The following is a 72,089-nucleotide window of genomic DNA, read 5'->3' as shown; positions in this document are numbered from 1 at the left end:
ATGACAATATCTGTTACTGCTGGAAAGCTGGACAGGGCATGGACAGGGGCCCACACATATGGACAGTACACAGGTAGGAGTAACCTACACTGTGCCTATCATACCTCACAGCTGTGCAGACCTTTTGCAGAATGTCCAGAGGTTTGCATCATATTTGTGGTCTCTTCACATGAAATAGTGGTTGTCTGGCAAATCACTGGCAAATTATGAAAGACTAAAGTCAGAAAAAAATTACAGATTGTAGTGTCTCAGATGTCATACCCTATAGGAAAATGCATGCTAATGCTAAATCTGTTATTGTATCACCTTTCCAAGTTTGTAAGGCCAATAGTTAAAATGGATCCTATATTTAGGCCTTTGTCCCCCAATTACTTATGGCTTTGTCCAGATGTCTGGCCCTCAGAGGTTGAGAGGTATGGTGCCTAGTAACACAGCAGATACCTGAAGGTCTGTGTACTGCCAGGTCATAAAAGGCTGCCACCTTTCTGTGTCAGCACTGACAAAACATGTCACTGGCCAACAGCCATACCCCTGGAATGACAGGTTGTCACAGAAGGAACACAAGTATGCATTGTGTATCTGTTCTGCTTGTGCTAACATTGCATTCACCTGCCAACTATTTGCAAAACAAGAAAAGGTCATGTCAAAACATCAATGGCAGGCAATGAAGAACCAGATGTCACACCCATGACAGAAAGCAAGCAAATACCAAACTGGTCCCCCAACTGTTCTATATTTGGTAGAACAGTATCAAAACCCTGTCCTCATGTGTGTGCCTCTGTTTGACTGTCATATATGGGCCTGTCCAGCTGTCAGAGACAGTGACAGTTTGATAGCTAGGCCAACATGCAGCTGCATAATAACTTAAAATGTTAGAGGACCACAGCAGATGTAGTGGTACAATGATGGACGCCCTGCCAAATAAGTATGCTCAGAGGTGTGAAGTCCATAACCTTGTGTGTGATGTTAGGGCATTTACCCTGCTCTCACCAGAATTACAAATACATAACAGTAGCCACTGTGAGTAGGGCCTGTGACAGGAATACAGAAGGATAAAAGAGACACACATAAGGGGGAGGGGAACCACTGGCCAGACAAATGGATAATGTGCACACCAGAACAAATTTTGCAGCAATATATGTGCCCTGAAGTGTGTGGAGGCAGTAAACATCACCTGCAAATACACAATACACACCACATAAGCAGAGGTCAGCAACAAACCAAAACCCCAAGCAAAGGACACCTCAGAGGCAAAAACACATGAGAACTGCACAAACATACACACCACAGACCACACATACTCCACACACCAGGGTCTTGCAAACACTAAGGCCTTACCATACACACAACATATTACTCATAGAAGACTCCACTGTGAGTTACACAGATGTGCCACACACCAGGCAGGATAAGGAGAAAGTCACGATTACTTGTTTGTCAGGTGCTATATATCGCCATATCACACATGCACTCAAGTCACCCCACAACAGGCACAGGTATCACTCTGGCCTGGTCCATAGTGGTGTACACAATGTCAGATGTACCTTCCAGACTATAGGAAAACAGACATGATTCAGCTTGCTGAATATGTGTCCCATGCAAATCTGTCCCTAGCTGTAAGCAGCATCCTGCTGTCACCCAGAGTGATGGCTCAATACAAGCAGAAAGTGATTGTCAGTAACACTTGGTTCACTTACTGGTGGCATCCCAGGGGGATCCACTGCCTGGCAGCCTGGGAACATATGAACAACAGAACGCTCTACCTTGCCACAGATGGCCTACATCTCTCTCATCTGGCCTACAGGCCTCTGGCAAAGGTCCATGCCTCACCCATAGTGCCTTTGTAAGGAATGTCATGCGGTTCATACCACCAACATAACACAGTCAACAAAATGCAAATGAAAGGCCATGCCACAAAATGCTAGGACCATACCTCTCAGCCCCGTAGAGCAAGAAATCTGGACAAAGCCATAAATAATGGGGGGGATAAAGACCTAAATATAGGAATACTTTTTAAGTAGTGCTCTTATAATGTGGATAAAAAAGCTAGGAAATCACTCCACTGGTCACCCACAATTAAAAAATAAAATCTGTTTTATTAAGTGCTTTTCGGCTCTCCTTATAAGGAGACTTCTTCAGATCTGAAGACGTCTCCCTATAAGGATAGAAGAAAAGCACTTAATAAAACTGATTTTATTTTTTAATTGTGGGTGACCAGTGGAATGATTTGCTAGCTTTTTTGTCCAGTTTGTGTTTTTTCAGCTTTTCTGGTGTTTGCATTAGTGCTCTTATAATGTTAGAAAGTTGCTAGAATAAAAGGGTTTGTATTAGCAGGGATTGTCTGAAGGATATAAAGTCTGAAACCTCAAATGTCTCTGTCAGTATTTCCTGACTTCAACCCTGAATGATTTGCAATAAATGTGCTTAAAATCCACAATCTTATGGGAACTGATCAGGTATATGAGGCATGAATCTGGACATTCTGTGAAAATCTGTACAGTTGAGAGTCTGGCTAGGAGTCTAAACAGGAGAATGCACATCCTATCACACAGCCAGACCTCAAAATGTGGGCAGCAAAGCCAAAGAAGGTGGAGTATAAATATATGTTAGACAGACACACACCTCCAGGCTGGTAAAACAGTATGACACACATGAGACACTCCATGTGCAGTCAACTGTTGCCAAGACCCATATTCAAATCATAGCTAGCTACAGACCAACATATCTGACTCAAGACACCCACCCCACATAACTGGCCCTCTACAAATCTATCAGGATTCCACCCATCACCCTGATCCTGGCTGAATTATATTACCCAACCATGGATTTGAAATCCAACCATGCCAGAACAGGAATGCACAGACATTCCCCCATCTTAGCAATGCTACATCCTTAAGGCAGCCACTTGATACCCCCACAAGATGTGATACCTATGTCGGACGTGGCAGTAACCAACATGATAAAACACTGCAGCACCCCTATGGTATCATCCTCCCTGGCAAGATCCGACAGAAAAGTGGTCACATGTCATATCAACATCACCTCTGACCCCTCTCTAGCCATGGCAAAAGGGAGATGTCCCACAAGCTGATCACAAGCACCAGTAGGATGGTATAAACAGCTGAACAGCCCCCTACCCCACTAGAGGAACAGGCTAAACTGGCAGCATCATTATGCACCCTATACACCCAAACCCTGAGTATTGTCTTTGTCACAGCTGAGTAGCATTCACACCCAGTACACTTCACATTGGCCTACTTTAGCTGTCCTGCTGATGTCAGTCACCCTAGAAGTAGCTTTTGGACTGACCTCCACCCTATAAGCTCTGTGTCACTTGTGATAACTGCAGAATACTATAGTACCAATAACTAGATAGGTAGGGCTTCTACTTTCAGTCCAGCGAATGTAAAAGTGTGTGTGTGTGTGTGTGTGTGTGTGTGTGTGTGTGTGTGTGTGTGTGTGTGTGTGTGTGTGTGTGTGTGTGCGTGTGTGTGTTTGTAGGTTAAGGATTTTGAGGCCATTCACACCCAGTACACTTCACATTAGCCTACTTTAGCTGTCCTGCTGATGTCAGTCACCTTAGAAGTAGCTTTGGACTAGCGTCAGCCTTATAAGCTCTGTGGCACGTGTGATAACTGCAGATTACTATAGTACCAATTGCTAGAACAGTAGGGGTTCTAATCTCAGTCCTTGCAAATGTAAGTGTGTGTGCATTTGTGTTTGTAAGTGTGCAGTGTTGGGAGGGTGGCTTAATGGTTAAGGTATTTGCCTTACAAACACAAGGTGTAGGGTTTGAGTTTCACAAGGTATAATTGGCTAGGCTTAAAATAGTTCACAAGGGCAGTTAGCTTAGTACTAATCTATGAACCCATGAATATCTTTGGGTTGGGAGGGTGGCCTAATGGTTAAGGTGTTTGCCTTACAAACACAAGGTACAGTGTTTGAATCTCACAGGGGATAATTGGCTAGGCTCAAAATGGCTCGCAAGGGCAGTTAGCCTAGTATTAACCTATGAACCTATATTTGTCGGTTGAAATATTTTGAGGCCTTTCTCACTGAGTACACCTCCCATTCCTATACTTTACAAGGGCTAGTGATGTTATTCACCTTAGAAGTACCTTGGGATACTATTCACCCTATAAGCACCATGGCATGTGTAATACCTGCATAACACAGTAGTATCGAGAGGTAAGGGTTCCAAACTCAATAATGGCAACTGTATCTGTGTGTGTGCATGTGTGTGTGTACGTGTGAGTGTGCATGTGTGTGTGTGTGTGCATGTGTGTGTGTGTGTGTGTGTGTGTGTGTGTGTGTGTGTGTGTGTGTGTGTGTGTGTGTGTGTGTGTGTGTGCAAGGACAGTAACATATGGGTGTATGTGTGTGTTTGGGTGAGAACCACAGCCACTAGGGGGATTACAATTTTTAGGCATGTTCCATCCAGTACACATCCCATTTACTGTGTTACAAGGCCGGCTGATGTCATCCACTGTAAAAGTATATGTAGACACTCAGTGGTCCTATAAGCTCCATGGTGTGTGCAATAACTATGTAACAGTACGGAATACATAAGATAGGCAGGGGTACTATTCTCAGTTCTGGCAAATGTGTGTGTGTGTGTGTGTGTGTGTGTGTGTGTGTGTGTGTGTGTGTGTGTGTGTGTGTGTGTGTGTGTGTGTGTGTGTATTTGTGTGTGTATTCATCTTTGTAGATGTGTATACTCATAGGTGAAAGTGTTTTGAGGCCTTACTCACTCAGTACTCCTCCCATTGCCATACTTTACAAGGGCTGGTGGTGTCATTCACTTTACAGGTATCTTGGGACACTCTTCATCCTATAAGCTCTGTGGTGTGTGTGATAACTGCAGAACACCATAGTACTAATAACTAGATAGGTAGGGGTTCTAATCTCAGTCCTGGCAAATGTGAGTGTGTATAGGTGTCAGTGTTAAGTCTTTGTAAGTGTGTATATTTGCAGGATACAGTATTTTGAGGCCTTACCCTCCAAGTAGACTGCCCATTGCCATACGTTTCAAGGGTTGGTGGTGTTATTCACCTTAGAACTACCTTGGGACACTCTTCACCTATAAGCTTTGTGGTGCATGCAATAACTGCATGACACCATAGTAACAATAACTAGAAAAGAAGGGGTTCTAAACTTAATACTGGAAACTGTCATAATACGTGTGTGTATGAGAAGCATATTTCTTGTGGCTGTTGTGTGTTTTGGTTATACCATTTTAAGGCCTGTTGACTCCCTCACCATGGCATCACCTTGCAGTGCCACTTAATGTCATCTGCTGTACATGCAACATGTTAAACTGTACAGGCTACACCAGCCGTCTGTACATATGTATATGGAATATCCAGATGTTTGCAACCAATATGGTGTCTGTGACCCCTAATAATGGGCATTTATGAGACACATTACCAAACTGTCACAGTCACTGTAGTGACAGACGTGGTGGCAGCAGACCTCTTACCTGTCTGAAACATAATGCTGATAGTCTGTAACTCTATCACCTTGCAGCAGTCTACAGACATCAGGCGAATGCCATATGTGAAGCTGGGCCAAACAGCAAACATTGGGAATACCTGTCACATATTGCCATGACACATATGGGAAATGGATAGCGGTACAGCTCATGCAATTGAATGCACCTTCCGAAGGGTATGTGTTGTTACATGACAGCAGCTGTCATTAATCTACAATGTCAGTCTATCATGATTTTACCAGATGTAGTCCAGACAACCACATGTACATGACCTATGTGACTAAATCATGTGCCAGAGATCAGGACAATCTGCACACATATGCAGAGGTTAGAGGTATTGCCACCATCTGTACCCATATCTCCCAAGTTGTTGGAGCAAGGACTGTTTACAAAGCTATATATAATAGGGTGACAAAGGACACATAATAGGGACACCTGTCAAATAGTGCTCCTACAAACATATGACAGTGATAGCATAACAGGGTTTGCATTAGCATAGATAGTCTGAATGGTATGAAGTGTGCATATCATAATGTCTGCCATTATGTTATGACTCCAGCCCACAATGGTTTGGAAACAATTTGACAGACAGACACAGGTGTATGAGGAAATGGACCACTGATATGTGGCATGCATCAGGACAGTCTGCATAAACTGTACAGTTGAGAGGTATGTCTGAACCACCCTGCAGGTTGCAGTCATTGTTTGGCAAGGTGTAACCTGTGCTGACAACTGACACAATTGAAAGAGGTTCCAGAACTGTGGGACAAGACACATTATACAGTTCTGTACTGACTGCATAGAGAAGTTATTGCACATCAGAAGCACGTTAGTGTCATGAGAAATACTGTAAGCAAAGGTAATATCACACAAAGTAGGTGTAATACTAGCATGCCAAAGGGCATCCTGTGTATTGCACTTGCCATGGGCATGCTATGTGCTGCCAACTGTCACAGTACCACAACGTGTGTCCCACACTCCACAATTGATAATGTCACATACACATATTGTGTGTTGCCTATGTGTGTGCAATATGTAGACTTGAGAAGGCCCTGTGACTACTGTGTGCCCACATGATAGGTGAATATGTTGGGGTTAGAGTCATGGTTAGGCTTGTGAGGGACCTAGTGCCAGTAATCCAGTAATTTCCTTTGTACATATGAGCCTGTGTTACTACACAACATCGAGGTGACATGTATGAAGGCTAGCTGTGTGTGACAAGGGGTATGTATGCAAGGTCACACTGTCTGCCAACAGTGCCCCTCACACACTGTTGCATGCATACATATCTGGTAAACATGTACATATACAGCTGTACCTTGGCTATGAAACGGTCAATGTGTTTCCAGTCTAATGTCTGCAGGGCCACATCCTGTGGACACACAGACACATGGAACATAAACAGAATACAGCATGTCAGACTGCATTCAGTTAGTGGTACTAACATCAGTAATGCATCATGGCTAATAAGGTACATACATTTTGATTTGTATCCAGAACAAATGCAAGCAAACAGCACCTAACACAGCATTACATAGCTACAATGTACTATATTCACCCTGTGCATCAGATCCATATTAGCATGTCCCTGCATTGATGGTATGGATGACAGGGATGTGGCACAGGTATCATCATATCCACAGAGTGTGGTGTGGGTTTGCCAGAGGCCTACGCCTGGCCATACCATTGACATCATGTGTGTGTCTTTGGAGGGGTGTTTTATAAATGGGTCATGCAGAGATGCTGTGTGTGTCTGGAGGTGACCTGCCCATGATAGTGATGTGTGTGTGTTTGTATGCACACAGTTACACCATGTGGCCACCCAACAAAGGGGTATGTTGGACAGCTGTGGATCGTACATGGCAGAATGTACAGTTCACAGTCTTCAGCCATGGACACAGGAACTGGTCCTGCCAGGGGTCTCACTGGCACTACTAGACCTAAGGCCAGATGCAGTACTACTCCCTCAATGGTGACTGCTGTCTGCTGGAGCCGTGTACCTGATGGGACAAGCCAGGACCACGTGCCCATTGCCTGCTGCATCATGGTGTGGACAGCATCCCCCCTTCGGTAGTGCTGGAGGTACTGCCACTACAGGAATGTGATGGTGCACAACCTCATAGACTGTCAGTTGATCGTGGTGCTGGCCTACGTCCATGTGGCTGCTGCCCATCTCCCACCACATGCTCCAGCACAGACATTCCACGGTCGAGGAGTCCCAAGGTCTCACCCCACCATCTACTCATGACCTTTGTATTGTCACGTATGGCCTCAGCAAGGTCATGTAGTTCGCCATGGATACCAGGAAGATGTGTGTCCAAGACCCTGAGTATTTGTCTGGTGTTGCGATCAGTAGTGCCTGTGCCTCCATGATGGCCTGAAACATGCATCTGGTGACACCTGCTGTGGCATTTGCAACAGGGGTTTGATGGGCAGCAGTCTTCCTTCGAGCACCCCTGTCATTCCACCTGTGTGGGACCTTGTCTGCACTCTGGCTATGGCTAGTGTCTACACTCACACTTGCCATAGTCACCACACTAGCCTGTTCCATGCCACCACCCACTAACTATCCATTATCTGTGACCGCTAGGGACAGGGTATGTGTGGGCATTGTGTCTGTATGCAGGGATATTGTGGTCAACAGTGGGATATCAACCAATGGCTCAGATTCAGCCCCTGACACCACCTGTGCCTCACTATGACCACCATCATTGTCAAAGCCCGCAGCTACACTGACAACAGGTTTGAGCGGGAGCAACCATGACCCCCATCGCCACCTGTGAGGGGAAGACAACATATGTAAATTAATACTTGCACTATAAGGTTGGCTGGTATAGACACACACACACACACACACACACACACACACACACACACACACACACATGCACGTGTGCATGCATGCACACCCTCACACACACAAACACATACAGGTGAGGTAGCACAAAGGCATTACACAGACCTCACAATATCCAAATGGTGACATGCATGACATACATTCAGACCACAACATACACACTCTGGACAGGCCCACAACATCATGCAGTGCAGGCATTTTCACTCTATGTTACTACTAATATACACCTCTGGGATATGTGAGTAATGTTAGTAGGTGATGGGCCTTAATCTAGCACACACTGCAACCATGTACACATTATTGCTGCTCACCTGTATAGCACAGTGGCAACTCCTACAGAACATACCTCACAGTCATACAAAGTTTTGCAGAATGTCAAGCTGTATGGCTCATATGTTTTGCTCTGTTCCTCATAACTCCTGTGTTTGTCTGACACATTACTGGGATGATCTGAGGATTGACGTCACTAATTAATGACATACATTTAAGTTTCAGACTTCACAACCTGCAGTAAATGTATGTTAAAACAAATCCTGTTACACCAACAACTTTCTAAGTTTACAGTGGATATTGTAAGTGTACACACCCCTGTTAACATGCCAGGTTTTGGTAATATATAAAATGAAACTACAATAAATCATTTCAAAACATTACGCGCCTTTAATATGACATATAACCTGTGCAATCCAATTGATAAACAAATGTGTTAGGTGTAAAATATAATAAATGAAATATATACAATAGGCTGGTTGCATAAGTGTGCACACCCTTAAACTGATACTTTGTTGAAGTACCTTTTTATTTAATTACAGCATTTAGTCTTCTTGGGAAGGAGTCTATCAGCATGGCACATCTTGACTTGGCAATATTTGCACAGTCTTCCTTGCAAAAGCCCTCCAACTCTGTTAGACTGTGATAGCATTTCTTGTGCACAGCTCTCTTCAGGTCACACTGCAGATTTTCTATTGGATTTAGGTCTGGGGTCTGGCTGGGCCAATCCATAATCTTGATTGTGTTGTGGTGAAGCATTCTTTTGTTGATTTTGATGTATGTTTAGGGTCAATGTTGTGTTGGAAGGTGAAAATCCTCTTCATCTTCAGCATTCTGGCGGATTCCTGAAGGTTTTGGGCCAAAAGTGACTGGTATTTGGAGCTGTTCATAATTCCCTCCACCTTGACTAAAGCCCCAGTTCCAGCTTATCAACACAACCCTAAAAAAAGACAGTGCCAACACCATGCTTCACTGTGGGGATGGTGTTCTTTTGGTGATGCGAAGTGTTGTTTGTGCAACAAACGTACCTTTTGGAATTGTAGCCAAAAGGTTCAACCTTGGTCTCATTACACCATTAACACATTTTCCCACATACTTTTGGGGACTTAATGCATTTTTTTGCAAATTGTAGCCAGGCCTGGATGATTTTCTGTGTGAGAAAAGGCTTCCATCTTCCAACACGACCCCATAGGTCAGACATATGGAGAATACGGGAGATTGTTGTCACATGTAGTACTTGCCACAGATTCCTGCAACTCCTTCAGTGTTGCTGTAGGTCTCCTGGCAGCCTCCCTGACCAGTTTTTGTAATGTCTTTTCATCATTTTTGGAGGGACGTCCAGTTCTTTGCAACATCACTGTTGTCCCATATTTTCTCCACCTTTTGATGACTGTCTTCACTGTGTTCCATGGTATATGCAATGCTGTGGTAATGTTTTTGTACCCTACTCCTAGCTGATACCTTTCAACAATGAGATCCCTTTGATGCTTTTTAAGCTCTGTGAACCATGGCTTTAGCTGTACCAGGCAAATGAGTAAATGTCAGGAAAACACTACTTGGACAGCTGTTATTTGTTGTTACTCAAAGTCTCTTTAATTGATGGCAGGTGTGTACCCAAGCAGACTGAATCATGTAATTAAATCAAAGGGAGCTTCAACAAAGTATTAGTTTAAGGGTATGCACACTTATGCATCCAGCTTATTGTAGTTTTTTATTCTTCATATTTGGTACCCTAACATATTTTTTTGTTTTTCAATTGAATTGTACAGGTTATAGGTCACATTAAAGGTGGGAAAAGGTTTGGAATTATTTATTATGGTCTCATTTTTTTATATCACAAACACCTGGCATCTTAACAGGGGTGTGTACACTTTTTATATCCACTGTATAAGAGTAATATTTAAAATATGTCCCTATTTTTAGACCTTTGTCTCCCCATTTTGTCAGTCTCTGTCCAGATTTCTTGCACTGACAGGTTGTGAGGTATGCTACAGAAATGTTACATCTCCTGCAAATAGGCCCCTGTGGTGACCACTGTGATGATATGCAGTTAATTCCACCACAAGTGAACATGCACATATCGCAATATGGCTAGGAGTGACAGTTGTGTGCATGGTAAAATGCATGCCCTTAACATGCCTGAGGTATTGATGAACCACAACAGGACAATTCCATACTCCCCAGCTTCAGGCTGCTGTCCCACATCCAGACCAAATAGACCTATATAGTTTGGGGAGAGAGGTATTGCCAGCAGACTCACATGTGGCATTGGCACAAGATGAATGCAGCTTTTCTGCACATTTACAGTACAAGGTGCAGTACTATACAATTTGCTGTCCTTCACCATAGATGTGGACTTCTGTGCATTACAAAAACCCACCCACAACTGCATTTTCACCTGACATATGTGTCTAGATACACTACAGATGCTAGTATAGCTGCTACACTAGTCAATTGATGTCCAAAGGGGCCTTACCTGCACTCTACTCACCTGTTATCTGGATGCCACCCACGTCCAGAATGTGGGTGCCTTCACTTTGATGTTGGTATGTCGTGGGTGCCCCAAGGTTGGCAAGGAGCTCTTCAGTGGGTGTAAGTGGGGCCTGCATGGCAGGATCCCCACCAGTGGCTATGCGGTCCGTGGCCACAGCAGTAGCCTTTCACCGGGCATGGCGGATTAGGTCGGTCACATGATGCCTGACCTGCTTGTATGTTTGTGCATCCAGGCCGACATTGTTTACCCTGTGGACAAGGTCGTCCCACAGGGTGGTCCCTTCCTGCAGACATTGTTGTCTGTGGCCAAACATGACACCATAGTGCTGGATTATGCTGTCGATGATCAGAGCAGTTTCAGCCTCTGTGTATGCCAGCTGTCTGGCACAATGCATTGCACCTGGAAGCCAAAAACAGGGAAACACATCACAGGACCTCATACATTTGTCAACGTTATTTACAGAACCTGCACATCCACATTGACTATCAGTAGCCACCACTTACGACCACATCATACCCCTGTCAGCTATCAGCACAGTATAAGCTTGCATTGCACTCCTTGTCCTGATGTGTCATGTTTCCCCCCAATGAGGGCCAGTAAATTGCATAATCCTCCATTCATCATTCATGTCTGTGTAGAGGGACTACAGAGGCCATCTTATCATCCATGCAGCTGGGGTCTGGATGGTGCTCAGGCTTTGTTTGACTACAGTGTGCAACTGCCCTAGGAGCACATGCCTGAGTTCATGTAGGATGCAGACAGGGATGTTATCAGGTCCCATGGGGATTTCAGTTTGTTGTCTTTGAGTAGGCATTATGGGCCTGCTCCCTGAAGATGAGGGGAGGGGAGGGGAGGGGTGTGGGTGCTGTGCATATCCACCTATACTGATGGGAGACGGGGGGACATTTTCACTTAAACCTGTCTGCAGCAGGTTGGCTATAGCTATGGCATGTGTGTATGTGGTATGATTGACCACCAGTACAGGTTGGGTTGGGTTGTTGCCTCTGAGATTGAAGACATATGTCAAGATGGCCTTGTGACTGGCCTTGCTGGAGTGGATGTGTCCAATCTGTACTCATAGTTAGCCTTACAGTGATTCACCTGTGACCTTATATGCTTGTTCAGACAAAGGTGGACATGCTTCCAAGTTGGTGCCTGCACCTACTTGGCCCTGTACACCAATATAGCAACCGGTTATGTGGTTTATGCATTGTTGCTGTCCACCAAAGGGGATTTCTGTACCTTGGTGGAGACGGATTTTACAAGTCAGGTCCTGCTGAGTCCATACAGCTGTGTAGGTGCTCATATAGCTGTTTGTAGTAGGCATGGACACGAGGTCATAACACAGTTGGACACTTGTCTAATTTCAACCTGATAATCATGCTTATTCTAATACACATTTCTGTGTCAGGGCAATGCAACAACCAGTAGCTATAGACATTTCTGTATGTTGGATGCACTGTAACTCATATTACACACATGTACAACATGTACAGCTTATTTACCTAACTACTTGCAACTCATGTCTGATACTTTGTGGCTTCCAGCTATATCTACTTATACATACATGTGCACAGGTGATACCTGATATACATTTATGTTCTATGTCAGTATGGCACACTGTATTTACACTCTTGCTGCTCAGTCATACCTTCCAACCTGTTAGAACTGGACATCTGGACAATGGCACACATAAATGGGGGGCAAAGGCCCAAAAATAGTGACACTTTATTAATATTGCTGTAACATACTTAAGTCAGTTGATAGCACAGTAGGCCTTGCATTCACAGAAATACCCTGCAGGATATCTAACATTCATAAGTATGCTATTATGTTTTGATGTCAGTGTTCACATATTTGCCAATGATTTGCCAGACATAATGCAACTCTATGTGTAAATGATTACAAATATTAGGCACACATGTAGTTAATGTGCAGAACACTGGACAGTTGAATGGTATGAGCTCAGTATATCACATGCAGTTAAACACACACTTCTGCAAAAGTAGTTTACTAGGCACATATGCTGTATAGGTCTCTTAGATTTGCAAGACAAACGTGTATCATAGTTGTATTCACAAGTAACATATGGATATTTACAACATCCCAGTAGCTGGCCTAGCACTGTCACAGTCAGTATTGTTTGACAGATACTCCAGTAGTGGTCATATGTGAGCTGTCCTTTTATGGGGTGATTCAGAGGCCTGAGCTGTTTTCTATGTCACTGCAGACAGAGCTAGATGCTATGGCCATAGGTGATGATTAGCAATATATCAGTACAGCAAGTCTTGTTGAGACATATTTGTTTAACTTCCTACTTCCCATTATTACATACTTCCTACTGCGTTCCCATTACATGCTTACTTGTTTCACATACCTGTTTTTTTCCAAATAGTCTTGAATAGCTGGTTTGTTGTTTTGTTTGCTTTGGTTTGATTGGTTGGTTGTTTTTGTTAATTTCTTTCTCTCACTCTTTCTGTCTACTTACGTAGAAGTATAGGCCTGTTTTGCATTGGCAACTGCTTGCCTTTTGTAGGTAATGCTCATGAGCAGGTGATGGCCTGTGCACCAATTGGTGTCCCCCATTTGCTAAAATCATACAGAACAGCTGTGTTGTTATTCCAATAGCCAATGGCATGGCAACACACTCCTATAATTGAGTAATTCATGTGGGCATTGCCCCTTTTCCTTGCCTGTGAGGAGAACATCATGGAAATGTGTGAGCTACAGCATCACAGAGGGTAGGTGGGAATACCTCTTACAAGACTTGTGGAGACAGCCCAACAAAATGGGGGAGAAGATTCCAGACTCAGGGACAAAATGTAAGTATTGCTGTTATACAATTGGAATAATGCTAGTTTAACAGGGTTTGTCTTGACATGCATTTTTTTGTGTGATTTCAAGTCTGACAGTGTTATGTAGATGACATAACTTTCAATTGTAGGGCTATCCGCAGAATGGCCAGAGGTGTGCCTGTTATGTTTGGGTAGTTCCCCAGACAGTTTTTGTCCTTGGCAGATCAGTAGGATACTCTGGGGATTGCAGTCAGTAAATGCTAACATCCATTTGTGTTTTTAACTTCATATCCCTCTGAAAAGATATGTTACAACAAACCCCATAACACCAGCAACTTTCTTAGTTTATAACAGCAATATTTCCAATATGACTCTGTTTTTGGACCTATATCCCCCAGTAATGCCAGGCTTTGTCCAGATGTCATGCACTAAGAGGTTGATAGGTATGGTACATTATTTAGTCCCTTCATTCCTGATATCATCCCAGTGATGTAGCAGACTCCCAAACATGTTACGAGGAAGAGGCCATATACATGAGGCCAAAGCCTGGACATTCTGTAGCAATCTGTACAGTTGAGAGGTCTGTGTATGTCTGGCCATTGTTAACAGACTGTCAGGATTGTGTAGCAGTGTAATGTGTAAATGTTAGTTGGGCTGTGTAGGGAGGGGGGTACATGTGACTGTCATGGGCCCTTTCTATCTGACTGTGCATGCTGCTCTGGTTTCTGGTGGTCTATTAGTTATATATGTTTGTAGGGGCAGACTGAGACATGTCCCATACCACATCAGGATTCCTACTGCACTGTGACTTGGGGTGTATATGTAGGGGTAGTGTGTGAGTGGCAAACAGGATATTTTTGTTCACACAGTCATTATACTCTAGTGTTCAGTTGGCTTACCGCTTTGTCACTGTGACTGTGGTGCAATTAGTTGTGGGTATGCACTTTCACACCAGTGTCTGTTTTTCACTACTGTTACATCCCTGTAGTGCCTGATATAGTTGTAAATGCATGTGTGAGTTCCCAGAGCTGATTTGGGGTAGTGTTGTGTCAGTCTGACTGTAGTCTGGACAGTGTTTGGTGGCATGCATGGCAGCTCAGTGTAGTTTCCCTAATGTTATGTTATTTCCAGATATTCATAGGATGTCCAGTTGTGTGGCTCATATCTTTGGTCTGGTCACCATAACTGTTGTGTATTTCTGATAAATCAGTGGGATGATGTGGGGATTGAGGTCACTAACTAATGAGAAGCAATTGTGTCTTGGACTTGTGATATTTCAGTCAATATATGTTTGAACAGACGGTGTTACTGCAACTCTCTCAGCTTATCTGCTAACATATTTCAGGTATGTCCCTATTATCATGCCTTTGGCCCCCACTTTGTCAGGCTTGGTCCAGATTTATTGCACTAAGGGATACTGAGCATACCTCTCAACTGCCAGGAGTTTCACAGAATGTCCAGATGTTTGGCTCATATTTTTGGTCTGTTCCACAAATTATTTGTATTTGTCTGATAAATCACTGTGATGATCTGAGGATTTATGTCAGTAAATGATAAACATTCAGTTTCAGATGTTTAAGTGGGTTTGCGCAGTTTTGTGGGGTTTTGCATAAAGCTAAGTGATGCTAACTGACAGTTATGTCCACTTAGCTTCGCTTAAAGGGTTCAATGCTGAGCGGTGCTTAGCGGTGCCCAGTTTCACTTAGCTGAGCTGACTACTGCTTGGAATTCATGTCTAAGCAATGCTTAACTTGGCTAAGCAGAGCTGAGCACTCCTTACCATTGCTCAGTTTTTTATTTTAATAAAATATCAGGATTGTAAATTAATTCATCATTACTGCCATATTATTAATTGTATATGATTTACTTTACATGACATCCCCCTATGAGCTTTCTTTACATTACCTTGGGTTGTGACTATACTGTATGGGACACTTGTGTATACACGGGTGATTTCACATGTTATATGCACTCACACTTACAATTTGGACCTGCTACACTACCCTGGGTGAAAAATATCGATGACTACATAATTTAACATAAAAAATCATTTTAACAATGCTTTCCCATGTAAAAATAAAGTACCTGTCTTGTTACTCAAACCGTGAATGCCTGCAGGTAAAGAAGGGACTCTAACCACTACATTATCTCAGCATTAGGATTTTAGCTGTATATTTTTATTTATCTCCTATGGGATGTTTACACAATGCTCACACCATCAAGTGATGTGGATGCCCAACACAAGGCTATGTTGGCAGCCGTCGATCGTACGTGGCAGGATGTATGGTTCACCATCTCCTGGGAGGGAAATGGTAACTGGTTCTGCCAGGAATATCACTGGCACTGCCAGGCCCAAGGACAGATGCATTACTACTCCCTGATGATGACTGCTGTATGCTGGATCCGTGTCCCTGATGGGACTGGCCAGGACAATGTGCCTATGGCCTGGTCTGGTGTTGTGTGGGCAGCACCCTCCCTTTGGTAGTGTTGTTGCTATTGCCGCTACGGGACTGTGAATGTGCATGGCCATGTAGGCTCACAGCTGATCATGTTGCTGACCTATGTCCACCTGGCCGATGCCCTACTCCCACCACATGCTCAAGCACAGACATTGCACGGTTGAGCAGTGACAATGTTTCACTCACTGTCTATCCACATCAGCAAGATGATGTATGGCATCACAAATGCTGTAGAGGTCATCAGGCATGGCAGGGAGTGCTGCATTCATGACCCTGAGCATCTGTCTGGTGTTGCAGTCAGTATGCGTCTCTGCCAACATGATGGACCGTAACATGCATCTGATGACACCTGCTGTGTCACTTGCGACAGGACCTTGATGGGCAACAGTCTTCTGTTGAGCAACCCTATCCATCTGCCTGTGTGTGACCTCTCCTGGTCTCTGCCTATGGCTGTTGTCTACACTTACACTCACCATACTCAACACACTAGCATGTTCCATGCCACCATCCTTAACCTGTCCATTATCTGTGGCTGCTGGGGAATGGGTATGTGTGGGCATACTGACTGTGTGCGGGGACATTGTGGGTGAAAGTGGGATACCAAACAATGGTACGGATTCAGGCACCAATAATCCCACCTGTGCCTCACTATGACCACCATCATCATGGGAGTCTGTTAAGACACTGACATCAGGTTATTAGGGGGAGGGACACCAACCCCTGTGTTCACCTGTGAGGAGAAGACAACATATGTGAATTAATACCCTGCAGTATTATGTTTGCACACACACACACACACACACACACACACACACACACACACACACACACACACACACACACACACACACACACACACACACTTCTGGTACAGTCTGGCACAGCTGTGACATCTATGAGCCCTTTAGGGCAGTCCTTACGGTAGTTCTGTCTATCACAATCCATCTCTTTCACTGCTACTGTAAGGCCCACAACACAGGGTAACAAATCTTACTGTGTGGTGGGCCTGGTAGCAGAATGGCAATTGTGGCCAAGACCAAGGCTATTGGAGTGAGCTATACAGTGTCACCAAGTGCATATGCACATACTGTAAGAGCTGACTTACTGCTATACAGACCACACACAATGACAAGATGTAAGAATATGTGATGATAACTGATGAAGGGACAAGACAATACACTATCACTGCAGTGCCTACACAGTTCAGACTCACAAGGATTAATTTCAGACAACATTGCAGGACAGTCTGCAATACATACAGGAAATGTGTAAAGTACTGGGTGCATAGCCTCGTAAGCTGATACCAGGCTATTGGCTCTGATGCCCTCATAAGCCTGGCCCAGACTTTTGTCCATGTCCCTTCCAAGCCAGCACCTATTTCCCCTGTCCAGCTGGTACACCAGCATGATCCCAGGGGTGTCCCATCCATTTCCCATGCAGCTGTCCAGCTTTATCTTCAAGAGGGCTATACATGTCCTCTGCTAGACATGGTAGGGGGAGGGAGTGTATTTTACAGACAGTGTATTGTGTGGGACACTGTACTATCCTGCCAATAAGTCCTATACATGTCACAGACCAGGTGAGGGCCTTGCATGCATGATGCGTGAGTGGGGTTTGTCTTACAGCTATGCAAAAATGCCATCAATGCTGGTTTGGAAATGCCTTTGTATGCCAGACACAGGTCACCTATGATCAGTCTGTCTGAGACTGAGTACAGGGACAGGGCTTTCAACCTATCTGTATTGGATAGATGTTACACATCATGGATTTGCCTGGTCAGGAACCTCTGTGGTCTCTGCAGCTGCAGCATTTGCTTGGCAAAGTACATGCCAAAGGAGCCATTGTACTTGGTAATGCATCTGATAAGGGTGGAGTACAGGGATGTTGTGGCCCCTTGGTTCCATACCCCGTATATGATGACATACCCATATTTGTGAGGTGGGCCATATAGACAGCCTTCCGTACAATGGTGCCCACATGGCGGAAAACTGTCAGGTTGCTACTAATCTTGGTGCACAAGTCACCTCACACCTGATTGCATGCTCAGTACATTATTACTGCCATAATTAGTGTGGATGACATTTGCCACAGCAGAGAGAATGATGCCTCTGCTGGCATTCAGTTTGCAGAAATGCTTCTTGCACCAGTCATTAATTGGGTGAGGCCCTCTTGGGGGATGCTCACATCAGTAGGGGAATGTAAGACAGTGGCCAGCTTGCAAGCATCTGTACACCTGGTCAGCCACAGACCACTGCTTTTGTCCTGTACCGCAGATACATATATCTCAAACAGTAGAGACCCCAGACTGATCCTTGGGGTACACTGCTTTGGAAGACTCTATTACTAGAGGTGGGATCCATTACTTTGACTGAGTGGGTATTATCATTGGGCCAGTAAGCTATGCATCTGGTAACATACAGGTTGATGCCTAGCGGTGTAGGGGTATGTATCCTGACCACCAAGGGATTATTGTGAATGAATTGGGCTAGGTGAAGGTAGTCATTGTTCACCAGCTTCCCCTCATCCTTGTGTTTATTCAAATAGATGGGATGTTGGCTGTAAAGGTAATTCTGCCTGCTCTGAGGAGATTTATAGTAATTTGTGTAAAGTTAATTTTGTATGACACTGTAAAGGGGGTGGGTACGGGAGATGGTGACCTGAACAGTGATGGCTATGTAGTCATATCTTACCAAGGAGGATGACACTGTAGGAGTGCTAAAGTGGCTACTCATGTTGGTTAGGACCAGGTACAGGATATTTCCACCTGCCATAGTAGTGTTGACCAGCTGATCCACTGCATTGCAATTAACAAAGCTGAGGAATCTCTGTGTTCATGTTCAGGCGGCATAGGTCATGCACACTAGGGTTGAGTAGTTGAAGTCACCCAGGAGCATGGTAGACAATTGAATCCTGACAGATTCCAACAGGTCCCAGTAGGTGTAGTGGGAGTCTATAGTCATGGTTGGATACCTGTAGCTAGCTATGATTTAAGTAGGTGTTTTGTCAACTGTTAACTGCACTCGGGATGTCTTCCATGCGTCATAATGTTTAGCCAGCCTGGAGGTGTGTATATGTATGGTAATGTTCAACACTCTACCTCCTGTGGCTTTGCAGCCCTCCATTTGGGGTCTAAGCGTATGATGGGATGTGTAACCTGGCAAGGTTAGTGTGCTCTCCACAGCTAAAAAGCAGGTGTCACTGACTGCACAAATCTTGGCATCCTACAGGACAAGGTATGTTTGCACTGACATGGGTTTCATGCTTACACACCTAGCTCCTGTTAGAGCAAGACATCTGCACAAAGACATACATCACTGGTGGGCAAAGGCTGGAAAATAGTGTCACTTTATGAATCTTGCTGAAACACACTTAGTTGCCAGCAAAGACAGTGTCACATTCACAGGTCTACTCTGCAGGATGTGACATCTGACAATCAAATGTATGCTATTATGTTATGACTTCAGTCTTTAATGGGTTGCCAGTGATGTGGCAGACAATACACAACTGTATGAGGCATTGACTACAAATATGAGGCAGACATGGTCAGTCTGCAAAACTCTGGACAGTTGTCAGGTATGGGCTCAGTATATCACATACAGTTCAACACACACTTCTGCACCTGTTGTGTACTATGCACATATCCTATATAAGTCTCTTACATTTGTAAGACAAGCATATGTATCAGAGTAGCATTCACAGGTGACATATGGATAATTACAACATCCCAGGTAGCTGGACTAGCAGTGTCACACTCAATATTGGACAACAGACACTTCAGCAATAGTCATACATGAGCTGACCTTTGCTGGAGTGACTCAGGGGCCAGAGATGTGATCCATGTCAATGCAGAGAAAGCAAGTGGGAATGGCCATAGGTGCTGGACAGCAGCATGTGAGTCCAGCAGGTCTTGGTGCGACCTAGTGTTTAATGTCCTATTTGACATTATTGCATCACCCCATTCTGCATTCCATTACAAGCTTACATGATGGACATACCTGTTATAGTGCTGAACAGTTTACTCAGAACAATACAAATGGTTAAGTTTGTGCAGTCACAGTCTGTCTTTGTGTAGATGGGTTCAGACCTGTGTTGCATAGGCAGCAGATTGCCTTTTGTAAGTAATGCTCATGAGCAGGTGATGGCCTCTGCTCCAATTGGTGCCTCCCACTTGCTATTTGCATCCAGAGCAGCTGTATTGTCTTTGCATTAGCGAATGCCATAGCAACACAGAGCTATAATTAAGTCCTTCATGTGGGCCTTGCCCCTTTTTCTTGCCTGTGTGGAGGACATTATGGAGGTGTGGGGGCTACAGCTTCACAGACAGTAGGTGGAAATACCTCTCAGGACATGACATGGTGAGACAGCCAAACAACATGGTGGACAAAGCTCTAGAAGTGGGTACAGACTGTAAGTAAGTACTGCTGTTATACACGTAGAGGATTGCAAGATTAACAGGGTTTGTCTGGACATGCATTTTCTGCATAACTTGACATCTGACAGTGATATATCTCTGACATACCTCTCAACTGTCCAAATATCAACAGACTACTCAGAACTTTGCCTGTTATGTTTGGTTTGTTCCTCAAAGAACTTCTGTTTTTGTGAAATCAGTAGGATAATGTGAGGATAGTAGTCAGTAAATGTTGACATCCATTAGTGTGTCACACATCATATCCTTAAGGGATGTTATGTTAAAACAAACCGTGTAACACCAGCAACTGTTTCAGTTTGTAACACCATTATGTGAGATATGTTCCTCTTTCCGGCCCCCTGTGCCCCAAGTATATCATGCTTTGTCCAGATGTCTTGCAGTAAAAGGTTCAAAGGTATGGTATGTCATTATTTAGTGACTGCACTCCTGGTTTCATCCTAGTGACATAGCAGACTCCTGAAAGTGGTATGCAGCAGTGGCTATAAATATGGTCCCACACCCTGGACATTCTGTGGGAAATCTATACAGTTGAGAGTTATGTATGTCTGGCCATTGTTAACAGACTGCCAAGACTGCATAGCAGTGTTGTGTGTAAATGTTTGTTAGGCAGAGTAGGGAGAGTAGCAAATGTGAGTGTCTTAGATCCTTTCTCTCTGACTGTGCATGCTGATACAGTTGCTGGCGGTCTAACAGGTGTATATGTTTGTAGGGGCATACTGATAAATGTCCTGTAACACCTCAGGATTCCCTTTAGGCTGTGAGTTGGGCCAGTATATGTTGGTGTAGTGTGTGATCAGAATATGTTTGTTCAAACAGTTGTTCTACTCTAGAGTTCATTTGGGGTACTGGTATCTTGCTGTGACTGTGGTGCAAATGGTTGTGGGTGGACAGTTTTGCACCAATATCTGCTTTTCCATATAGTTCCATCCCTGTAGTGTATGATACATTTGGTAATACATGGGTAATTCCACATATCTGATTTGGGGTTGTGTCGTGCTAGTCTTACTGTGGTTTAGAAGGTGCTTGGTGAAATGGTTGGCAGCTCTCACTGTTTTTCTCTTCTGTTACATGACTGCAGTTGTACCTCTGCACTGTGCAGATGTCTAGACACTGTCCAGATGTGTGGCTCATATGTTTGGTCTGTTCCCCATAACAGTTGTGGATTTCTGACAAATCACTGGGATGATGTGAGCATTGACATCAGTAAATAATAACATTCATTCGTGTTTCAGACCTGGAATCTATTAGGGATTATATGCTAAATCAAATCATGCTACTCTAGCAGACTTCAACGCATATAACAGCCATATTTCAGCGATGTCACTATTGTTTGCCCTTTATCTTCCCACATTGTCATGCTTTTTGCAGATGTCTTGCAGTAAGAAGTTGGTTATTGATATATACATATATATATATATATATATATATATATATATATATATATATATATATATATATATACATATATATATATTCTATGTATAAATATATACACATATATATATATATATATATATATATATATATATATATTTATGTATGTATATATATATATATATATATATATATATATATATATATATATGTATCTATATATATATATATATATATATATGTGTGTGTGTGTGTATGTGTGTATATATATATATATATATATATATATATATATATATATATATAGTTCCACTTAATAATCTCAAAATGCAGAAATCACAAATTTCAGCATTTCAAAACCATAAAGCCGAATTTTTTAAATGTGGAAAGTGCATAATCGCGAATTCAACAATCTCAAATTTGCGGTTGTGGTTTTACGTTATGTTGCATGTGGTGTTTACTTTGGATGTTGTTTGATGTGGTGTATGGATTTACTTGGAGTGTAAGGTAAGTGAGTGTTTTATAAGGGTTTTGGGTGGGAGTTTGACTGTATTTTAGATTGTAAGTTGTATGTGTGGGTTAGGGTTAGGGTAGGTAGGTTAACATATGAGTGTGCAACTGGATTTGTTGGTGTTTATGTGACGTGTGTGTGTGTGTGTGTGTGTGTGTGTGTTTGTGTGTGTGTGTGTGTGTGTGTGTGTGTGTGTTTATGTGTGTGACTGTAGAATGTCTGGGTGTGAGTGTACTGTCTGTTACTGTTTGTGCAATCTCGGAGTTAGTATATATATATATATATATATATAAGAAGGATGTGGGGGGGTGCAGAGGGGTTTGCCCCCCCTGCTTTTGTGTAGTGTAGGTATGTGCATATCTGGTGTTTTGTTTTATTGTATTTATTTGTTTTGTGGTCTGGGTGTTGTGGTTTGTCTGTGGTGTGGTGTATGCTGTGTGTTCTGTATTTATGGTTTCGGGTTTGTGAAGTTTCGGTTTTGTATGGTTTCAGCTTTATGTTCTCAAAATGCTGAAATTCAAGATTTCAGCATTTTGAGATTATGAAGTGGAAGCACACACACACACACACACACACACACACACACACACACACACATATATATATATATATATATATATATATATACACATATACGTATATAATAGTACACCGGATATATATCTTTCCTTTATGTTAAATGACTGTAGTGCATGATATTTTTGTAGAAACATTACAAATTTATACAGCCCAGATTGTGTAAAGGTACATTGCTGTGATTGTAGTGCACAGGGTGCTAGGTTCAAGACTTGGAAGTGATGACTTTTTTCATTAATGTTAAATGACCAGATATGTTTGTAAAAGCACTAACTCACAGCTCAGATGGTATAGTGGTACATTGCTGTGATTATAGTGCACAGCATCCTGGGTTTAAGGCTTAGCAGGGTTGATTATTTTGTTGCTGGGCAGAACAAGGGCTGATGGAGACAGAGAGATTAAGGCACTTTTAAGCAGTTGTAAGTGGGTTTGCATGGCTTTGCACAGAGCTAAGTGATGCTAACAGATGGTTAAGACCTTTTAGCTTCACTTAGCACCGTTTACTCCTGCTTACACCCGTGCTAAACTTCATTAAAGAAAATAAAAAAGGGTGATAGAAAAGTGACAAAATGGGGGTAAGCAGGGGGTAAAACATTAGGAAAACCAGCTAGGAATGTGTAGGACAGGTGTAGGAAAGGACCATAGCTCTACATTTCTTCTACAGCAACAGCTGTGTATAATGTGTAGAATTTGGAATTTACAGCCTCACACTCCACAGGGTAGGGTGTTGGTGACAGAAATTTGTAGAATAATTTGTGGGTAGATTGATTAATTTCACTGTACATGGGGTGAAATGTACAGCTATGTATGGGGCAATGATTTATTTTGGGGACAGATGCCTTTTTTTTAGGTGAGAGTGGGATGTTGGGGAAGGGCTGTAGATATGTTTGGGGAGGTAGGTTTGGCTGGATAGGTAGCATTTGCAGGCAGTCAAGACACATAAGACAGTAGACAGGGGTGGTATATGACACATGAGGGGGTAAACATCTTGGACAGAGAGAGTGGTTGGGAATCAGAGGCCTATGAACCCCAAAATGGTTACTGTGGAACTGAGGTCCCCACTCATGGGCAGTCACCATTGCACCTTCACTGCCCCGAAGGTGGCTGTGCTTGGGAATAGTTGAGAGGGGCAGTCTGCCCCTTGAAGTGCACCAGGTGGCCCTCCATCTGGCACAGCTCTGCACCCAACTCAGAGTGGATGATGCTGCACACCATACCCCGGAACATTCTGCAGGTGACAGGCTCCTCTCCATGCCTGCACCCATGGGGGGATGGGCCCCATCCCCTGCGACAGTTCCACCTGATGGTTGCGCAGGACCAGCAAATGAGGATGTCCCGGGTAGGGTCCTATACATGCTGGGGGTCAGTCCCATGTCCAGATGGGGTTGGACAGGCGGATCCACTGGCTTCTGCCTTCTCAAACCTGCTATGGCATTGTGGATTTCCCAGATTTAGTCATGAACAACACATTGCAAAATTAATTATAACAGCATGCATGGGTGTTCCCATTAACCCAAACCAACAGATTTGAAACAGTTGCATAGCAAGCAGAACACATGCATAACTGAAACAACAGTAATCATTTTAACAGCATGCAAGTTACATTGACGGTGGCAGGCTACCAGTAATGGTATTTGAATAAGGTATGTTAATATGCAACCAATGAAATATATGAACAATAATGGAACACATGTCCCAACAATAGGTTTTGGGAACAACATACCCATAGTATATGAATAATAATTGTTGATGCAGATGACAGGTGGGAGGAGAGAATAAAATGTCCATTAACAACTGTATCGGCTTCTATTTTTCACAACAGTACTGCTCAATACTCTACAGGTCTGCCTCACTTTACATCTAGCTATGGCCCATAGCTTCTGTGGCATATACATACCTGTTAGACTGTCAGCCTGCAATGGTATGAGACAGACTGAGTGAACTGTGGCTAGTTTACTGAAGGGGGCTTTTACATGTCAGGGTTACATACTTGACAAAGAAGGGGTGCCCTGCAATGATGTGTAAGTCTGCTACTAGGATAGTTCACCTGGATTCCTATATCTGTCCAAGGTGATTGGCAGCAGTGACTACTAGCCATGACAGCATGACACTTGAGAGATATGTATCTGAAAGAGGGCGTGGTGTATGTACCTATCCTGCCGTCATTTGCAGGCATGTGGTTGGACAGTGGAACAGTTGTGCATGGTGTATTGTTAGGTTCCCTATTAGAAGACCGAAGATGCATTATTTTGAGTGCATCTTGGTTGAACAAAAAAGCCTGAAATGGCTAAATATCGAAGCGGCTCTTGAGCGAATTCTTTCCCTGGGAAATAATTTGCTTGGCACCTTCGGTACTTTGCCATTTTTGGCACTGTAGTACGGTCTCGGAGTTGCCATATTTAAGTAGGGGGTGTGGGGGCAAAGCCCCCCACTTAATATAATGTTTAAAATGTTTTTTTTTTTGTGTTGGAACAGCAATTTTTTTTCCTTAGGAAAAAAATCGCTGTTCTGACAGTTCAAGATTGTAAACTTTCACTTACATATTGTCGATTAATCATCATTCACTTTTTTAAGCATTTAGTGACCTAATATAGACCCTATTGTTATACCCTTCAAATAGCTACTACAAACGTTTCCTTACCTGTAAGACCTGTGGAGAAAATATTGGTTACCATTATCTGACTGTTTCTACACATATTCCAGATTTCTTGAGTGTATATGTGCGCATATCTCACTACTACTTCCTGGATTCAAATAATGTTTAGGTGTGCTAAAATGAACTACAAGGCTGTTTCTCATCATACTGGGCTTCTGGGGAACTGCTGTCTTTTGTTTCACTGTTTTCTGCCTAATACGCTATGGGTTAGACAGTCTGACCTTGTAATCCTGTGATTCATGCATGACAGATAGTTACTGTACTGTGTAGTAATCCTTTGAAATTATACAAAAACAAAGGTTAACACAAGGCACTGCAGCAGGGGACACACTATAATATATTTGATATTAGTATTCAGGGTTCAGATCTTAGTACATAACATATGTCATATTTCATGTATATCTTGATTTACAGCTCCACAACTACTGTTTTACATACTAGCTGATTCTCAGAACAACCTATGGTAATGCATGCTGTCAAAGCCATATTTTCTGTGCAGAGCCTGTACACATTCTATTTCTACAACAACATACCAGAATAAACACAACAGTTGGTGGTTTAGGTTTTTATTGTAGTTATATGACACAGTGCTATACTACTGCATATGCTGTAGATGACTATTAGTCTGGCAAACTTTTCTTTAATGGTTATACACAGAACACAGTAAACAATTTACTCCTTCTTATTTATTTCCCTATATAGTGAAAGGTAGATCTGTACTCACCAGCCTGTTGGTGGATCCTTGTCAGTCTGTTGACATGGGCCTCAATGTTCATAGCCCTCTCTTCTGCAGCTGTAGGGGTGCGAAACAAACATTATGCATACATGTCTATCACATACTCAGGTTAAAATTTGGTACAGCTATATCTGGGATACTTACAAATTGCTGGAACATGCCGGTCCTGAGCATCTTGGATCCATCGGGCCAAGAGCTCCCCCTTCCTATGCTTTAGGTCAGCATAGCAATGCCATGCCTACTTACCAGTTTGGGGGATTCTAGTGGCACTGGTGAGGTCATGTGCCAGATGGTCCCAGGCCTCCGCTTTGTATTAAGAGCCCTGATACTGGCCTGGCAGCAGTCTGTCATCATGGTGTTCTATGAGGAGTCAAGCCATGACCCTGAACTCCAGGATGCCCCAATGCTGTGCCCTAAATCGTGCTCCCTCTCCAATGTCAGACATGTTCCTGCAGAGATCAAACTAAACAGGTTATGGCTGTATTCCTGCCTGCACTGTTTAAATAAGGCCATATTCCCACCCTTTTCCATTATTGGACCATTTCAAAACTGCTGGGTACAGCTTAGCAAAATGCAAACCCACTAAGCTGGGTTGAACGGTGTTTAAAGGGGTAATTGCTGAGCATTGTTTAACAGTGTGCAAATCCATTTAGCTGAGCTGACTGCTGTGTAGCATTCACCTTTAAGCAATGCTTACACTGACTAAGCATAGCTGAGAACTGCTAATAATTGCTCACTTTTCATTTTGAAAAAATATCAGGATAATGACTTAATTAATCATTACTGACATTAGTAAGTGTATATGATTTACATTACATGACTTCTCTCTATGTGCTTTCATTACTTTACCATGGGGTGTGACTATACTGTATGGGACACTTGTGTATACATGGGTGATTTCACATGTTAGATGCACTCACACTTACATTTTAGACCAGCTGCACTACACTGGTTGACAAATATCAATTACTACATAATTTAGAATTAAAATAATAATTTTAGACTGCTTTTCCATGTAAAAATAAAGGGTTTGTCTTGGTAATTGAACCGTGAACACCTGCATGCATAGCTGAGACTCTAACCACTACGTTATCTCAGTGTGACAGTTTTAGCTGTATATTTTTATCTCCTATGGTGTGTTTAAGCAATGCTGAGCAGAGGGCCATAACATGCACAGCTGCTCAGCTATGCTTAAACATACCTTAGAATGGAAAAAAATCAAGTAAATAAACTCACTTTATTTACATATATCTGTACTCCTTGTCAGTCACAGAAAGAGAAATTGTAAAGGGACATATAGGGACAGATTTTAATTATTGCTCTTACAAACTTAGGAAGTGTGACTGTGCTTTTCTAGCAAATCATTGGGAAATCACTTGGAGATTAAGTCAAAACATACTGACAGACATTTGAGTTTCAGACTTCATACCCTTCAGGAAATCCGTGCTAATGCAAACCTTTTATTCTATCAACTTTCCAGGTTTGAAGTGTAATATTTAAAAAGTGTCCCAATTTCTGTGCCTTTGTCCCCCCATTATTTATGGTTTTGTATATCTCTCTTGCTCTAGGAGGTTGAGAGGCATTTGAGGTAGCATCTGGGCATTCTGTGGAAACCTGTACAGTTCAGGGCTATGGCCATATGGCACTTTAAAATGGCAGACATTTGGCTTTCAGTCTACATACCATTCAGAAAGTCCGTGTTACTGCAAACCTTTTATTTTATCAGCTTTCCAGGTTTGTAAGTAAAATATTTAAAACATGTCCCTATTTTTGTGCCTTTGCCCCCTCATTATTTATGGCTTTGTACAGCTTTCTTGCTGTAGGCAGTTGAAAGGTATGTGAGGCAGTCATCTGGGCATTATGCGGAAACCTGTACAGTTCAGGTGTATGGCCATATGGCACTTTAAAATGGCAGACATTTGGCTTTCAGTCGTCATACCCTTCAGGAAGTCCATATTACTGCAAACATTTTATTTTATCAGCTTTCCAGGTTTGTGAGTATAATATTTAAAATGTGCCATATTTTTGTGCCTTTGTCCCACCCATTATTTATGGCTTTGTATAGCTTTCTTGCTCTAGGAGGTGGAAAGGTATATGAGGCAGGCATCTGGGCATTTTGCAGAAACCTGTACAATTCAGGGCTATGGCCGTACAGCACTTTAAAATGGCAGACATTTGGGTTTTCAGTCTTCATACTCTTCAGGAAGTCCATGCTACTGGAAAACTTTTATTCTATCAACTTTCTGGGTTTGTAAGTGCAATATTTAAAACATGTCCCTATATTTCTGCTTTGGTCCCCCATTATTTATGGCTTTGTACAGCTTTCTTGCTGTAGGAGGTTGAAAGGTATAGGAGGCAGGCATCTGGGCATTCTGCAGAAATCTGTACAGTTCAGGGCTATGACTGTATGGCACTTTTACAATGCAGGGTGTGTGTAACAGCACCTGTCACACACCCCCTGCATTGGTTTCTTGCTCCCCTATTCATTTCAGTGTCCATGGACACTGAAACACTCATTTTATTTCATTTCAGTGTCTGCAGACACTGAAATGCTTTTAAAAAGTACCATATGGCACTTTCTGAGTGCAGGGGGAGTGTTAGATGTGCATGCACTACCTAAACACAACCCTTGCACTCAGTAGTGTTCATGTCCATTTAGCCTTAGCAGCAGCACTCCTTCATGAATATGCAAGGCGTGCTGCTATTAAAGCTAAAGCTAAATGGACATGATTCACTCTGTGCAGGAATAGCACTATTCCTGCACAGAGTTTATTGAATCCAGGGGATCGTCTTTTTAAAATTTTAAATTCTGTGCTGGTCATATGATTTAACATTTAAAAATGTGCTTTGTGTAATATATACTTAGATTCTGAAGAATTCTGTGCATTATAAAGATAAAAACATTTCATCTTAGTTGAAATAATTTTTTTTTTTTAATCTTCACTTTTTACCTTCATTTAGGCATTGTTGGTGCTTAATATTTTTATTAAGGTAAGGTTTCAAAGATGAATTTCACAGTTATCCTCCTCAGTTTTCTCTTTGATTTTTGTGCATATTATCCATGCAATGTGGTATAAACTTTGAGACTAAATCATATGTAACATTATTTGGAAATCCAGTACCATCATTGCCTCAATGTGTCGTTATGTCATGATGCGTTCCGTATCCCTGGTGTCTAGTGTTCCCCCAAACCAGTATCTTTCATGTTGCAAAACCTGGTTTATTTACAGCTTTCATTTTGCAAGAGGTGTTCTGTTTTCCTTTTAGGTGCTTGTAGGGGATGATATAAAGAGTATCTCTGGTGTCTGCAGTTGCATGTATGAGGAGGTTAGTGGGTAGGGTGCAGAAACAAGACCTGATTAGCTCCTGGGATAGAAGGGAAGGAGGAGTGCATCTGGCCAGGAGTGGACTTTTTCTTTGCTCTTTGGTTGAAGAGCTGGGGAGGTAGAAGTGCAACATCATGGAACTGGTGCAGAGTCCTAATTGAACTAGCTACACCTCTGCCCTGAATATAGAAGAGTTGTTAGGATCCAGAAAGTAGGGAGGAGTTCACAAGGAAATAGATGAAACTAAGGATGAAATATTTATTTTATTTAACATCTGTTGACCAAGAAAGTCTGACTAGGACAAAGCCTATTTTCAGCAGAGGCCCATGGAGAAACACTCCAGATGCATGTCTTTGGAATATGGGAGGAAACCGGAGTAGCCAGAGAAAACCCATGCAAGTGCAGGGAGGACATGCAGACTCCAAATAGAAAGCACCCCAGCCAAGAATCAAACCGGAGAACCTCTTGCTGTCTGGCGACAACATTAACCGCTGTGACATTGTTAACTGCTGCAGCACTGAACTGCCCAATAATAAATACAAGAAATAACAAGTAAGGTGGTACAATTAAGGGATATATTTGAGAGGACAAAGTCTAGAAGCGGGGCAATATGGTCAAGTGTACTGGCATTTTATAAAGTCCTGAAATCTAAGGCTGTACATGTTGCTGGTTTATAGTTGAAGTTGCCATTGGAAAGATATCTGGTTTGATGTTTAGGTTTTCTAATGAATTAAGGTATTCTGCATGCACTGAAGGAGTCATATATGGGGTCTTATAATTATCTACAAGCGCGCATATCACAAGGACCTCATCCATTTCCAGATTTCTATCATGTGACATATGTTTAGAGACAAAGAGGCTATGAAAAACATAGTCTACAGCTGTCATTGACCTAATTGCATGATAGGCATTGTACCCAGGAATACAGGTGCTGTTGCTTCACTGAATCTAGGTTTCTACAGCCACACAAATTCTGATATCTTCAAGAATAAAAAGGACTTCAAGTTCAGACATTTATTTTTGTCTGTACTTCTGGCTTTCATGACTGCCAGGTGAGCCCTGCCAAAATGCAGTGAAAGGGGTGGCAAAAGCTTTAGGTAGTATTCAAAAAAGGATTAATAGGTAATGGCCACCCCTGACAAAAAGGAGGAGTATGTGTTCTGTTTCACCATATGTAGAGACACAATTTATCTCTCTAGAATGATGCACATTTACTAGCTCATTATTGAAGGCAAATATTTTATACTTTAATTTAGAGATCATTCTTTGTGAATTTAGAATGCTGCTCAATGCCAGAACCTTTCTTCTTCAAAAACATGACCAGAACATTTAAGGGTGTCTTTTTGCAGCTCCCCAAGGTGGAATACCTAAGATCATTCACCCCACATGGGCAACTACAATGTCATAATAATACCTAGGACAGTGTGGGGTCCAAAAACTGAAACAGCATCCATAATCATACAACCAGAGAGGCAGCTAACTGCTACCCCACCCTCTGTCAGCCTGGACAGTACAGTGTTTATGTGTCTTACATTGGAATTGCCAAGGACTAAAACATTTCTGGGATATAATACAGGATTATGATACCTTAAGGGTATAGGCTTGCAATAGTGGTGACAAACACTATCAACAGAAGTGGATGCACGTATGGTATTAGTATTTTGGCTATATGGATGAGGAAAAAAATGAGGATGTCTTTTTGGGTTAGGAGGCTTAGGTAATATCCACTGTCTCTGTTATGTCACTGTCGTCGATGTGGAGACTGTAACACCCTATATTATATTGTTAACTTAAAAAAAGTTTCTCTCTGTAAATATGTTTGTAACTATTGTAACTTTACTTAACTTGCATATGGAGTTTTTCTCCCCAGGCCTCCACTGAAAATGGGCCTTCATGCTCAGTCAGACACCCCCAGTATTCAAAAGGCAATAAATAATAAATATATATGTCTTACATCTCTGTGCACTATTATGCCAGACAATAAAAAATAGAACATATAATAATTTTTACTATTTTAACCAGGAACACAAGAAAGAGTGCAATTTCCCACAAAGGAGGTCTCCGTAAAAAGTACTTTAATGCCCACCACAAAGCAGAAAGGCAATAAAATAAATTATCATAAACAATATACTAGACTGTCATTAATGCACTTTCAAATTTATATGCGTTTTCGTCCTATCTGATGAAGTCCAGTGGATAGGACGAAAACGCGTATAAATTTGAAAGTGCGTTAATGACAGTCTAGTATATTGTTTATGATAATTTATTTTATTGCCTTTCTGCTTTGTGGTGGACATTAAAGTACTTTTTACGGAGACCTCCTTTGTGGGAAATTGCACTCTTTCTTGTGTTCCTGGTTAACGTAGTGGAGAGCTTTCTGCAGTTTTGGTGAATTTTTACTATTTCTTGACATTTTCTCCAGTGGTGAAACAAAACTAAAATTCCTACAAAGCAAAATGACAGCTGCCAGTCACTTGTCATCTGTGGTGCATAATACCATTTATATGCAATCTGTTCAATTGTGTATTGACTGCCATAGGTATTTCATGTATATGCCCATTCGTGGTCAAGTTTATGTGTCAATCATTAGAACATGAAAGGTTTGTAATTTCTGAATAATAAATGCCAACAATGTGTTAATTATAGCATGCCTCAAATATACGATTCAGACTAATGATGGTAGCATATAGTTCTGCAAACACACACACACTCACACACACACACGCACACACGCACACACGCACACACACACACACACACACACACACACACACACACACACACACACACAATGTCTAGCTGTTATGAGGTTTGTAATTTAAAATAACTCACCAAACAGTGAAAAGATCATAAGGATGCAGTACCACAGCAACATTACTGGCATGAACACCATGCTGAAAAGTTATAATAAAAGTAGTATTTGTAAAATAACAATTGCAAAAGTTATAGTAAAAGCAAAAAAGCAGTATCATTAAAATAGGACATGTAATTCATGTTAAGCATAATCCTGAAGTATTCCAGATACAACTAAAACTGCAGGCACAGTAGTAGAAATCTTTTTCCTACTTTCAGTACTTTTGCTGTGCTCCTATACGTACCTGCTGGCATAGCATTTTGATGAGGAAATCACTGAGGTTTAAGGCTGCTGTATGATTTATTACAGAGCTTCACATTTATGATTCTGACTGGCAGTACTGTGACATCTAAGCTCTCTTTTTATGCAAGTGAGGGTTCTAATCCCAATGGCACAGCAAACGCACTTGGCACAAGACCATTTGCTTGCTCTGCCCTGAGGCTAGGAGATGTGTTCTGATCGATAATGACAGTACTGATGTGTCCATCTTCATTTATGACACATGATTGAAGTTACTGCTTCTTACTAAAGCCCACAGCTATCTTTGAAATGTCTAAGACTTTATTTAACTCAGTTCAGTTGTTAGTATGTGTTTTTTTTCTTCACAGCAGTGGGTTGATCAGTGTTGTAACCTGTCTTCACTACTAAAACAAAAGATTATAAATGGCTATCTAATACACCTTTCTGTTTGAGGTCTCCATATATACAATGTCCATCAATCACTTTTTTCAGAATAAATTTCATTTTTGCCTAGCCCTTAGTAAAGCAATGAATTCCCACTCATGGGAATAAACTGTAACCTTCTGAAAGCAAGAAACAAGGTATAGAAGGCAAGAAAAGAACGTAGTGATAAGGAGAAAGCTCAATGCACAAAGACGCATTCTCTAGAACATGGCACAAAGCTAAATGCCTTAAAAGGAATCTGCAGCTCTGCACTTGAACAAAAGGTATACCTAAAACTGTGTTTTTAACCTAAGAGAGTACAACTAAAGTATGAAAAACTAATTTCATCTAAGATATATCTTTATATCACATTATGGATTGTCATAGCACATTTAATATATTATGTTTACATAAAATCAATACTAAGATATATTTTTGAATGATAAAGGTAAGACCTTGCTTGTTGTCAGTAAAGAGAAAAATGCAAATCATTTCTATTATTTTGTTTACTACTTTAAATTTAATACCTATTTCTAATTATATGAGGTGTCTCAGTTTGCCGATAACTAACCTACAACAGTGAAGGTGATCCAGAGAATAATGAACTGACTGGTGTCAGATGTTGCTTTTAGTAAACATCTCCATGTGTTTCCCTGAGTTGTATTAATTATGATTCTCTGTCATGCATGACAATTTTTTTCTCATGTTGTACAGAAATACATGTAACCTACTACTGCTAATCACATATGTCTTGTCTGTCCAAATATCTTTATGCCCTACTTACCGGTCCTACACATGAGCTGATTTATCACAGCCTGAGCTGTGATAAATTAGCTCATATGTCTATTCTGTCCAAATATCTTTATGCCCTACTTACAGGTCCTACACATGAGTTGATTTATCACAGCTCAGGCTGAGGTTACTTAAGCCATAATTAAAGCTCAGAAACTGGATTGTGGCCAGTCAGAGACCATCAGGCCAAAGAAGTGGTTTAATAAAAGCAGAGGTGCATAAATACTGCACAACTACAACCCTGGCATTATTATACCTCAGCCTGACATATGTTTATCACATGATCTGCAAACAATACAGTTATGGAAAATGGATTAATGATGACTCACTGACAGTAATTTCTCTGAATACACTATTACACATCCCTGAAAGCCATTATCAGTAAAACACAAGCAAAACAATTTTTGTAGGAGGCAACTCCCTACACTTCTTATCTGGGGGAAAGCCCCCCACCCCATAACACATATCTGTATGCACTAACTCCCTAATCATGCAACAGTGAGGAAAAAAATCAAAGTCAAGATGATTGTTAGCAGTCTGACTTATGCAATGGACACTAAAAGAAATTGTGTTGATACATGTTTGCATCTCATAAAAAGAGTACTTTCCTACTTGTTTAGTATAATTATTGTCTGTCTTTACACACAAACACACATACATAAAAGATGAATTAAAGTAAGTTGTGTGGCTAACATGTTTAGCACTTCAATCCCCCTTTCCCAAAGACATGAGGTTACAGTGTTAATGCTCTTGTGTTTGAAAGCATGCTTGTAGAGGAAATGTACTTGACTTTTTTTGTTTCCCTCCTCACACACAATAAAAACTCTGTACAAAGACATTGTGTATATATATATATATATATATATATATATATATATATATATATATATATATATATATATTGTATGTTTGTTTAGGTAGGTATGAAACTGTGAGTGTTGCTTATTTTAATAAGATTGTTTACTTGAAAGCACCTATGTGTGTGTATGCATGTGTGTGTGTGTGTGTGTGTGTGTGTGTGTGTGTGTGTGTGTGTGTGTGTGTGTGTGTGTGTGTGTTTTATGTGATATACAGTATGCGTCTACAAGTGATTATGTTGCTAATAAAATTAATGTCCTACACAATTCAATCCTGAAGGAAAATGTGGCTTCGGGCCTGTTTTTAGCACACTGTAAACATGGGAACACATGGCAGATTTGATTAGAGTGTTTCAGTAGCCAAGTCTCTTTCTTTAGGCATTATAACAAATATTATCAGGGTAAGAAACATACTGACTGGATGATTAATGAGACTGAGATCTGTGGTGTAATAATACTGTACCTACAATGGTAAATTAAAGTGCAATGCTTCTCACAGAAGCTGATTAATGCAGAAGATGTTCTTTCTTTCTATATAATGCATGCAACACCTTACCTGCATTAGAATCCTAGCTTAATTGTAAAAGTTTCCTTAAACAGGAATGACAAAAGGCCTCATAAAGCAAAATTAAAATCACAACTGCAGGGGCTGAACTTTTTCCTGCTGAAGAATATGTCATGCCACATTAAAGACAAGTAATTACACATTTGCAGGAAAGACAAATTAACCATAGAAAGAGAAAATACAATATTTAAACTGTAAGAAAATATAAAAGTACATTTTGCTGCAGTGGTCATTTGGATGCAAAAGTAAACTTTCAAAAAGTACTTATTTATAGAAGACTACTGCACATTGTAGCTTGGACAAAGCCAAGTGCAAGTTCCAGGTAATAAGCTGCATATTACATGCCAGCTTCACTACTCAGCTTAGTGCTGCAGGAAACCAGACTGCTTCTTTGACTACAGGACGGGTGACTCCCATTCTCTGAGGTCTGATCCAGCAGCTGGGCTGTTAGCTGAATCTGTTTTATAGTCAGAGGTTTATCTCTCTGTGCCACACTTTTTCACATTTCTTTGCTGTTTACTTGGCTTATCATTGTCACATATCTATCAGATAGAACAGGATGCTGATATTAGATTAGCTAAAGTGAAATGATATAACATTAACAATATGTCAGTAGAATTACACTGTTGTGCTTTAAGACACTGGCAGGTTCCTACATCATCTTGTAACATATCACTGATATGTACAAAGATATAAATCAAAGCATACCAATGAAAAGAGTGCAACAAGAAGTTTTATTCCTGTTAGTGACCTTCTACTTACGCAGTTTTTGGTCTTTCAGGGCTCTTATAGCCACATGCATTTGTGTATCCTTCATATGATATGCTTTTGTGAAATTAAGACCTAAAGATCTTGTTAGTTGTCTCTCTTTTAATATCAATGTTTTGTCTCTAAATAAGTTAATTTTTCCATGCACAAAATGTGCTGATTGGTTATAGATTCTACCAAAATAACTTTGCATGCAATCACCCTTAAAATGTGAAAGCCATTTCAACTCAGTGTCTGCATGTTGCATTTTATAATAAGTACAAGCATTATAGCTTCTGTTCTCTTTAACTTCATTCAAGCTGTTTATCAGTATTCACATTCTCATGCCAGATCCATTAATACTGGCCATCTGACTCAACACAGTAGCAGAAACAGAGGAGCTCTTATCAACCATTGCTTAACTATGTGCTCTCAGCAACTTAGTTAACCAGACACCACTCCCAGGCTGAGTCTGAAGAAGGTCTATGGAGATTAGTGCTCTACCCCAGAAAACAAATACAAATAAATAAGTAAATAAACTAGGTAGGGGAAACTCTGCAACAATGGAGCCAGATACATTCAAATATTTAGTAGTAGGAATAAAAAAAAAATTCACATGTAGGATGGTATCAGAATACTATAAGGAAACATTTCAGATTAACAAAACAGAAATGAAAAAATAAACCTGGAACTAGATAAAAAAAAGTTCAGTTTATAATAAACCTGGAAATAGATAAAAAAAGTTCTGTTTTTAAACTTGAATGTCATATCATATTTACGTTATCTAGGACAGGCCTTCTTGGATGTTCCTAGCTATCAGTGATGTAGTATCCCTGAGGAAATGGATAAGAGATTTTACTTGGGCAGGGGATCACTCAAGAGTAGCCTGGGCAAATTAATACTACCTAAAGGCAGGGGAGTTTTAGCAACACCAGACTTAAAAAATATTTATTATTAATAAGATTACAATTCTATGTTAAGTGCAAAAACATGACATTTGAGGCAAAGTAGTCTTGTTGGTAGAAAAGTACAGGTTGCTTTACAATAAAATCTGTTGGGCTATAGGAACAGAGAGAGAGAGATCTACTATCCTTACTTGGGGTTTCAAAACAAAAAGAACTAAAAACAGTATTCTAATGGTAGAACTTAGAGAATGGGTACATGATATACCACTAACAGGGGTTAGTACAAGAGATAAGAATGCACCGATGGTCACTGAAAAATGGAGAAGGAGGTAGGTTTACCAAAATTTTGGAGCCAAGTACTAATAGAGAGGGAGGTGCTGTCCTAGTAGGAAGCAAAATAAACATTTCAAATCACACAAAATATCAGAAGGCAGTATTTAGATCTAATAAAAGAAATAAGGGGGACATTGGAACAAGAAGATGCAGAGAATTGGCCCATAGTAATACAAAAGATAACTGAAGTCAGGAAAGGAACAGAACAGGAGCAGGATATATTTTCACATTTTTATAAAAGTTTTCAGAGGCAGAATGTTGATGAAGCCAGGAAGATAAAACAAGACTTGGAGTTGCTGTTGAATACATTGATTACTCAGCATCTGTATGAAGAGACACACACACTCCCAGCAAAGGCACTGAAATCCCACAAATTCAAGATAATTGTTTGGAAGTGTCTCCGCAAGTACTTTTATATATCATTTAAGATAGCCAAGGCATACTCATTATCAAGTACAACATGTTGGAGCTTTTGAACACACAACACTGGGGACTAGGAGCATATGTTTTGGAAATGTGACACCTAAACAGAGTACAGAAGGGACATACAGGGCATAATAAACAACGTTTTGGGACAGGACTGGAAATTATTGGCAAAGCTCTACTATTTGGAACTAAGGGAGGAAAAAGTGTTAATGCAGAGTCAGTGGAAGCTGCTGTCAATTAGTGATCTTGGTAACCACAAAAAGCTATCACCAGAAAATGGAAGGATGGCCCACCAAGAAAGGAGGAGATTATTAGGATAACTGAAATGATCAGAGAAAATGAAGAAAGAGAGAGATAGGTAACAAACTGATGCTTATACAAAGTTTGTTGCCATGCCTGAGATATTTAGAAAGTGATAAAAATGTAACAGTAAATCAGTTTAGTATTATCTGTTAAAGTCTTGTAAATAGTTAAATCTTTAATATATTATTATTTTTAATCGTTTAACTCTTTCGATAATGGATTGCTTTTTTCTATTTTAAAGTTCATGGTAAAATGAGAAATTAGAGAGTTAGAAGCAGCAGTAAATTTACATAACCATTGGATATGGTCTGAGTCCATATGTATAGACATATTAAAGTGGATAGAACCCTTAAGCTAGGACCTTGCCACTGGTGGATGGCAATAAGAGCACCCTGCATGTAGAATTACATCTTGTAGCATTGGAAGTTTTCACACATAATCAATAAAATGAAGTTGGTGAAAAAAAAGATACGCAAAGTTGAGCTGCACACTGAAGTTGAAGAGAGAACATATGTGGAGGATAACCATAGAGGACTGTACACTCATAAAGAAGTCAATTTAAAGTCTTGATGACTGCAAGTCAGTTACACTCAAATAATTTTATCTATGGAATTTATACTTTTAACGCTATTTTCAGGGCTGTCAGGAAAGAGGGCAATGATTCTTTACTGCAGTATTTACAGTCCATTGAGAAGGAAACCAGTTTTTATCTTGTATATTGGAGGTAAAGAATTAACCTGGCAGACCAGTCATAAAGCTTATTTTTACACATCCAAGCTAAACTCCTGATGACTGATTGGTTCCGGTAAGGAAAGAACCAGTTGTTTAATTAAGTACTTGCAGTCACCAAACTTTGTTTTCCAATGAGTAGATAATAACATAGCATAGCAAAGCATAACAAAGCATAGCACAGCATAGCAAAGCATAGTATAGTACAGCACAGCATAGCATACCATAACACAGCAGACCACAGCATAGCATAGCATAGCACAGCAGAGCAAAGCATAGCATAGCATAGCACAGTATAGCATAGCACAGCATAGCATCGTATAGCACAGCACAGAATAGAACATTACAAGTTTATTTGGCTAAGTCAGACTTTATTTAAGGTATAATTTAATTATTCGTCCACTTTAGATCACTTCTCATAATAATAACAGCACCCATTTTTTTACCCAGGTAAACCTACTGGATGCACAGTCCCTTTTCAGGGGGGACCTGAAAGCAATGTCTGGTTCAGTGATTTGCTCAAAGTCACACAGTAGGCAAAAGAGGTGTGTGAGAATCAAATCCTGTAACATGGAAACTGATGCTCACAGCATTAACCATATGTGCCAGATGCAAGATTTAAGAGCTTCTAATTAATGTGCATTCTTTATGTTTCAGATGGGAATACCATAGCCACAACAATCTCCCACATTAGAAAGACAGTGCAAAATGTCTGAGCATAAATATGCATTATCAAATACATTATGTGAGTCTAAGGAGACACTGGAAGCACGACTTGTATAAATATACAAGTTTATTGTTTATAAGTCAAAAACAAACAAAAAAAGAACAAAATCATACTTCACTTGACTTTGTTTATCCAAACAAAATTCAAAGTACCTTTGGTAGTGTTCATCCAAGACTCACAGTTCATACAGCCCTTCAGGAAACAGATTATCTGTAAAAAAACACCCAGTGTTGTAGGCCTCTCCCATGACTATTGTCCAGCTTTATGAGTACGTACTTCCACAAAGGACACTACCACAGGTTAGCCTGACTGGATCTCCTTCTCTACTTTCTCAGCATCTACCTTCAAATGGTTGCCCAGGAGAAAAATTAACTTCCTTGTTTGCTGCTTTCAGACAGCCTTCTTAATATACAGCCTTTTCTGTCAGTTAAATCCTTGCTATTTATCTAATTCCCATAAGAATATTTCCATACTCCATACTGCACTACACTTAAAGGCACTTTACTCACTTTTAAAGACACATTATACATTTCCAAGCAACATACTACAATTAAGAAATAACAAAAACAGTTTACATTTTCATCGTATCATTAAAGATTTTTTTTTTCAACTACTCTAAGTAGCCACTACAAAAGTTGTAGTATGAAAATTATCTTGTAAAACTAAACACTTTAACTCATTATAGCCAGGTGATGCCTCTAGGTGTTTCTGCAGTTGCATCCTACTGATGCTTCTAGGTGTCAAATATTGCTTGTTCATAGTTCTATTAATAATTTCAAAACCATGTTACATACAAAGTATTACAATGTTTCATCTTAAAGTTTACACAATGGCAAATACAATTGTGTTGATATCTGGCCTTGGTCAAGTGCAGGTAAAGAGATATTAATTATTATTAATATAATATTTATCCATCCATCCACCACCCCTTTTTCCCATTTTTGCACATGGGGTCGGGTGTCATTTCACCAGTAACAATCATCTAGAGCCAAGGTTTACACCGCCAGGTGGCTAGCCCTGCTGCTCATAATATTGTCATAAATGTCATGTGAATATCTCAACAACAAAGTAATATAGACTGAACTGCTTAGCCTCATATGAAAGCTCTCAATGGATGAACAAAACACTACTAACAGTATGTTTGTAACTTGAGTGGTTGCTGAGATATTGCAAGTAGTTTACAAAATATTACAAAGTTGATAGTTACTATATTTGCTGTGACTTATAAACCCTAGTTTAAGACCTAGACCTAGAAAACTGCCACTATAAAATATCTTGTGTTGAAGAGTTAAATGTTTATACTTATTTAATAAGCCATATGATTCCAGAGATGTGTACATTTGTTTGAAATTTCAGGACGATTTGATTCTATCAAAAAGTTTAGGCTCCACCCATTGGAAGTTACAGTGCAAACTTCCAGAGATCCATTGGAGGGAATGAGTTAACAAAGGAAAAATTGCAAATTCTAACACTTTTGCATAACAGCTGAGTGAGAATAAAGACTATTAATAAGACTATCTAACATTGTTCTTTCAAAGTCAAGGTGAATTTTTAGTTATTCTAATTAACACCATGAACAACATCTGGAGAAACAAGCCTTCTTACCCCCAAAACAAAAACATTATTAATAACTGGAACAAATTGCTAACACAGACAGTCTCTCACAAAATCTTATAAACTAACACAGAAATATTGAAACATTTTGATGCACAAGACCTAAACATTACTTTTTTTTCACTACACCCATGTATCTGTCTTGAACAAACATGTCCCAGCAAAAAGAGTTAGAAAAAGAAGCACACCACTCCCATGGATAAATAAAACTAATAAAAACCTTGTGAATCTTAGAGAAACTATATGGGAATTATACAAACACACAGGTGACCAACAATCACTGTTTAAATAAAGAAACTAAGCAACAAATAAATGTATCTGGGTAGACAAAAGTACTGCATCCAAATGTAGGCGAAAATACCAGCCCATAAGTTTTCTGGAATATCATCAACAAAAAAACAGGGAAAAGCAAAAACTGTGACAATCAATTAAAGGTCCCCAATGACCAAACTGCTGCTAATAATTTTGCTGCTGACTTCAAATCGATCATTGATGAATAATTCTCTGTTGACAATTGGGGCACCTCACTTCTAAACACAAAATCCAGTACTTCATCACTTTATGCCTTCTGGTTAGTAACAATAAAGGAATTCTAAAAACATTTGCACAGAACCAAGTCCCATGATTCACCACCACTTAAAAACATTTGCACAGAACCAAGTCCCATGATTCACCACCAATGGATAATCTTCCATCAGCTTTCCTAATATAAATAGCCAATCATCTAGCTTACCCCCTAACTAATATAATAAATCAAAACCTGCAGGAAGGTTTCTTTGGAAAGAAACAAAACGTATCCTTCTATTTAAATGCGGTGACAGAATGTTGAAAACTGCAGACTCATCTCCATCCTCAGCCTCTTATCTAAAGTTCTGAAAAGAGCAGTGCACACTCACCTAATGGACTACCTAGCCACAGCCCATACTTAGTAAAACTCAGCAGGGATTTGACATAATCATAGTATTCAAACAGGTCTGGTTGAATTAAATAAATCTGGTGATTCAAAGCATCACACTGCCTTTTCAGAAGCATTTAAAGCAGTCCACTATACCTTACTCCAGCATGCTGCAATCCATAGATAACTCCACTACCATCTGTAGAAACCTAATATGTATGAAATTACTTCACTCATTCATTGACATAATGGTTGCAATAATCTAAACTGATTGTTAATGAATATATTATCTAAACTCATAACTGTTTGTCAGAAAGACAAACTGAACCAAGCCCTTGCATGTCCATCACTGATACTAATATCCCAAGACTGGACCATTATAAACATGTCTTCCTGTGGAGCTTTTCTCCCCGGGCCTCTACTGAAAATGGAAATATATCCAGTTAGACCAGCCCGGTTAACAAATGTAAAATAAATAAATAAAATAAATAAATAAATACCTGGGGATTACAACAGACAATAAAATATCTTTCTCAAAACACATTAATACAGTAGTGTATGATATTGCCAGGAGACTTGAACTCATATGTAGGTTCATAGGTTCATACATGATTGCTAGGTTAATGACCACAAGGGTATTTTTAAGCCTAGCCATGCATCCCAAATCTCTGACAAGTTCTGGTATCCTTGATAAGTGTAAGCAGGAGCTTAGGAGATGAAACATTTATAAGCATGGGCCTAGGAGATGAACCATTTACAGGTTGCCTGTGTCCATTAGAGACATGGGTGCCAAGCCAGGGATGAATTTCCTGTTCCCAATCCAATTGTCCAAGTTACACTTGAATTGGGTTAGAGAGGAACTCTGCTTAACTGGGATGGAGACCCTGGATCCAGAGAAGGGGTAGTCTCTGGGATACATACCTCTCTCTCCAGACTGTCTTATTTATATCACAGTCAAGGTTTAAGTCTTTAGAACAGATAATTCTGGTGCTGTTTGTTTTGCTGATATGCAGGAGGTCGATCAGAGTGGGGTCTGACAATGATCTGTATGCCAGGAATATCTCACCCCTCAACAGCCTGTAGGAGACAGACTACAGGGATAGGGCCTTCAGGTGGTCTGCATAGGACGTTTTACTAATGCCCTGTATTCTTTTAGTGAGGAACCTCTGTGGACATTCCATTTGTTGGATATGCCTGATTAGGTATATACCAAATGCGGCATTGTAATCAATGATAGGTCTGATGAATGCTGAATACAGTGGAACAATGACTTCCTTGGACCTAGATGCCATATCTTTATTTATAAGTTGCACAGCATAGAATGATTTCCTCACTACTGTAGACACATGATGGTCAAAGGCTAGATTACTGTCTATGTGTCCCCCCAAGTCACTGACTACTGAGTCATCTCTAAGGGGTGTGCTGCCAATATGATAGTTACCAGGGGTGGATGACTTCACAAAGGATATATTATGCATTTCTTGGCATTTAGTTTTAGTCCATGGTTCTGACACCAGTTGTTTGTCTGTGTCAGCCCCTCCTGAAGTACATTTGTGCCAGTGTGAAATTCAATGACAGATCCTAATTTGCAATCATCTGCAAACTTAGTTAGCCAGAGACCACTGACATTGGCCTTGACTTCTGAGAAGTAAATGCCAAGAAGGAGCGGTCCAAAGACTGATCCCTGAGGGACTCCACTTGTGACTGGCCTCTTTGTAGAGGTAGACTCCCAAATTCTAACTTCCTGGTCCTGTCTGTGAGCCAGTTGGCTATCCACTGGGTGGCATATGGGTTTGTACCTAATCTCTTGGGTTTCTCAACAATGCCCGAGTGGGGTATTGTGTCAAATGTCTTGGCCAGGTCGAGGTAGGCAGTGTGAACGGTTTTGCCCTCACCCATTGCTTTGGTGACCTTCTCAAAGAAGTTCACCAGGTTGAGTAGGCATGATCTGCCCTTTATGAAACCAAACTGGGTTGGGTCCAGTGTCTGGAGGCTTACTATATCTCTGTTGATCATCTCCATGGTAATTCTTTCCATGGCTTTACATATAGGACTAGTGAGACTTATGGGTTTGTAGTTTCCAGGGTCTATAGATGGCCCACCTTTGTGCAGAGGGATGACTGTTGCCTTTCTCCATTCATGAGGCATGAAGCCTGCTTGGAGGCTACAGTTAAATAGTAATTCCAGAGGCCCTAATAGGTAATGTTTCATGCTATTTAGAAAGCATCCTGGGATATTGTCTGGACCCATTGATGCAATGTTCTTGGTCTTAGAGAGAGCATTAAGGACCTGTTCCCTAGCGATAGAAGGGGGAGTTATATTTAATGATATTTCCTGAGGGAAGGTTGAGAGGGAGAGAGGAGTAAAGTTGGAGCTGAATTTATCAGCCAGGAGGTTTGCTATCTCTTCTGGCTCAGTGTAGGTGGCTCCATTTTCAATGAGCTCTGCACACAATTGTTTATTGCTTTTGAGGTTGCAGACATAGCTAAAGAATGCTTTGTGGTTATTCTTGGCCTGGGAGGCCAAGCCTACCACAAATTTGGCTTTGTTAACTTTATTTTGTCCTCTGAGTTGTTTGTTTAGTTTAAATAGAGTGCTTTTATCCTGCTGGGTGATGTACCTCCTAATTCCCTCATTATCTTTTTTTCTTTCTTTCTCATTTTTCTGTGATATAGGATATCCACTAGAGCTGTAGCTCATGATGTCCGTGAGAAATCCAAGTGGTGCTGAAGAAGAGATCTATAACATCTATGTCCCTGACCTTTATTGGAAAGATCTTCAGCCTCTTGAAGAGCATTTTCAGGTGCCAGGAGTCTGTAGTTGTCTTTTAGTGAATCCCGTCTACAGTGTGCTGGATGTTTACTACATGTGACATCCTGCATGAGATGATTGTGCACCAGTCTGGTGGTAAAGTGACCCATCTTATCACTACAGATCCCAATTACAGCCCCAGTATGACTAATGACCAGCTAAGCAGTAGTAAGCAACCCCATGTGGCAGGCTCATGCATGACATATAGCTGCAGAGGTAAAGAGGCGGTGTCTAGTCCATAACTGTGGACCGTGACATTCAGGTTAGTGTTTCCTTTATTGTAAAAAGCACAGAGTATAATTGGTGCATGCAGTGATATATGTGGGCTATACTGTGTGAGACATGTTCAGCTGTCACTGTTCATCTGAAAATTTATCTCATCTTATTTTTTTTTATTTCATAACAGTTAATAACATTATTGTTTTTGTAACATATACTTGGAGTGCTCACAGGTTCCTGTTAAATGGTGCTGCAAGAAAACATATAAGTAATAATAATTTTCTTTAACTGTTTTGCAAAATAACTTCTTTAGAAGTGGTGTCTGTAAGTATAAATGTAGTGAATGTCCTCATTTGGTATTATTTGTAAAGGCAGCTATTTCAATATTTGATTACTTTATGTATTGCATTTGAATGAAATGTATATTTTTTTCATATTTTTCAATTTATTATCAAATCAAACCATGTTGCTTGCTGAGGTACTACACATCAGACTATTTTTAATTTGTCATATACAGTAGTTTTCTGACTTCATAGAAAAAAAATATCATCATTTGTGCAGTGGTGAGGGTGAAATGGCAGCAGTGTTTGTTTAAATGGCAGGATACTAATTTTAATTGTAATGTTCTCATCACTGTGTTTCCATGAAAAGTCATGTACCAATACTTTTCAGGTGTAGGTAACTGCCAGCTGTTGGAATGTTAATGCATACAGATTATGACATAATGACTGTAATGTCATGTCATGTCATACACATTTCTTTCCACAGTTCCTTGTACAAGATGTAATGCATACAGTTGTAAACTCCCCCCTCAATTTATTTCAGGGGGTAGGTTATGTTCTTCCCCTTCTACATAACCATTCAACAACCTATAAGTAACAGCATTGTCAAAGTTAATTCACAGTAGTTCAACATTAAATGAGTTATACACATCTCCTAAAGATAGGCTAGGTAAAAGTGGAAGTGGTTTTTGAAGAAGGACTTTTATGAGAGCTGTATGATGAGTTGGTTTGAGGAGGTGATCTGATTGATGAAGTGGCCCTGCAGACACTGATCTGACAGTGCTTTGTAAGCATGATCAGGATGTTGAATTTGAGGTTCTGGTAGGTATAGCTGAATGCTGATGAGGCTTGCATGAAATCTGTTGTGATTTCCATCTCTGACTGGTTACATAACTTTCCTGAGAAGTACTTGGAGTCTCATGTGATCTGCCCTCAAGGGTCTGGACAGTACCCAGTCCTCTTCCCCTTCTAAAAGTGATTCTTACTTGAGTCTGGTAAGTTCTAATTAGTGTACAACTTGAGGAGGCCACAGATACTAGGTGTGCCACCATACAACACATTAGTGAGATCATGGCATTAACCCTACTCTCTGCCATTGCAATATCCTGGATGACAGCCAATGCTTTTCATGTTTCCTGCGGTAGCCATAACAAATGTCTGCTCCTGCTTCCTCTTTGTAAAGGTGTTACTGTGGACATTGTTGCCTTTCAATTCTTGCCATCATACTGAAACTGCTTCTTTGTGTTTGAAGTTACTAGTTTGCAGATGCATGATCGTCTCTCCACTACAAGCCTGATTGCAATATCAGCATGTGCTGGACTTTGTGTTGCACTATCACATCCTTCAGAGTTAGTAACATGTTATGGGGTGTGAGATTCTACCATTAAACTTGAGGACTGTGTGCCACATTCCTTATTCTGCATCATAACTATAACTATGTTTCATCATCATTATCACTAATAGCCATTCTGCTATTAATATCGTTCATATTCGGTGGTATGGTGAAACTGTTTGTTTTGGATGCTGATCCTGTAAAAAAAAATTTTGAGATCATTACCCATTATGAGACCTTACACACTACTGTCTGCTTATTAAGGGATGCGGGGCACATTTACCATGCCCAATGCCTTCATTGCTGTTCTGTGCTGAAGCAGAAGTTTTGACTAGTAATAGTAATTGTATATTATAACTCGAATGTGTAAAAATCTGTTAACCAGTTTACTGTGTAATTTAATTTAATCCTGACTTGTGCTCAGGACTAACTTTAACCTGTGGAACTTGTTTAACTTGCTTACTTATGTAATCTCTGTAAATAATCTGTTTGTAATATGTAATGCTGGTATTATGTAATGCTGTATCTGCTTACCCTTGGAGCTTTTCTCCCCGGGCCTCCGCTGAAAATGGACATGCATCCAGTCGGACTATCCCGGTCAACAAATGTAAAATAAAAAAATAAAAATAAAAATTGTTATTTGCTTAACGTAATCATTCATTGTCAGCATTCTGTTCACTATATTAATGTATGGTACTATTTTTAAACCAACCTTCATGAGCAGACAACTGTTGATTCTGCAGACATCAGTAACAGTCAGTGTCCACATCACCTTGGATTATTCCAGTGACATTATCTTCTGTGTCATAGTCATCCCCATGGATAGAGAGAAGGTATTCCTTATTTGGTGTGAATTGGATAATTATTAGAGGCCTCCCCCAGTACAGGTACAGGGAATTGCATTCTACCTCACCTTACTTATAGCACATCCTACCATATAATTTGTCTCTTTGTACACTGTGTTAATGTGTGGTTTCTGACACCCACTGCATTAATGCTGAGGATAAGTTGATTCTAGGCTTCTGTCCTCTCAGCTTGTTTGAGCCCCCATTACCAGATGTTTTCATATGTGCTAAAGGCTGTCATGAGGATGTGACTTTCTTCATGGCCGAGGTTATCCTTTCTGTGTCTTGATCCCTTACTTTATACCATTACTGAATTTTAAAGAAAAGACAAAAAAAGGCCACAGTTATACACCAAAAAACTTGGATGTGATCATCATTCAAAATGCACAACAATGACCATGTGAGCCTTCCACCCTCCAAAAAAAGTTAGGTGACACAAACCTCATAGTGAAATACATACTGCAGACTTCATGCCCTATGCAAGTTCTGTACAGTTATACATGATATTCTCTTCCAGAATTGCACACACATCTGTTATATATATATATATATATATATATATATATATATATATATATATATATATATAGACAGATAGATATCAAGTCAAAAAGTCAAAGTCAAAGTGAACTGTATTGTCATTCAGACTATATAACTTGTGCCTCACTGAACAAATTGTTGCTACTCCATCTGAAGGTGAAGGCATTTCCACATATGGGCCATCTACAGTACAATAGCTGCTATTGACATAACACACATTGTTTCCTTAAACTCTAACTGCTGTACATATTGATTCCACATACAGGAGACTTCCTCCATGGTAGTCATTATTGCACAGTTGATTTACAGCTTTAATTAGTGCACAAAAATATAAATTTAACAATCTCAGTGGAGTTAATTGCACAAAAATATTATTGCATTCATTCATTCCATCACTTAACGTTTATGTGCCAGTAAGTGCACTGTACAAGGACCCTTTTCAACCATTATTTAGGTCAAAGGCAGGTTATCAGCAGCTACAAGTATGTCAGCTAATTGGCAGTATAAGAGGCACATTAAACAAATCTGGCCAGGTGTAGTTTTGCTACAGCATCAGTTACAGTACATTCACATAAACAAAGCAAAAACACTTTTTTTACAGTTTCAGCCTTCCCCCAGCCCCTACCATTGTCACATATTCAGGTAATTTTTCATTCATCACTGCTACTCACAAAACAATACCACTGCAGTAGTTCAAACTGAATGACTGCATTTCGAAAATGCATGTACAATCACTGCAGGACAATGAAGTAATTTATTCAGTGATCATTAACCATTTGCAGTGCTGCTGTACTGAGTTCTGACTTCCACATGACAAGTTTACAGTATTCATTAACACCATCTCCATGCTGGAACAGTGTCAGTGCAGAAATGTATTTGAAAAATAACAGTACATTTCTGCAGCTAACAAAACAGAGGCATGACAGCTCGTGAAAAAGCATGCATTATGTACATTAGACATGCCAATGACCAAATATAAGGCCATTGGCATTAAAAAGTGACTAAATATTATGAAAATTAAACTTTTTTTTGGCTGATCTCAGCTGTTTAAGGATAGGGCAGTGGCGTGCAAATGGGATCGTGCCAGAAAAAAACATAGGAAAACTCAATTTTAAGTTAAATCTGCATTTTACCATTATAGTCAATGGCATGCAGAATGTAAACAATACCAAGGAGCACTGGATGTCAAGGGGAAAGGGTCCATTTTAGTACAGTAACTAATGACCTACACACTGGGGTATGCAAATGAGGGGAGTTATACTGAATCACATATTTCTTCAAAGTGTCAGCTTGTACCTAACCATGTAGATGCAGCAATACAACAGTGCAAGTCTAAGGGCTGAATGACTTCATAAGGGGGTGTGTCATGCTTGCTGTAAGCTCATTGGAGCTCTGTGGCCCATGTTTTCCCTTAGCTAAGCACAGCTAAGGAACGGGGTGTGTCAGATGTGCCTGAGCACTATGTACATAGCCTAAACGGGTGGTGCGCACCATACACCGGGTTTTAAACATAAAAAAATTTAAAAAAAACCTTGAGGAAATGGCAGCGCTGTTTACATTTCAGCACTAAGTATGTGTGGCATGCCTCAGGGCTTAAATAGGGAGAAAATGGGAAGGGGAAACAGCAGTAGGAAGGCAATCAAGGAGAACTAGCATAGCTGGCAGGTGGAATGTATTAGAATAAGCCAATTACACATGTAGCAGCCCACATACTACTATAAACTATGCAAACTCCTTTCAGACTGTTTTTTCCCCACAAATTCTACACCCCCGGTGTACACAGATAGGGAATTTTTAACTGGCAAAACTAATTAAAAATGTTACAGGCTGTTGCTGCTTTACTCCATCAATATGTGCTAGAGACTGTGGGTAGTGAGGAGAAGAATGCTGATAACCGACCCACAGTGAGGAGGAGGAGAAGAGTGTACAGACCCAGGGTAACCTACCAGGGCCTACATGAGCTGGAAATAGTGGAGCAATATAGGGTCGGCAGGGACATTCTACAGCAAATCATCCAGCTGTGCCGTCCTCGCCTTACACATAGAACCAACAGAGGGGAACCCATCCCAATAGATACCAAGGTATGTGTAGGATTAAGAATACTAGCCCCAGGTACCTTCCAAAGACGAACTGGGGATATCATGGGGTCTCACAGGCATCAGCATCCAGGGTACTCCACCAGTTCCTGGATGCCATGACACCACAAGCCAGTGAGCACATATAGTTTCCCAACACCCGGGAGGCATTGACCACCATATAGCAGAATACCCTGAGATAGTTGGTGCTATAGACCGCATGAACATCCACATCAAAGCACCACCCAGCGAGCGGTGTAGGGTCTACATAAACTGCAAGGGCTTCCCCTCCATCAACTGCCAGGTTGTGTACGATGCCCAAGGCATTATCATGAACATGTGTGCTGGCAGCCATGGAAGCTATTATGACTCCCACATCTGGCATTGCTCACAGCTGTATCTGGGGTTTGCCAGGGGGAACATCCCATACGGCCATCTAGTGGAGGATGCTGGCTATGCACTGGAGCCGTGGTTGATAACACCCATCAGAAATGCACACACACCCGAACAAGAACACCATAATGAGGCACACACACAAACCAGGATCATTGTAGAGCATGTGTTTGGGATTCTCAAGTCACGGTTCCACTGCCTTGACATATCCAGTGGAACCTTGCAGTACTCACCAGCTACATGTATACAAATGTTCATAGTATGTGCCATGCTACACATATGATCCCACAAAAACAGCTGCAGCAGCAACAGCACGGGGCAAGGTCATGCAGCCCCCCACCATTGCCAAGGCCAGCATAGGCACAGAGGGACTTGGAGGAGAAACTTCCTGAGCCTGGCCCTGTAGACAGAAAGAGGCATGCCTAGTATGCCCAGGAATTGGCAAAGAGGCAATGCATAGCACACACACTGACACTGTAGATACTGATACCTCTCTCCGACTCGCACATACAGTAAAAGGATGCCATACATGACAGTACCTGTGCCTTACCATGTATAGGGAGTGCAATACGTGCATCCGACATAGTCAGCTCTCCAGCACCATACTCAATACTGGCCCAGTGACAAGGTAAGTCACTCTTCCTATCAATTATTGAATGGACTAGTATGTTCTGATAGTTGTATGTATTGTATGGATACAAGCATGCAAGGGAATTGAGTGGCTGAATGGGATAGCAACAGACAACTGACAGCTATATGGGTCAGCAGGAAATCCATAACAAATACTGGTGTCAATATACTAGGCCATACTACACAAGGTGACAACCCCCAGCGCAGTACATGTGATGGTCCAAATAACTGTGGGTGTCAATAGGTCACACGCATGGATGTCAGTGAGGGTCACATACCCACCACCAGCCTCAACCAGCAGGACAGGTGTAGATGACCATAAAGAAAGGCCGGGCTATGTAGAAATGCAGTAACATGTAAATTTGAGGAGTAATATCACTGAAGCACAAATTGCCAGAGCTGTCCCAATCTACATTGTTGCATGTGTACAATATGCATGAGTCAGTGTGGTAGGTTTGATGTGTGTTTAATATTGCCTAGAAGTGGTCAGCATGTGGGCCTGGATGATTGTGTCTCAGTGGCCTAGGTACAGTACAGTGGTCAACAGGGCCATGTTCCAAATGCAGTGCCAACCACACTGCTCCTCAGCTACACTCATGTCAGCAGTTATACATACTCACTGTCCAGATGTCAAAATTTGTCACAGTCGGAAAGCTGGACACACCATGAATAGGGGTCCATACATAGAAACAGTACACAGGTGAAAGTAACCTACACAGAGTGCATATAAAATAACTGTCAACTGCACATAATTTTGGAATTATACATAGAGGTTAGCATCGCATTAGTTATCCCTCTAGTATGGAATAGTGGTAGTCTGGCCAATCACTGGCAGACCACAAAAGGCACAGTTATTAAGTAATGACAGGCTGCCCATGGCCACACACAAGCCAGCATAAGGGGAATGTCCCAGGTATATCTGTAAGTCAGGTGTCAGTAGCTTCCATATCACACATGCACCCAGCTCACCCCACCATCAGCCACAGGTTTATCACAGGTCATATCCTTGCTGTAGGGAATGAATACAGCTTGAACCCATCTATGTATGGGAATACATACATGATGCTGCATGCTGAATAGGTGTCCCATGTGTGTCCCTAGCTGTAATCAGAAACCTGACCACATCTAGACTTGTGGATGTATGAGCAGAAAGGATTGACAGAAACACCTCAACCACTTACCACTGTCACCCCAGGGTAATCCACTGGTTTGCAGCTTGGGAACGTATGAGTGACAGAATGCACTGGCCTGCTACAGATGGCCTGCAGCACTCGCAAATGGCCTAGAGTCCTCTTGCAAAGGCCCATGCCTCACCCATAGTGCTAATGTATGGAATGTCAGGGGCTCCTAAGTAGCAATCTAACACAGTAAACAGAAAACAAATGCAATACAAAGCTGACAAATGCCAGTAGCATGCCTCCCCATGTCCTACTGCATGAACTGTGGACCAGGCCATAAATACTACTGAGATAAAGGATACCTCTGAGATATTGCTTCCATAATGTTAGGAAGAGGAGAGAATAACAGATGGGGGTGTAGAAGCATGGATGTCATGGAGTGTGTGAAGTTTGAAACTCTAATGTCTGCCCATACTACCTCCTGACTGCAAACCCATGAATGAATAGCCACAAAACTGCTTGTAAACCACAGTGTAAAGGTAAACTGACCAGATATATGACTCCTGCCTCTGGATAACCTGGGTGTATCTGTACAGCTGAGAGATATGGCCCTCGAAGTCTATAGCCATTCCGTTAAGTTGAGAAAAGCACAAGAAGGGGATCCCCAGCAAGCATACTAACAAGGTGCTGGGCCATTTACACAGAACCAGCAGACTATTGTCTGTAGCAACCCCTCCACAATGGCAGAAGTGTGCCAGAATGTGTAGTCTATATGCCTCAGAATATTGAACTCATCTTGTATTTCCCTGGTAAATAACTGTGAGCAAAGAATGATAACTGTCAGTAGTTGATGACATGAGGCATCACAGTATAAAACAGTACATATGTCAGAAACTCTATGGTACAACCAGCCATGTTACACAAGCAGCACAGAACAATAGTTACAGTGTCACACATATGTTGCACCCATTGTGTCTCCATATTGCCAGCCTATCTACAGATACCCTGCAGAAACAGGTTGCTAGGTGCAGCTGTAGCACACAAAACCCTGAACTGGAGTCCAGCTCTCCCTTGAATGGATGCACACACTCAATATAGGTCATACTGGGCATGCTCCCACACTTAGATGAAGCCCATGTCTGACAACACAGTGGACTACAGCTATCTGTTATTCACAGATGTCTGTGCACACTCACCAAATTGTACACCATTGATACTACACACACACACACACACACACACACACACACACACACACACACACACACACACACACACACATTGGATAGGAACACCCACACATATCTAAGGCCAACATAATATAATATGTCAAACATACACATAGAGAGATGTGGGGAAGAGCGAGACAGACAGTGACAGAGAGAATCCCATTATGAGGCCTTTCCCACCCAGCACACATCCCATTGGCCTATATCACATATGTGCTGATGTCATTCACTGTAGAAATTCCTTTGGTTAGCCCTCAGCCCTATAGTCTCAGTGGTACTTGTGATAACTGTGTAACACTATAGTACAAATAAGTATCCATGTAGCAGTTGTAATTTCAGTCCTGTCAAAGTTGTGTGTGAGTGTGTGTGTGTGTGTGTGTGTGTGTGTGTGTGTGTGTGTGTGTGTGTGTGTGTGTGTGTGTGTGTTTCTAGATGAATGTATTTGTAGCCATTCACTCTCATTACACTTCCCATTGCCTACTTTAACACTCCTGCTGATGTCAGTTACCCTGAAATAACCTTTTGGGCAACTTGAAGCCCTATAAGCTTGCGATAACTACATAATACTATAGTGTAGCAAACTAGTTAGGTAAGAGTTCTAATCCCTGTCATGGCAACTGTGAAAATGTGTTTGTTTGTGTGAGAGAGTGTGTATGTCTTTGTAGTGACATGATTTTGAGGCCATTCACATTCACTACACTTCCCTTACCCCTCCTTTACCACTGCTGCTGATGTAACTCACCTTTAAAGATACCTTTGAACAGTTCTCTAGTATATAAGCTCTGTGGCACTTGCAATAACTGCATAATACTATAGTGTAGTTAGATAGGAGTTCTAATCCCCATCTTGGTAATTGTGAAAATGTGTGTGTTTGTATAAGAAAGTGTGGGTGTCTTTGTAAAGACCCAATTTTGTGTCCGTTCACACTCACTACACTTCCCTTACCCCTCCTTTAGCACTGTTGCTGATGTCACTTACCTTCAAAAATACCTTTGGACAGGTCTCCAACATATAATTTCTGTGGCACTTGCAATAACTGCATAATACTATAGTGTAGCAAACTTAGTTAGTTAAGGGTTCTAACCCCTGTCTTAGCAACTGTGAAAATGTGTCTGTTTGTGTGAGAGAGTGTGGGTGTCTTTGTAGAGACCTGATTTTGTGTCCAATCACACTCACTACACTTCCCAAACCCTTCCTTTAGCACTGCTGCTGATGTCGCTCACCTTCAAAGATACCTTTGGACAGCTTTCCACCATATAAGCTGCATGGTGCGTGTGATAACTGTGTAATACTGTAGTATAGCAAACTCCTGAGGTAGGAGTTGTAATTCCGATCCTGTCAACTGTGAAAATGTGGGTGTTTGTGTAAGAGAGTGTGTGTGTCTTTGTACAGACCTGATTTTGTGGCCATGCACACTCACTACACTTCCCTTACCCCACCTTTAGCACTGCTGCTGATGTCACTCACCTTCAAAGATACCTTTGGACAACTTTCCACCATGTAAGCTGCATGGTACTCGCAATAACTGCATAATACTGTAGTGTAGCAAACTACTTAGGTAGAAGTTCTAATCCCGGTCCTGGCAACTGTGAAAATGTGAGTGTTTGTGTGAGAGAGAGTGTGTGTGTGTCTTTGTAGAGACCTGATTTTGTGGCCATTCACACTCACTGCACTTCCCTTATTCCTTCTTTAGCACTGCTGCTGATGTCACTCACCTTCAAAGATACCTTTGGACAGCTCTTCAACATATAAGCTCTGTGGCACTTGTAATAACTGTGTAATACTGTAATGTAGCAAACTAGTTAGATAGGAGTTCTAATCCCAATCCTGGTAACTATAAAAACATGTGTGTTGGTGTGGAAGCGTGTGCGTGTCTTTGTAGAAACCTGAATTTGTGGCCATTCACACTCACTATACTTCTCTTAATCATCCTTTAGAACTGCTGCTGATGTCACTCCCCTTCAAAAATACCTTTGGACAGCTCTCCAACATATGAGCTCCATGGCATTCATGATAATTGTGTGATACTGCAAAGAAAAACACTACTTAGGTGGGAGTTCTAATCTCAGTACCGACAATTGTAAAAGTGTGTCTGGGAGTGTGTGGGTATATCTGTAGGTTGAGATATTTTGTGTCCATACACAGCCAGTACATTTCAAAGTATAAAACTTTATAACAGCTGCTGCTGTCACTCACCTTAGAGGTATGTTTGGACACTGCTCTACCTATAAGCTCTGTAGTGCATGTGATGAATGCATAGCAATGTAGTAGCAATAACTACATAGGTAGCTGTTTGAATCTCATTCCTGGCAAGTGTGTATATACATATATGTGTTTGTACCTTAAAGATTTTGGCAACATTTACACCCAGTACACTTCTCAGTGCCTGGCTTTAGCAGTCCTGCAGATATCATTCACCTTAGAAGTACCTGTTGGCAGCCTTAAACCATGTAAGGTCAGTGGTGCATGTGGTAAATGCATAACATAAAGGTCTGAAAACATAGTTGGATAGAGGTTCAAACCTCACTCCTGGCAAATTTAAATGTGTATGTAGGGTAAAATGTTTTATGAAATCTCTCACCCATTATATCACCCAATGCCAGTATTTACAAGAGCTGGTGATGTTTCTAACCTTAGAAGTACCTTGGGACAACACCTATCCTATAAGCTCCGTGGCACATGCGATAAATGTGTAGCACTGTAGTAGCAATATGTAGATAGGTAGGTGTTCACAACTCATACTGGCAAGTGTGTTTGTGTACCTCTGTATGTCATCAGTATCCTGGGTGAGTGCTGGTGCAATTGTGTAATAATAGGATCCATTGGGGGTGAGTTTTGCTAAATTATTATATTGAGGACCTAGTATTTGTCCCAATATCCACATTACAAGGCCAACAGTTGTCAAACTCCATAGAAGTTGGTGTAGACAATCCACAGCCCTAAATGTGTAGTGCCATGTGCAATTACTATGTGATAGTATGGACTAGTTAACAATATAGGCAACCCTTCTAATACTCAGAGACCACTCTCCACACAGGACTTACACACAAACACACTTGGCTAGGCAGCAACCACTATATCAGTAGCTCTCCTGCAAATTGCCTCGCAGTCCCAGATAGTACCCACAGTGTGATTGCAGTGGACTCCATGTCAAATTGATGACCAGACATAACTGGTGTCACACAGGGAACAGACTCATGTCCTCTCATGTTTGGGATCTACTGTTCTGAGGTGCAGGAGAACACATAGGCACCCAGGTTGATAAGGTTTGCATACAACAGTAAGGTGGGTGGTAGAATTCCCAATCCATGTGATGATGACATTGCGCCCAAAGGCCACTTGACACCTATGACTGTTGTTAGAACCCTAGAAATTACCTCTATGCCAAGAGATGTGCCGCCATTACCTATGGGAACACCATGGCTTACATGAAGTAATACACTGGTGTTAGTCCACTGAACAGTGATGTTATTATAACAGAATGGGGAACACAGGTTGACAGTCAGCTGCCTGTTGACCACAACAGTGCCACTGACATCAGAAAGTACTTTGATGGGTTACATCTCCTGATGAGTGTGTGTTATCCAGCAAGTAAAAGGACATGGCACCCTTTTCCATCCTTTCAGTAGCCCAAGCAATGTGTACAGTGGCCCTTTTGCCATGTTCTCCACTGGACACCTGCAACAACTGTAGAGTCTGCAAATGTACCCCACAAAGGGAATACATTGCCTTATACACATGCCCTGTATGGACAGACTCCAATAACTCCAATGAATCCCTGCATCATACTGTCTATGTAGGTGCAATCAGTACCTCAGTTACAGAGTCATGGATGGGGAATACAATGTCCACGTCAGAGGACCATTCCAGTGACAATACTCCTGAGCCACACTGGAGACTATTGTCATGTAGCCTGATGCCAGGGTATTCCCTAGGGCTAGTCTTGTAGAGGCTTCAGGCCCATTCACCTACTACACACCTATGAAGCAATGAACCTATGGATCTCAGTACTGGCAAGTGTGTGTGTGTGTGTGTGTGTGTGTGTGTGTGTGTGTGTGTGTGTGTGTGTGTGTGTGTGGTGTAATCTCAGTGTGTTTGGTTGATGAATATCCTTTGTGTCTGTGGTTATTAGCAATCAGTGTGTCCAAACCACAACACGTACCATTCTCCACTCTACAACATCTGTTGTATATCAACATATACCTATATACAACCCTCAGCCCTATAATCTGTGAGGCATATGCAATCACTGTGTTACAGACTGGGGAATTCCATGCAAATACAGCTGTCCCCTGCCTAGGACATGGTGGATGTGTTACCACACTGCCATACCCCTTGGTCTTGCTGCAGTGCCACATCCTGGTGACACACAGACACCTAGAACAGAAACGAGATACAGCATGTGAGAACACATCCAGTCAGCACTTCACTTGTGGGGGGACAGAGGGGTAAAGCTGGCACTGAATGCATTTCCAGGACTGTGACCAATATCTGTTTTCTCAGGATAGGTATTAGCATTGTACCGTAACTCACAGCACTTGTGTTTAATGCTGTGGAGGTTGTTGATGTAACTATCAAAGGCTGTTGTGATTGTTGTCAGTGTCTGCTGCATATCTGCCATCATAGATGCCTGTAGTGGATTTTATGAGGGATCCAAAGTTGTGTTTGAGGTTAATAAGGGAGTTCAACAGTCATGGGACACCACCTTTCACTGCAACAGTGTCCTCCTTCTGTTGTACACTTTAGTAATGGCAGGGGACCATCACATTGTCTCCCAGTGTTTGGAACACAGTGTCTGGGTTCTGTTGGCTCTGGCTAGTACCATGCATTCATGTACCTGTTTGTACAATGCATATGTGTATGATTCCACAGTCATGCAGCTATTTCCCATTACCATGGGTGCAGTGAAGTCATCCACCCCTGTTTTCATGGCTGTGAAGTCAGCTTTGGAGAGGTTTTGCAAGGTGGTTACTTTGTGTGGGGTGTAGCTGACATGTTGAGTTCAGTGTTGATTACAGCCTGTGTGGATCCCACCATGCAGGGATTGACAACTGTGGATAAGCAACAGTCCCATATTTAAGTAGTTAACATAGGTGAAGGTTGTTGCATCCTTTACCGGGTATCAGTATGAGCTGGTCCAGGGCATTGGAAAAGATGAATCCCAGAAGTGTTGGGCCACTGTACTGGTGCTTGCATACTTTCCCCAGGTGATGGAGGGATAGTTGAAGTGTCATACTATGTCAGTGTTGTGTTGGACCATCACAGATGGCAGGGTGTTGATGAATGTGCATTGACAGTCTAGGGACATAGATGTGGACCCATAGCAGGATATTGTCTGGATTGCACTATTACCCCAAGGTAGTTGTACTGGAAGTATCTCCAATGCATTATGCTGGGCTACTAGTCTGGAGGTGTTCCTAGCCATAATGAATATGGAGACAACACCACCTGTGGAGGTGTGGTGTGTTGTGGTCCATGTTTGGGGGCTGACAGTTGGGGAAGGCATCATAGCCTGATACTGCAGAGGTGCTGTCTTCTGCTGTGAACCACCTCTACATTACAGCCGATGTGTCCTCCACTCCAGTGAGTGCTTTGAGTGACTGCATCATGACAGTTAGATGTCTACTGTTGAGCAGCTTGACCCTCAAACTGCATACATGTCTAGCTGTTATGGTGGTAATTACATTAGGAGCACTGCCTAATAAGGCATTATAGGGGTGGCAAGACACTTAGCCAAGTACCTGGAAACCCAGCGCTGACAGATGTAGGACATATGTGGCAAGTCATTGAGTTCTGTCAGTCATGTCATCCCAAGCAGAGAGGTACTGGATCCCCTGAGAATGACACAAAACATGTAAGCCAATGTTGCAATCAGTCATCTGTTGTTAGTACCACAGAATCATACTGGGTGATGGCGGTACACTGCTCAGGGCTACTGCCACACCTGCCTGGACCACATAATCAGAGGGTTTAACCATGTCTCTTGTCATGTAGTCCAGGGAGGTGTGTCCCAAGTCATTCATACCCACTTGGATACAGAGTGATACTTGTAGTTGTTGTGGAGTGCCATGACTGGCTGTGCCATGTGTTGGATGCTGGCATGTGATAGATATTTGGCTGTTACCTACTCCATATTCAACTTAGTGAGTGGGATATTTGTGTGCCTCAGTATTGAGTTACCCATGATCACTGTATTGTGCAAGGTGGTTAGCCTTAGGAGCTTAGGTTGAGGGGTACACTCTGTAGGTTACATTTGTGTCCCTTGGCATGTGCCGTGTGGTGGTGTTTGAGTGGGTGTCTGTCTTGCTGGTCTGTGCTGTTTGGGTAAATGTCCATTGAGTGTCTCTGTGAAGGTGGGTGTGTGGCTTTGCACTGTATGTCATGACTGTCAAAGTGGGTGCCATGATGAGCTATGCTTTCCACATGGTGTGGTGCAGGGGTTGATCTTATCCTCTTGACCTGCTAGTCCAGTCTTTGGTGGAGAGTGCATATGTCTACATTGGGTGATATATGGGTAACTCTCATAAGTCTGAGTGTTCGTGTTTAGAGGGGAGGGTTGTCTGTGTACATCAGGCAGTTGCAACAATGCCTTAGAATGGACAGGTGCACCAGGTTAATGGGTAAAAGCACAGAAAACTGGCCGTCAATCATGCCAGGAGGGGTGGACGTAACTAGTAAGCACTGGGGCTACTTCTGTGATGAACGGTTACTGCTGATGGCTCCCAGGTGTGCCACACTTCTTGATACAGTAACTTGGTGAAGTGCCAAGCCATAATGCTATTTGAAGTGCATGACAGAAAGAACTACCATGATGTAAGGGTGGAACAGAAGGCAGACTTTCTGCCACCTGTTATACTTTACCTCAGTTGTGCATTTATCAGCAACTTTGGCCATATGAAAGTTCAGTAAGTTCTGTAATGAGCACAGTAACTGTGTAACACTATAGTAGACATAACTAGATAGGCAGGGGTTCTAATCCTAATACTGGCAAGTGTGTGTTTGTGTGTGAATCATGTACTGTCTGGCTTGTACCATTTTTGACTTGTGTACTACCCTTCACACCTCCCCTTGACCAAATCTAGCAGTCCTGTTGATGTCATCCTCCTTAGATGTACCTTTGGACTAAGTGGAAATGTATAAGCTCTGTGGTGCATCTGATAACTGCGTAGCACTATAATAACAATAACTAGATAGGCAGGAGTTCTAATCACCCTACTAGCAGCTGTTTGGATGTGTTTGTGTGTAAATCATGTAGTATGTGGGTTACACCATTTTTGACCTGTACTACCCTTTACACTTCCCCTCACTCCAATTTAGTAATCCTGTTGATGTCATTTACCTTAGAAGTACCTTTGGAGCAGGTAGAAATGTGTAAGCTCTGCGGTGTGTCTGATAACTGCATAGCACTATATTAGAAATACCCAAATAGGCAGGAGGTCTAATCCCAATGTTGGCAACTGTTTGTGTGTGTGAGGATCATATGCTGTGTGGGTTATACCATTTTAATGTGTGTACCATACACGGCTGTTGACCACTTCCCACTGCCATTACTTTATATAGTGTAACAACATCTGCCTCATATGCAGCAGGTTAAACCATTGTACAGTCCTCTGTACAGATGTGCCTGGAATAGCCATATGTTTGCAACCTATACATGGTCGGAAGGGGTCTGTGTGCCTTAGCAATGCCATGTATGTCATATTGTAGCCAAATAGGACACAGTGAGTGTACTGATACATATGGCAGCATGAGGTATCATACATGACTGAAACATCATGCTGATACAACGTCTGCCACCCTCACAGGTGTCCAGCCTTGTAGGTGCAATATATGAGTCCAGATGGTTGATTTTACAAGTGAACTCTTCATGTTATGGATCACATTAAAGGCTGAAGGATGTGTAGACTGACATAGTGTGGTCCTAATTAGTATGTAACAGGAACACTTTGCATTTTAACAGAGGTGTGTATGCAATTTATATCCACTGTATACTACTAATTTGTCACACATGTCCACACCTTAGGTGATTTGTCCAGCCCATTTTGCTGGCCACTGTCCAGACGTCTTGACACTGACAAGTTGTGAGGTATGCTACAGTAATGTTGAATTCATGTCAGATAAGCCTCAGTGGTGACCACTGTGATACAATACAGTTAACCTCAGCACAAGTGAACATGCACAAAAAGCAATATAGCTATTACATAAAGCAATATAGCTGTTACTGATGGTTGTGTGCATGGTAAATTGCATACCCTTCACATGTCTGGGGTATTGCCAGGCAACAACAGAACAATGTCATGCTCACCAGCTTCAGGCTGCTGTCCCAAGAGCAGACCAGAGGGTCCTATGTAGTTGTTAGAGGGAGTTATTGTCAGCAGACTCACATGTGGCCTTGGAACAGGATGGATTCAGCATGTATGTACATTTACAGTACTAACCCCAATAATACACAATGTTCTGTCCTCACCATAGATGTGCACCTCTGTGCATTAGGAAACCCCATACACAACTGTAGTCAGACCTGAAATGTGGATGTAGATACAATACAGATACATGTATGTCTGATACATTAGTGTACTAATCCCCACTGGGCCCTTACCTGCACACTCCTCATCCAGTGTGTGTGTGTGTGTGTGTGTGTGTGTGTGTGTGTGTGTGTGTGTGTGTGTGTGTGTGTGTGTGTGTGCGCGCGTGTGTGCGTGTGTGTGTGTGTGTGTGTGTGTGTGTGTGTGTGTGTGTGTGTGTGTGTGTGTGTGTGCAACACCCCCCTCCATAATGCTTTCCTCAGCTTCATGGCCAGGTGCTCCTAGGTTGGCAAGGAGCTCCTCAGTGGGGGCTGGATGGCTGGGCCCCCACCTGTGGCTAACCTGTCCCTCGCTACAGCAGCAGCGCAGTGACGGGCATGGTGGATAAGGTCAGTGGCCACTGCTGCACCTGCTCATAAGTTGTGCTGTGCAGGCCAAAATCATTTACCCCATGGACCAGACTGCCACAGGGCAAGTCCTCTCCCGCACATTTTCTGCTCTTATTCCAAATAACAGGGCATAATGTTCGATCACATATTGGGTGATAAAGTCAGTTTCCCCAACAGAGAATTCTGGTAGGCGAGCTCTCTGCATGTTGCCTGGAAGATATAAACAGGAAAAAGGCCACAGGACCTCATACGGTTGTCAAATTGCACATCAACAGTGGATATTACTTGCAAATAATCTACACTACACCATAACCCTCCACGCTATCATGGCTATAGCAGCTTGCATTGCACTCCTGGCCCTGAGCTACCTTATTCCCCCCAGTGTTGGAAACTTGATTGCATAATCCTCTATTCTCCATTCATTTCTGTGTAGAGGTTTGACAGTGGCAACCTTCCATGTGGATGGTGTATGGATAGTGGCAGTTCTGTGTTTGACTGTGGTGTGTGATGGAGCTGGGAGCACATACCTGAGTTCATGTAGGAGGCAGACAGTGATGTTATTACCCTACGGAGATATGCTGTTGTTGCCATCAGTAGGCAATATGTACATGCTCACCATTGCTAAGGGGAGGAGTGTGGTTAATGTGCATATTCCACTGTACAACAGGGGGTGGACAGGGTGGCAATGTTCCCACCTAACCTGTCTGATACAGGTTGCCTATATCCATGGCATGTGTGTATGAGGTGTTCTTTACCCCAGTACAGGGTGGATTGTGTTGTTTCCTCTGAGACTGACAACATATATGGAGACACTGTTGCAACTGTCCTTAGTGGTGTGGATATGTTTGATTTGTAGTCATAGTCAGCCTTACAGGAAGTCACCTGTGAATTACATCCTTGCTTAGATAGAGGTGATCTTGCTTCCAAGTTGTTGGTAGCACCTATGTGCCCCTGTACAGCCAATATAGCAACCTATTATGTGGTTTGTGTATTGCTGTTTTCCACCAAAGGGGATTACTCTACCTTGGTGGAACTGGTTATACAGGTCAGGCACTGCTGAGTCCACATAGCTACAGTGGATATAAAGGGTATACACCCCTTTTTACAATGCCTGGTATTTATGCAATTGGAACATAACACCACAATAACTCATTTCAAAACAATTCCCACCTTATTCCCTCCAGTACAGGTCTTTTGAGTGTGTACCTTTAACTCCCAGTGAGCATGGCTTGAGCCTTTAAAAATGAAGTTATCACCTTACAGTTCTAACAAACACTCACTGACATAAGTCAGATATCAACACAAGCGTGTTTGCCATCATGTATGTATCATAGTAAAATATTCAAATACCTTGTATGTAGCATGGTTTTGGAATTATTTATGCAAATATGAGCAAGCAATATTTGACACCTAGAGGCACAGTAGGAGGTAACTGCAAATGCACCTAGAGGCGTCACTTGGATGTAATGAGTTAATGTGACCTATAGCCTGTACAATTCAAATGAAAACATAACAATCTGGTCTATGAAAACATATGGAAAAATTAATCAGTACAATAAGCCAGTTGAATTAGTGTGCACACCCTTAAACTGATATGATGTGTATGCACCTTTTGAGATGGTTAAAGCATTAACTAGTCTTGGTTTGGACTCTAACATCATGGCACATCTTCACTTGGCAATAGTTGCTCACCTTCCTAGAAACACCTTTGATGGCTTTTCAATGGAATTGTACAGGTTAGGAGTCACATTCAATATGAGAAACATTATGAAATGGTCTTCTGTGGTCTTATTGTCATACAGCACACAAACCTGACATTCCAACAGGGGTGTGTACACTTATGATATCCACTGTATATAGGTGTTGATATAGCTGGTAGTGGTAGGCATGGACAGAGGGTTATAACACAGTTGGACACTTCTCCAATTACTACTTGATAATCATGCCTACTGTAGTACCCATATCAGTGTCAGGGCAATGCAACAACCAGTAGCTATACACATTTATGTCTGTTGTATGCACTGACAGTGATATTACACACATGTACAACATGCACAACCTATTTACCTGACTACTTGAAACCCATGTGATTAGTTTTGTGTCTTCCAGCTGAACATATGTACACATACATGTGCTCAGGGGATACCTGGTATGCATTTCTGTTCTATGTTAGTATGGCACACTGTATTTACAGTCTTGCTGCTCAATCATACTTCTCAACCTGTTTTAGCAGTACGTCTGGACAATGGCACACATAAATGGGTGACAAAAGGAACATCAGTATTGATACTGTATTAATATAGCTGGGTCATACATTAGTAAGTTGATTGCACAGTAGGCTTTGACATCACTGTGATAACATGGAAGATGTCCAATAGTCATACATAGGCTATTATGTTACAATGTCATTGCTCACAGACTTGCTAATGGTTTGGCTGGCATAACACAGGTATATGTGTATGTGACTACAGATATCAGTCACACATGTGCTTATTGTGCAGCAGAACACTGTACAGCTGAATGTTATTAATCCACTATATCACATGTTCAACACACATGTCTGCAACAGTACTTTACTATGCACATGTCCTATATAGGTCTCTTAGCTTTACAAGAGAAAAATGTGTCATACTCATATTCACAGGTAACATACAGATATGGGATATAGACAACATCCCATTACCTGGCCTAGCAGTGGGACAGTCACAACTGTTTGACAGACACCCCAGCGGTTGTCATATAAGAGTTGTCCTTTCCCAGGGGGAGTCAGGCTCCTGAGCTGTGATCCTACCTCACAACCTCTTAGAGCATCACATCTGGACAAAGTCTAAAATGATGGGGGGATAAATAGGGACAGACTTTAAATATTCCTGTTACAAAGATAGGAAGCTTGTAGAATGATACATTTTGCATTACTGTGAATATTCTTAAAGATGTGGAGTCTTAAACTCAAGTGTTTGTCATTACTTGATGACTTCTGTCTTCAGCTATTTGCCAGAAAAGTACAGATTTCAGGAGGAACAGACAAAAAACTATGATGGGAAAATCTGGACATTCTGTGAAGATCTGTACACTTGAGAGGTATGGCTGTGATCTCTCCCACTGCAGAGAGGGCCAGATGCTATGGTGTTCAGCAGGACATTAGTACAGCAAGTCTTGTTGGGACATGTATTCTTCCAAATCATATTTCACATTATTATAGACCAAGTACTACATTTAATTACATCCTTACATGTTCCACTTATCTTTTTTCTTCTCTTTTCCAGTTTATGTTTTGTTTCCCCCCCCCCTCTCTTTCTCTCTCTCTCTCTGTGCACTACAGGGATAGAGCTGGTTTGAATAGGTGGCAGCATGACTTTTGTAGGTGATGCTCATTACCAGGTGATGGCCTGTGCACTTGTTGGTGTTCCCTACCTGCTAATTGCATGCAGAGCAACTGAGTAGTTCTTCCAATAGCCAATGTCATGGCAACACACTCCTATAAGTCAGTACTCCATGTGGGTATTGGCCCTTTCCCTTACTTGTGAGGAAGGCATCCTGGAGTTGTGTGAGCTACTACCTCTTACAACAAGACTTGTGGAGACAAGCCAACTAAATGGTCAAGAAGGTTCAAGACTTAGGGGCAGAATGTGAGTATTGCTGTTATATGTTTGGAAAACTGCTAGTTTAACATGATTTGTCTGCACATGCTACTTCTGTATGGGTTTCAGTCTGACAAAGTTCTGTATCTGCATAACTCTCAACTGTAAGACCATCCACATAATGTCCAAAGGTTAGACTGTTATATTTGGTCTGTTCCCCAAACAGGTGTTGTCCTTGGCAAATCAGTAGCATACTCTGGTGATTGCATTTTGTAAATGGTAACATCCATTTGTTTTTCTGACTTTTTATCCCTCGGAAAATATATGTTACAACAAATCCTGTAACACAAGCAACTTTCTCAGTGTATAACAGCAATATTTCAAGTATGGCCATGTATTTCAGCCTCTGTCCACCAATTATGTCATGCTTTGTCCAGATGTCATACAGTAGGAGGTTGATGGATATACTGGTCTATCATTATTTAGTGCTGTCATTCCTGCTGAGGGGAAAGGGTGGAAAATATACTGAAGTCTGTACATTCAAGAGGTTGGTGTATAAAGAATGCTCTTAGATGCCCTTGTAACATATTTTATGTGGGGGAGAGTAACAGATTTTAAAAATAGGCTGTTAGAACATGTAATGCATATTACTGAAATAAAGATGGCAGTTCTATAGATGTATAATTGAATAAATCTCACAATGGGGACAGTAGTGGGTTCCAAGGTACTGTTTTTGAAAAAGTCTATTCCTCAGTTGATGAGACATTAATAAAAGGAAATTATGTACAGACTGAATGTATTAATATTAAATGTGACACTTTATCCCATAAGGGGTTAAATGAGAAGTGTAATTGGAAGCTGTGTATTTAATTATGTAATTAAGTGTTAATTGCTTCTTGTGATTAAGGCATGTGTTTCTTGTAATGTTTTACTCCTTGAAGGCTTTGGCCAAGACATCAGAGTATAATAAACATGTGCGAATTACTGTCTAGTTGCATTTATCTTTGCTAAGTTCAGACATTTTTGTTGTTTTGCCAAGAGGTTGTTGTAGGTCTGGCAATTATATATGCCCTATCATGACTTTGTAGCACTGTACTGTTCACGTATACATTTGGACTGGGGGGGGGGGCAGATGTGAGTGTCGCAGCTCCTTTTGTATCCAACTGTGCATGCTGCCCCAGTTATGGGTGGCCTATCAGCAGCATATGTTTGAATGGGCATTTTGGGACATTTATAGATATGTATCTATATATATATATATATATATATATATATATATATATATATATATATATATTTATATATAAAAAAAAATATATATATATATATATATATATATATGTACGTATATATTTATATATGTATATATATATATATATATATATATATATATATATATATATATATATATATATGGGATCTGTACAGAACCTTGACGGCACTTTCTGCCGAAGCAGAAATCACCGAGCATACATAACCAAAAGTGCTGCTCACCGAAGCGGCACTTTCGGTTATGTATGCTGGTTGTGCCAGTCGCACTACGGTGCAGTTAAGGGAGAATTCCCTTTTCCCCATGGTAGTGTGACCTCGGAGTGAGAATGTAAAAGTAGAAGGGGTGTGGGGGGCACAGCCCCCCACATGAAGGGGTGCAGGGGGGCTTGACCCCATGCATAAAAGAAGATTTATTTATTTATTTTTTTTTACGGACTTTAACGAAAGCGCTGTTCCGATGAAAGCGCTTTTGTTAAAGTGCATTCGGGTATTGTGGATTCGGACTATTGAACTTTCGTTCAATAGTCCTAGATCCATATATATATATATATATATATATATATATATATATATATGTATATATATATATATATATTGTTATACACATATATGGATCTCCATACATCTCTCTCTCTCTCTTTATATATATATATATATATATATATATATATATATATATATATATATATATATATCTATATACATACATATATATGTTTCTTTTCAGATATATATATTTATAGATACCAATCCTTCCTAATTGTTAACTGGCTGTAAAGAAGGGTATGTTTGAGAAAACATCTTAAAACCCTATGGGTGAGGTGGCTTACTGGTTAATTGCTTTGACTGTGGTGCCCAGACTCCTGGATTCAAGATCTGCAAGGGCAGTTTATTTTGTTGCTAAGCAGAACAAGGACTGTTGTATACAGAGTGATTAAGGCAGTTTTGAGCAGCTTTAGGCATGTTTGCGTGAAGGTAAGTGGTGTTAACATACAATTAAACAAATAGGCACTTACACCATGTAGGCTTTGCTTACCACTGAACAAATCTGTTTAGCAATTGCATTTAATCAATGCTGAAACCTGCTAAGCATACTCAACCCTGGTAACCAGTGATCACATTCCAGTCTGATAGAATAGCAGGGTAATGACATCTTTAATAAGTGCATTTAATTTCCTCTACATAACATGCTTTTGTGTGCTGTCATTACAGTAGCAAGGGGTGTGACTATACTGTATGAGACACCTGGGTATGCATGGGTAGTACTGCAATCTTTTTTCTTTGTATTTGTTTTATACATGGGTAGTATCCCAGGTTATATGCAGTTGCACTTGCATGTTACACCAGCTACAGTGCACTGGTTTACAAAAATAGTTTAACACATATTGCATCATTACATTAGTACTTTTAACAGTGCTTTTCCAAGTAAAGTAGCCTGCAGATTGTAGTACTAGAACCATACACCCCTGCATGCATGTATCTCCTATTGGATATTGATCTGATATGTTGATATTAACTGTGGACTACTATGTTTCCTGGACATGTCATTGAGGACTGCTGTCATGTAGTGATGGCATACCTTTCAGTTTCAGACTTCTATCTTTCAAAACATTCATTATAATGCATAACCTGTTGGCTATCTACTTTCTGTCTGTCATCTGTACAGATTTGCAAATGTCAGGTATTGCTAAGGCCATACCACTATGTAGGTGCCCATATAGTATTGTTCTGTGGGCCTGGACACTGCTGCTAATTCCGACATATGGGACATTCCTTAATGTGGGCCTTGCCCCTTTTCCTTGCCTGTGTGAGGGACATTACAGAGGTGGTGGGCTACAGATTCACATACAGTAGGTGGCAATATGTCACAGGACAGGACATGTGGAGACAGCCAAACAACATGGGGAACATATCCCCAGATTTGTGAACAGATTCTATGTCATCGGTGCTGTTATACACATGGTGTATTGATAGATTGTCAGGGTTTGTGTGGACATGCATTTAGTGAGTGACTTCACGACTGGCAGCGATATGTCCCTGATATACCTCTCCACTGTACCACTCTCCACAGTCTGGCCACATGTCTGCCTGTTATGTTTTGTCTGTTCCCCATACCGTTGGTGTCCTTGGTAAATCAGTCATGGGCTCTGGGGAATGCAGTCAGTAAATACTCACATCTATTGGCATTACTAACGTCATATTCTTCATAAATGATGTTGCAACAAACCCAGTAACATCTACAACTGTCTTAATGTATGACAGCAATATGGCCAATCTACCCCTGTGTTTGTGCCTCTGTCCCCAAATGATGTCAGGCTTTGTCCAGATGTCAATGAGGCGGATACGTATTTATCATCATTATTTCTTGATTTAATTCCTGCTACCACTCCAGTGATGTAGTAGACCTGCAGACATGTCAGGGAAGAGGTCATAGCTATGAGTCCTGAGCCTGTACATTCTGAGGTGAACTGTATATGTATGTCTGGTCATTGTCTGGCCATTATTAACAGAATGTCATGCTTATGTGCACATGTCATGTGTACATGTTATTTGGGCTGTGTATGGAGGGGGTGGATGTAAGTGTTATGGCTCCTTCTTTATCTGACTGTGCATGCTGCTCCAGTTTCCACTGATCTATTGGCTGTATGTGTTTATAGGGGCAGACTGAGGCATGTCCTGTACCAAGGTCAGGACTCAGACTACACTGAGAATTGGGACTGTATATGTAGGTCTAGTGTGTGAGTGGCAAACAATGATGTATTTGTTCACACAGTCCGTATACTCTACTGTTCACTTGACTTACCAGTATGTGACTGTGACTGTGGTGATGTTGGTTGTGGGTATGCACTTTCACAATGGTGTCTGTTTTTCAGTGCTGTTACATCCCCATAGTGCCTGATATATTTGCAAATACATGTGTAATTACCCATAGCAGATTTCCTAATTCAAGTACTTGTTCTATTTCACTAAATATATGTTAGAGCACACAGGAGGGTGTTACTACAGCAAATGTGTTAGCCTATCTATGCCAATACTTCAGATATATCCCCATTTTCATGGCTTCCACCCACCACTTTGTCAGCCTTGGTCCAGATTCATTGCAGAAAGGGGTTCTGACCATACCTGTCAACTGGCTGGATTGTTTCAGGATGTCCAGGTTTATTGCTCATATTTCTGGTCTCTTTTACATATTATCATAATTTCTCTGTTAAATCACTGTAATGATATGATTGTTGTCAGAAAATGAGGACATACATTTCATTTACCTACCTCACATCCATCAGAATATGTATGCTGAAACAAACTGTGTCATTCTGTCAAGAAGAGTACAGGGGGACAATGACATCTTCCTTTCTGGATGCTAATGTGTTAGTACTGAGATGTGTCACATAGAAGGACTTTGTGACCACAGTGGCAATGTGGTGGTCAAGAGACATTGCTGTCAACCTGTGTACCCAAATCTCTTATAACACCTTCTTTGTTCAGGGGACTACCATTGATGTGGTAATCATGGGAAGAGGGTTTTCCACAAACGGGATGACAACACATTTTCTGACATTGAACTTAAGCCATGGCTCTGACACCAGTCATTGGTCTCAATGAGCCCTTTCAGTAGGATGCCAACATCACTTGGGTAGTTAATAATAGCTCCCAACTTGCAATTGTCTGCAAACATTGTCAGCCAGACTTCCTTCATGTTGGCATGGATTTCAGAGAAGTTGATACCAAACATAAGAGGACCCAGAACAGAACCCTGTGGGACTCCACTTATGACTGCTCAGCAGTCTGACTTGGAGTCAGCTATTTACACATTGTGAGTCATATCTGTGACCTAGTTTGCAACCCACCTAGTGATATAGGGGTTGATGCCTTGCTTAGTCAGTTTTTGCATGATTCCTGGGTGGGGAATGTTATGAAAGACATTGGCCAGATCAAGGTAGGCTGTATGTGTCACCTTGCCTTCCTCCACAGCTCAGATGACTGACACCAAGAAGTTGACCAGGTTGATTTAGCAGTATGACCTACCCTTCACAAAAGTAAACTATGTGGGATCCTGAGTCTGCAGATTCCCATATCCCTGTTTATTAAGTGCATGATGATGCATTCCATAGCTTTGCATAACAGACTTGTCAGGCAGTTGGGGTAGTATTTCCCAGAGTCTGTAGTCACACCTCATTTGTGGAGAGGGGTGACTGTAGCAGTGCACAATTCAGTGGAGACAAAGCCTGAGGTGAGGCTGTGCTTGAACAGGGCACAAAGGTGAGGTGCCAGGTCATTCTGTCATTCATGTAGAACACAGCCAGAGATATTGTCAGGTCTCACAGAAGCTGTATTCTTGGCTTTGGACAGTGGTGTCTTAACCTGTGTAGCAGTAATACTGGATGCCTGGCAGTGTACTGGTATTGTGATTGGTCTTTTGGGGGGAGAGGGGTAAAGTTTGCACTTAGTATGTCACCCAGT

This window comes from Protopterus annectens, chromosome 3.part1 (assembly GCF_019279795.1).
Source record: "Protopterus annectens isolate FY-2018-M chromosome 3.part1, PAN1.0, whole genome shotgun sequence".
NCBI lineage: Eukaryota > Metazoa > Chordata > Ceratodontiformes > Protopteridae > Protopterus > Protopterus annectens.
This window is presented reverse-complemented; position numbering follows the sequence as displayed.